This window comes from Cornus florida, unplaced genomic scaffold, assembly GCF_030987335.1.
Source record: "Cornus florida cultivar Cherokee Brave unplaced genomic scaffold, ASM3098733v1 CherokeeBrave_3.0.0_Hap2_Chr10, whole genome shotgun sequence".
Taxonomy (NCBI): domain Eukaryota; kingdom Viridiplantae; phylum Streptophyta; class Magnoliopsida; order Cornales; family Cornaceae; genus Cornus; species Cornus florida.
The window spans coordinates 109191919-109252866 of record NW_026775580.1 but is presented as its reverse complement, the minus strand read 5'-3'; the positions used below and the strand labels follow the sequence as shown (position 1 = coordinate 109252866).

Here is a 60948-nt window from a genome sequence, read left to right as displayed (position 1 = left end):
TTTTAGATACTTAGCTTTTAAATATAATTACGTAGCAAAAATTAACATGTCATTGTGTTTTTCTATAATTTTAATCAATTTCATTACGTTATATGTATTAATATGAATTCGAGTTCATTACACTGTAACTACGAATCAAGATAAGTAGTGAATTTTTCGTTGGTTGCATTTGGATACAAACAAATTTCAAAACATATAAACATTACAAGGAATTAGAAAAGTTGAAACCGTCTGGCCCTTAGATTGATGGTTCAAATTACGCAATATAGCACCAGATAATATGCTTTTGGCAATTCATTTGGAATGGTAAAAGAAATGACATTTGGACCCATCCCAATGTATGGAGAAAATAGATGAAAATCAATTTCAATCACATGCAAGTTATCAATATATGCATGATTAATGTGTGGCTAAGAAAATAATAAAGGATTAAGTGTAGAACTTATTGATACACATTCAGATATGAAATTTTAATGTATTCTAGTAACAAAATAGCTAGACCAAATGGAAACAGTACAATTGAAAGCAGGTTTTGGTTTGGCCTAACTATCGTATCACAATTAGAAATATAACATATACGGATTATACACGTAAATACGTTCGTTTTGTCTTTTTTTTCATGTCATTTAGCCGTTTCAATTCAAAACGGATTGAACGTGTGAGACTTTACCTACTTAAAAAAAGAAAGAAAGCGAAAAAAAAAGCAAAGAAAATTTGGGTTCATCTTTGGAATTTTAGCCATTTAATACACAGGTTTTGTTCAAATTGAAATTGAGTGGGAGTGGGTGGGAAAAAATTGAGTGGGAACAAGGGAGGAGGGACCAGAGTTTGTTAATAGTTTTGGAAAAGACTGTAATTAAGCCTTAAGATAAACTCTAATGTTTCGTTTGGTTGGAGGGATGGAAAAGTGGATAGAAGAGATCGGAGTAGGGATGGATGAGGTATCTCTAGGGAAAGAAATGTGTCTTCCTCATTTTTTGTTTGGTTGAATGGAATGAATGGTATAAATAATGAATGGAGTGATACTTTTTTCTTGTTTGGTTAGAAGCAAGTGAATGAGAGTTTTTATATTCTTTTTACTAATGCACTCTCATTATATAAAATTATAAAAGGTAGATATTCATTTCAATTTTTTTGAAAATGTTAAAATTGAAAACATAAAGGAATGAGGGATGAGGCACCCCTCCTTTTTTCCTTCCTCTCTTTCATTTCCTCCTACTAAACACGAAAATATTTATCCATCCCTCCTCTCATCAACCCACCTCAATCATTCCCTCCAACCAAACATAGCATATGCTCCGTTCGGTTGGAGGGATGGAAAATGAATGAAAGGGAGAGAGGAAGGGGTGAATGAAGTATCTCTATGGAAGAAAAAATGTATCCATTCACTTTTTGTTTGGTTAAATAAAAGGAATGACAAAAAGAGTTAATCGAGTGACACATTTTTTTTTTTTTTGGTTTGATGGAAAGAAGTGATAGTTTCTATGTACTTTTTATTCATATACCCTCCCTATATAAAGTTAAAAAAAAGTAGATGTTAATTTTAGATTATTTAATAACATTGAGCTCACCATACAATGATACAAACCACCTGTGTAGTCTAACCTGGGTGACCATGACAAATTAAAACTATAAAATGAAGATTGCATTGATTCTCATTCCTTATGGAACTGAGCTCTTTCAGTTAAGAAATCTTTTGTCAGTAGAGGTTATTACAACTTAATATAAAAATTTTACATTATCATCAAAATGATATAATTGCCAATAACAATAAAAATCGATTGATATATCTGCTGTTTACGCAAACACTTAAAAGGAAGGAGTCGGCAAGTATCTCAGATTAAATCACCTCACCAAAGGCCGAATGGGATACTCTTTTTCTTTTTTTGTTTTTTTTTATCCGATAACTGGGGTAAAATGTAGGAGTGTTCAAATAACCCGCTAATCCGTCAAATCAATCCAAACTAATTCGATTAGTGTGGTTCGATTCGGTTTTTTGATCTAATGGTTCAGTGATGGTTTTAAAAATTAGCAATCCGTAATGAGTGGTTCGGTTAACGAATTGAATCCTGAAAAAACCGAACTGATTCGTTAACCGATCCGATCCGTGAATTATATTATATAATTATATGTATACTGTAATATATTATTTCTATTTATTTTTTTTATTCCTTATTTGTTTTTAGATTAAATGTGTTACAACATACTGTTTTGAAAGATTTATTGTTTGGGCTGAGCCATAACTAAAATAGTAAAGTATAATCATATATTGGGTTGAGCCATAACTACAATATAATTATATTGGGCTATTTGAAAAAGCTCAATCCGTGGGAACCGAACCAAACCAATCCGTTTTTTTACGGTTCGGTTTGGCTTGGATTGGTAATCCCCATGGATTGGTTCGGTTTCAGATTTAGTCAATCCATGAGGACTGAATTGGTTTGAATTTTACTCAAAACCGAACCGATCTGATCCGTGATCAGCCCTAGTAAAATGGGATACTCTTGTTACACAATAACAAATTTTTAATGAGTTTTTCTAGCCTTATCTTATTTTTTAATAAGATTTAATATTGAGGGAATTTTGTCTTTATATTTGTTGAACAATTAAATTTTTTTTTTTTGAAAAACAGAATTGACCCGACAAAAACACATAATCGATGGAGATAAATTTCCGATTTATCTGTCACTACTCTTTACATAAACACTAGATAAAATCGGCAAGAATCTTAGATTAGATCACCAAGCCAAGAGGGATATTCTTGTAACATCCATAACAATGGCAAGTATTTTAGACTAGATCACCAGGCCAAGAGGGATATTCTTGTAACATCCATAACAATTTTTTAATTAGTTTATCTAACCTTATCTTATTATAAATTGAAATCAGACCGGATTAAGAATCCATAACGTTTTCCAGTGCACCGCTATTTTATTGTGGTGCGTTGGGGATGATTACGAATTTAGGATCAATTCAGCAGAGTAAGATTTATTGTTTTTATTTTAATGATATATTATTTAAAATATTTTTCACAATTACATACTTTTTATTTTGACTTCATTTGACAAAATTACATTATCAATTTTGGCCATATTGTATAATTGTATTTTATAATATTTTGAGCTGATTTTTTACAACGAGACCATTTTAATATATATATATATATATATATATATATATATATATAAAAGTAAAATTCAATAAAAGCACTCAAAAGGAAAGTGAATCCCAGGGAAATACAAGGCTTAAAAAGCCTCAAGCCTTCAAAGTGGCCAAAAAAACAACAATCTCCTCTACAGATCTAAAATCTCTCCCTGAAACTCAATAAAAAAGAGTGGAAATAATAGAGAACTTAAGCAAAGCAATAGGCTTCTCCTTCCCTTCGAAATATCTCCGATTTCTCTCGAGCCAAATACACCACCAAATATAAAGAGGAGTAGCTCTCCAGGCGTCCCGAATGAGGGCCCCATTGAGTAGCCTCTATAAGCCTCAATCAACTTTCTAGATGATCTAGGCATAACCCAATGGATCCCAAATAACCCCAGCATCAAATCCCAACATCCCCTAGCCATGCTGCAATGTAACAGAAGGTGATCAATTGTCTCCTCGTCCCGCAGGCACAAATAACATTGATTAACCACCACCTGATTCCTCCTCCTCAAATTATCCTGGGTTAAAATCCTCCTCAAGACAAAAGTCTAAGCAAAAAAGACCACCTTGAGGGGAGCCTTGGAGCGCCAAATAGACTTCCAAGGGAAATGGCCTCCAGAACTAACCGAAAGACACCTAAAAAAGGACCGAACCTCGAAGCGACCCTAATGATTAGGGTCCCAAAGCCAACAATCCGAATCCCCAGCTGTAATCACCTGGCGGTACAACAACTCCAAAAAACGGGTGACCTCCTTAATCTCCCAGTCCTGAAAATGCCTCCTAAATTAAACATCCCAAGTGAGTCTCCCGTTATTAAGATGATAACAGTCAACCACCATAGCCTACCTATGAAAAGTAATCCTGTAAAGCCGTGGGAACGCGGAGCAAAAGGAAGTTCCCCACACCAAAGATCCTCCCAAAATTTGATCCTTCTACCATCCCTGATCTGAAAACTAACATGTTTATAAAAATCATCCCACCCCTTCCGAATGAAAGTCCAAACCCCCACCCCCCTAGAACCAAGTACCTCAAGATAACTCCACCCTCCTCTACTCTCCCCAAACTTGTGTGCAACAACCCTCCTCCAGAGCCAACGCCTCTCAACCCCAAACCTCCAAAGCCACTTTCCAAGGAGAGCCTTATTAAAAGACAACAACCTCCTAATCCCTAAGCCACCACTCTGAATCGGACAAAACAATTGCTCCCAAAGAACCAGGTGAAACTTGAACTCCTCTCCTGTCCCTTCCTCCCCCCCCCCCTCCCCAAAGAAAATTGCGTTGCAACCTCTCAATCCTCTCAGCCATAGAAACAAGAATCTAAAAAAAAAGAGAATAAATAAGTGGGGACGCATGAAAGGGTGCTCTTAATCAACGTGACTCGACCCCCTTTGGAGAGATATTGTTTCTTCCAACCCGCTAGCATTTTCTCAAATCTATCCACTACTGGATCCTAGCTCTCCACACACCTCGAAGGAGCACCCAAGGGCAACCCTAGGTAAGAAATGGGAAATGAGCCAGTGCGGCATCCAAGAATCTGTGCAAACATCTCAATCTCAGGAACCTCCCTAACCGGCATAAGAATGTTTTTTCTAATATTCACCTTAAGCCCAGAAACTACTTGGAACCAAACCAAGACGCATCTCAGATATCTCAACTGGTACGCATTAGCATCACAAAGCATAAGAGTATCATTAGCAAACATCAAGCGGGAGATCTCCAACTGACTAGCAACATCCCTGCCCACTCGAAAGCCTATCAAACAACCCAAATCAACCGCCCTCTGAATCAACTTGCTAAGGGCCTCCATCACAAAGAGGAAAAAGAACGGAGACAAATGATCTCTTTGTCTCAAACCCCTCGAACTAGAGAAGAAACCCGTCAGAGCTCTATTCACAAGGACAGATAACCGAGCACTAGAAATACAAAACAGAATCCACCTCCCCAATACTCCCCAAATCCCATCATCTCCATCAAGTAGAAAAGGAAATTAACTCCAGCTCACATGATTGTACGTTTTCTCGATGTCCAACTTGCATAAAACATCCAGAATCTCACTACTCAAGTTGAAGTCCACATATTCACTAGTAATAAGAACTGAATCCAAAATCTGACAACCGCCCATAAAGGCATTCTGAGAATCAGAAATAACATCATCCAAGACCTTCCTCAACCTAGAAGCCAAGACTTTAGCAATCAACTTGTAAAAGCAACCCACCAAGCTAATAGGGCAAAAGTCCCTAATATCTAACACCCCTCCCTTTTTCGGAATGAAAGCAATAAACGTGGCATTCAAACTCTTCTCAAACAATCCCTGAGCAAAGAAAGTGTGAAAAAAATGCCAATCACCTCTTCTCGAACCACCTCCCAACACTCTGAAATAAATCTCATGGAAAATCCATCTGGACTTGGGGCTTTATCCCCATTACAGCTCCTCACTGCAGACAAAACTTCCTCTTCAGAAAAAAGGTTCCTCTAGAGTAGAACACTCCTCACTTGAAATAGAGTCAAAATGAAGCCCTACAAGCAATGGTCTCCAACCAGCAGATTCTGTAAACAAAATCGAATAGTAATCTACAATACCCTTACAAATCTCCTCCTCCTTACAAAACAACTCCCCATCCACCCGGATCCTCCCAATGAAATTGCCCCGTCTATAAGCATTGGCAAGCCTATGAAAAACTTCGTACTATTGTCTCCTTCCTTGAGCTACAAAACTCTAAACTTTTGTCTCCACAAAATCTCCTTAGTAATCTGCAATACCCTTACATTTGAATATGAGCAGTGATACTTACACCGAACACTTGTAGTGAATTATCTAACAGAAATAATTTTTAATTGGCTATTTATATTAAATACAACTAATTGGAGGGCTTCATTTCCTTATTTGTTACATAATTGACCAATTAAAAGAGTAAGTCTAGTAATTTACTGCAACTATTCGGTGCAAGAATTATTTTCCTTGACTAATAATGTAATTTGTTCTTTTTGTTTTCAAAATGTGATAATTTAAAAGTGAGCCCATGACAAGTGTCATGACTCCATGGTGGCATTACTTTTACCAAAAAAAATAAAAATGCATAAAATTGTCTAAAGAAAAATCCTCACCAAAAAAATAAAAATCTCAACTCAAAATGCAATTCTAAAAGTTAAAATTTTTAAGTTGATTAAAAATTCTAGCAAGTTAAAATTATTTTTAATGATTACCGAACGGAAAATTTTAAAACAAAAGCAATTTTTATTGGATGGAGAGTAATTCCAAACAGACTCTTAAGGGTTGTTTGGACCTCTGCCCTTGCCAAACGTCCTTCTTAACCAACTACTCCACTCCCAAGTGTTAAAGCTCTCTCCCTATATACGTGTGTGTTTTCATGTGTATAGAGAGAGTTATGGGAGAAGAGAGCTAAAGTTGGAAAGCTCCTAACCAAAAGAAAAGGTAAAGTTAAAAGATGGGGGTGGGTTAGTTGTTATTAATATAAAGGAAACGAAAGTGAAGGAGTAAAATGCAAAACATATATGATTTGTATATATATCTTTCAATTTGAGAAGAGGATGCCTGTAGATTACAACCATTAAATGTATGTGGTATTCACATGTGGATTCCAATTCAATTCCTGAACTGATTCTCCACTATTTGTGTCTCGTCCACAGGAGAAAGGTGATACAATTATTCTCTCAAAGAACATTTCTAATTCCATTTTGAATTTTTTTTTTTCCTGTGAGTGTGTCCTTTCAAACGTTAATTCACACTTGCTTCATTACCTTTCTTACAACCCCCTCCACTTACATGTCTTTTAAAAGGCTTCAACTCTCTTCAAAGGTTGAACAACCCCATTAGCTTCTCAGGTGGCTGCTCTCAACTCTTCTTCTGTTGGAATCTCTCTCTCTCTCTCTCTCTCTCTATATATATATATATATATATATATCATATTCATCTGTTGTTGCACGGGTTATTACTCAAATTTCTATAGCAATTTTGTTTTGATTAACTCATTATAATTCTCTCTTTGCCTATACATACATACATATATCCATGTATCTGTGCATTAGAGAACTAAATTTGCCTTTCCTCTGATTTATTAGTATTATTATTATTATTATTATTATTTGTGGGTTCATTTTTTTTGAGTTCTATTCTAATTTACTAAACATTTCCATAACAAATTCTCATACCCATATACAAAATCTATTTCTTCAACCAATTACATTATGTAGGATTATGATAATCTGGTATAATATTAAACTGACAATTAATTTCCATCTTCTACTACTTGTTTTTCCTTTTATTTTTTCTGTTGCAGATATATATATATATATATATATATATATATTTTTTTTTTCTTTTTTTGATATATATATATATATATATATATATTTGTTTTGCAGAAAAGTAAAGACATAATTAAATGGCTGCAGCTAGCGACAAAAATAAGGCAGCCAAAAAGTTTCAGAAAAGCTACTTTGATGTATTGGGTTTGTGCTGCTCATCAGAGGTTCCTTTAATTGAAAAGATTCTCAAGTCTCTTGATGGAGTCAAAGATGTTTCAGTGATCGTTCCATCAAAGACGGTCATTGTTATACATGATAGTCTCCTCATTTCTCAAATTCAAATCGGTAATTGCCCAAAACTACTTTGTCATACTCAATTTCTGTTATATATCCATATATATTTGTATGTATGTGTGTGTTTGTTTTCTTTTGCATCATGTCAATTTCTTCCAATGTCAAAACTGCCTTTTCTTTGATCAAGATGTCCTTTTCAAGATCATTGAGGTTGATGTTCCACTACCTCATGCATAACTTTTGCGACATAGGAGTACGGTTTATTTCAACTTTTCTTTTTTTTCCTTTTTTTTTTTTTCGTTATTATTATTTTAAATTGTTGCGATGATGATAGTGATATATGATTGTATATATTTATATAAATTTGCTTGGAAGAATGTCAAGTTGGGTCCATTAGTAGCGTTAGATTGATTACGAAGGCCACTTGTTTGGTGGTAATGATTGGTGAATGCAAAGCCACATGTTGGAGCTTCATTGATGAATTCTGATAAGCCGATGTAAGTCGCACAATGAGCCCGATGAGCCAAACTTGAGAATAATATTATATTTTTGAGAAGAATGATGTGACTTAGAATTAACTTACTATTATTGTTATAATTATAAATATATTTTATATATATATATATATATATATATATTTTTTGCCATTGAAAAATATACTAATTTCTAAACAAATTGGTGAATTTGGTTTTTATATTTATTTTTTGAATTCTCTAAAACATGAAAGTGAAGTTCCCATCACTATGATGGGACAATGACACACACTTATTAGTGTCTTTACCCAAAAACGATGACACACACTTATTAGGTCTTTACCGAAAATAGATGACACACACTTGGTGGGTCAGCTAAAAATTTGCATGATTTTAGTAAAATAATATAGTGGTTTGAATGATTGTAAACTTTATTTAAAAAAAAGTTCTAGGATTCCACTTCGGTGTTATCACAATAATAGTGTTGATCAAGTAAATTAAACTTTATTGATAAATAACAATATACTTTATTGATAAATAACAATATACTTAAATTTTTACCAAAAAGTTATAAAATAAGTACAAAACAATATATTTCATCTCAATAGATGGTTGTGTTAAATACTCCATCTATTTCAAAAATAAGTTTTCACATTCGTATCTGTGATTGTGACATGAGTAAGAGTTTTCGTGTAATCTAGAGTTCTTGGGTTCAGCTTGATAGCTTATATAACATATTAGGTAGGATTACCTAATAATTGCAGGTAATTTAGGAATTAACAAATAATAATAGCTATATGCCTGTGTATGTGTGCCTATAATAGCAATACTGACATGTTCTGATTATTTTTGATAGTGAACATTTTTACCATTTTACCAAAATGCCCTTCCATTGCTTCTAATTTATGTCATTCTTTTATTTCATTTATTTAAATTTTTTTTTTTCCCTGAGGGAGGGGCTTAAAAATTGTATATAAAAATATATTGATTACTGTTTTTCTTGGTCTGATTTATTGCAGTTAAGGCACTAAACAAAGCGAGGCTGGAAGCTAATGTTAGACTATATGGAGAGGGAAGTTACAAGAAAAAATGGCCAAGCCCTTACACAGTTGCTTGTGGTATATTACTTGTGCTATCATTTCTAAAGTACGTTTACCGACCATTTCAATGGCTGGCTCTTGGGGCAGTTGCTATTGGTATCTGTCCCATTGCTATGAGAGGTGCCGCTGCCATACGTAATCTCACTCTTGATGTCAACATTCTTGTTATAATTGCAGGTAACAATTACTATTAATGTGTTGCGTTTATCAATATATATATACTAAACTAGGACTAGTTAGGATGTCACTTTGAATTGAAAGTGAAAGCCTACCTTTTTTCCTTTAAAATGTAATAGAAGGAAATGGTTCCCAAATATGAATGGTTTCGTATCCCACATAAACTTAACTCTATACAATATAAATGGTTTACTCTTGCAGCCAAAACTCTAATTCATTAACTACATCTATTCTTAGCTCTCCATTATTGTCTCCGGTGACATATTTGATAATGTAAGTTTTTCTACAATTTGATTATCATCTTTTAACTTTTTCTTTCAAATTCTAACGACTACATCTTACTGTCTTAAATGATTATCAAGACACAACCACCACGTGATTTTTAACCGTTGAAGTTAGCCCTTCAACCCAAGCTGAACTTCTACAACTAGACAATTAATTATTAGCAAAGTGGAACTTATTAATTATAGAGCAATTTAATTATGGTCCTCTATGAGATGTTAAATTCAAAGGAGGTCAAAAGCATTAAATTTGTTTCTTGAAAGATTTTGTCCTCTGATCCACTTCTTCCACCAACTATGGGTAATTCGATCCATAAACTGTCCCTTTTCTCCAATGATGGTATTTTTGAATTTTTAGTTAACCAAACCATCCTGTAGTTAGCACAATTTAGTCACCTATTAATTGTCCAATGGTTTAGGTGAAAGATCGAACTGAAACCTAAATTATTATTACTATTTTAAAATCTTGTAAATTTTAAATTTAACATCGTGTCAAGTTAGTTGGCACGATGTCAAATTTAAAATTACTTGACGTGTGATATTGATATCTTGATTATCCATTGCAGTAGCCACAAAAGTAACTCAACTGAATTTCTTTGTTCTATTTGATTGATAGGGAAATCCAACAAATAAAGTTCCATTTGAATTATTTATGAAAAAAAAAATAGTTCCATCAGAAATTTTAATTTTCAATTTGATAGCTTTTATTATGTTTTTGGCAATCTTGTCTAGGAGGTGGGCCAAAGAAAGTAAAATATTACATGCCTTGTATATTAAGAAACTGATTGTAAGTGAGTAATCATTGCTTATATATAGAACTTGTTCGATTTCAAATTAATTCAAAAAACAGTGCTTAATAAAACTACTCAATTGCAGGTTAGTCATTGCTTATTTATAAAACTTGTTCGATTTTTGGACTACATGTTGATAAAACAGGTGGGGTGATCAGTATCTTTATTGGCCTAAGTTGCACCTTACACGTATGGAATAATGGAATGTGGCTGTGGCCAGTGAAATGATTGGAACCATTAGGGATTTCGTGTGACCTATTTTTATTATAATCACTTCAATAGTGCTAGCATTTCAAATACCAAGCTGATTTGTCTTGCACATAGTGCAATTTATATATACATATTATATATAACTTTAAGATGGTTTCTTAAACATTGTACCCGATATTTTGCAGTTGTGGGGTCTATTGCTCTACATGATTACTGGGAAGCCGGCTCAATTGTCTTTTTATTTACAATTGCAGAATGGCTCGAGTCAAGAGCAAGTCATAAGGTTTGCAAAAACAATGGCCTCTCTCTCTCTCTCTCTCTCTTCCTCATAAGAGTTGCAAGACACTCATCTAGGAGGGTTGAGGCAAATTAAGCTTATATAGAAGTGCATTTACTGTTTTAACTTCCAAAGCTAATGCAATAGCAAAACATAACACTTGTGTCTATAATATTCTAGGTAAGAAAAGTTACACACGTATAGAATCCGAGATTTAATTTGAGCAAAAGATTTACAATAAAGAGCTTTATATGTAGATTTAGGTTATCTGATCAAATGTTAATTAGAAAATCATCGAACAAAGAAGAAAACAAGCACAGGTGAATAATACAGCACACCCGAATTTGCTTCTTTTTAGCCCCTCTTTTTTTTTAGAATTGAAGAGTGAGGAAAATGGGAAGATTTCAATTAATTGACAGAAATGCTGTGATAGTATCTAGCTTTGAGAGACTTCCTACCACTGGCAAAGTCAAAGATTTTTGATACTTAAGGGAATCCAAAATGTTGTGGTATTAGACATGGTACAATTTTAAAATTTCAATTGACAACTCTTTATGTATCATAATACCCAAAAAAGTTTTAAAAGTAGGGCCAATGAGTTCATGTTCTGAACACTGATTATATTAACGAAGACTTTAAAGAGCATTATGAACAAGATGAATAGGGAAATGAGATAGAAGGGGAAGAAAATGGATGCATGCTGGATATGCTTTCATTTATGTAGCGATTGCTTATAGGGATTAAATGCAGTTGAATGAAAATGAAGCAGGGGAAATAATTGTGACAAGGAAACAAGCAAACTGGAAATGGACAATTCCAGATATATATTAAGCAAGTACGATTCATAAAACACAGAAATAGGGGTAGCATTCACACAATAAAAGACAACAACATGGAATTGCATTTGTTATGTGACTAACATCTAGCAAATATAACTGATGTGAAGGATTGGACTATATAGACCATAATAGATGAGAATAGTCAAATAAACCCAAAATTAGTGTTATATCAAAGACTGAATATTAAAAGTTTTACTAACTGTATCTTTGCCTTGTCTAAATTTCAGTCCTTCCCTCGAGGAGGCTGGTGAAAAAACAGTAGTAAATTTGCTTATTGAACAAACTTGGATAGGCCCTGCTAATTGCTTCTCAGTTTCAAGGTATTATTGTGATTATGCATCCTAATGAAGGTGGGAATTTTTCTTTTTTTTTTTTTTTTGTAGGCCACTGCTATCATGTCAGCACTGGTGAACATAGTCCCTCAAAGAGCTGTATTGGCTGAAACTGGAGAAGAAATTGATGCCAATGCAGTCCAAGTGAACACCATTCTTGCTGTTAAGGCCGGTGACATTATACCCATTGATGGAATTGTTGTAGAAGGGAAATGTGAAGTAGATGAAAAAACTTTGACCGGTGAATCGTTTCCAGTTTCCAAACAAAAAGATTCCACCGTTTGGGCTGGTACAGTCAATGTAAATGGTAAACCTCCACTTTTCTATGTCTGAATATTTCAATGGAGCAATAAAGAGATGATTTAATAACAAGGATTGATCTTCTTTTAGGTTATATTAGTGCAAGGACTACCACTCTGGCTGAAGATTCTGTGGTGGCTAGAATGGCAAAGCTTGTGGAAGAATCTCAAAACAAGAAGTCTAAAACTCAAAGAATCGTTGACAAATGTGCCAAGTATTACACCCCAGGTTGGTTGATCTTGTTATTAGAATCCAAGATGATTCAGTAGCAAATTTATGGAGCTAGAGAAATGAATTCAAGTAAAAATGATTCTCCATATAAAGTGCCAAGTGCTACTTTCCTTGATAAAATTGTCAGTACCTTCTTTTAACTGCCACAAAAGGGACACAATTAAAGTTTTTGTGAAAGAATATGATCATGGATAATATAATAATGTGTGAGAAAAATATTACGCCTAATGCAAGAACTAATGAAGTTCTTGTTCGTCCTAAAAGTATTTTTGTGTTCAGTTACCATAAGTGATTTTCTACCTTCTATTGTGTTTATTATTTTTCCCTCTCAAGTGCAAGCAATAGTATTCGTAAGTTCTTATTCGATGTTTTACTTTGTACTTTTCAGCCGTTGTGCTTATATCAACTTGTTTAGCAGTTATTCCGACTGCATTAAGAGTTAAAAATGAGAACCAATGGTATCATTTGGCCTTGGTTGTTTTGGTAAGTGCATGTCCTTGTGCACTTGTCCTCTCAACACCAGTTGCCACTTTCTGTGCACTTTCGATGGCAGCAACATCTGGACTTCTAATCAAAGGGGGAGAATATCTTGAAACTCTCGCAAAAATTCAGATCATGGCTTTTGACAAAACTGGGACAATAACTAGAGGAGAATTCACAGTGACAGATTTTCGATCTCTTCTGGATGATGTTAGCGTTAACACATTACTTTTCTGGTAAGGTTACTTTTTTTTCTCTGATTTCTTTGCATAGAAATAGGGAAACTTCAGTAAAACAATATTTGAATTTTAAAGAGTCAATGCTGAATTGTCAGTAGTACAAAAAGGACAGAAAAAATTTCATGGAACTGGGAAGTAGAAAAACTTTTGTTACTGTCTTAATGGTCCCTGTGACACAAATCACTGAATGTTGCTGCCCATGGCAGAAAAAGTACATGTCATCAAATATAGTCAAAATTTTGTTTTTTATACTAGGAATCTTGAGCTCTTGAGCAGTGACTTGAATATCCCTTGAGATGCAGATAAGATTGAAGAAAAGTCTTTTATGATGTTTTTGAAATGCTAATGTCATAAATAAGTTTTAGCAAAACAAATGGTTTCTTCATTGCTACCAAAAAGGGGAGAGAAGGGGGGGAGGGGGAAGAGAATACTCTCAAATGCTATATCATATACGATGGTTGGATTCAGTTGAATTAGAGAACTCATTCGTTGTATATGGAAATTCTGCACTTCATTGGAAACTGAAATTTGTACTGCATACTTTAAAGGGTTACAAGCATTGAGAGTAAGTCTAGTCATCCAATGGCGGCTGCACTTGTTGAATACGGGCAGTCACATTCTGCTGATCCAAAGCCTGACAAAGTGGAGGAATTCGAAAATTTTCCTGGAGAAGGTATCTATGGTAAAATTGATGGGAAAGACATCTATGTTGGAAACCGAAAAATAGCTATGAGGGCAGGGTGTGAAACAGGTGAGAAGCTTCACCCCTTATATACCTTCAAATTATCTTGTGAACATCTCAGTTACACATAGAAGTGATACTTTTTGCCTCTTTTTATTAATAAAGAAAAAATATATATTGTAAGATTCCAAATTTTTTATTTATTTATATTCCTCTGTTCACTTGACCACCAAACATATTTTGCATCTATTCTTGTTTTGTTCTTATTGTTTCACATCTTCAATCTTTCAGTTCCAACCTTAGATGATGATACCAAGGAAGGGAAGTCCATTGGATACATATTCAGAGGAGCAACTCCTGCAGGAATTTTCAGCCTATCTGATGCTTGTCGAACTGGAGTCAAGGAGGCAATCCAAGAGCTGAAGTCAATTGGCATCAAAACTGCTATGCTTACAGGTGATAGTCATGCAGCAGCCATGTATGCACAACACCAGGTGAAATTCTAGTCCCTAATTTGTGTTTAGCTTGATTGTCATGTATGATAAAAACTTCTAAGCCCTGAAAATTTTGATTAAAATATGTTTGAGTTGTGGTTCAAGCTTAGTTCCATTGCATCCACATGGTCCCGGTTCGACCATTTCATGTTTTTGATTGGCTTCTATCAAATCATAATGAATGGTTATGTATATGCTTTTGGATTTGTCAGCATTGCTAATTTAGGTGAGCCTGATCTTGCATAAAATCCTAATGCCATACCATTCATCTAATCGAAATAAGGTTCGTTTGTTTTTAGCATCCCCTGCGTATTTTCCAGTAAAATAATGGAGTTATCAACATGTATTTTAAAAAACGTTTAATTTTCTTCTTTTAATCATACAAATAAAACCTTTGTGCAATCAAGTTTGGCTCATTTTTGTTATTATAACGAACAAAATAGACTCATGTTAGATCCTATGAGAAAACATAATGAGGTGATCTTTCAATGAAGCATCCCGGTGTAATACACATTATCGTTAACATGGTACGACAATTTTTCATGGATTAATTAAAAGGAAATTATTTTTATTTGCAGTTGGGGTGTGCTTTAGATGTGGTCCATGCTGAACTTCTACCTGAAGGCAAGGCAAGAATCATCAAAGACTTTCAAAAGGAAGCGCCGACTGCCATGATAGGTGATGGCATAAATGATGCTCCTGCATTAGCTACAGCAGATATTGGTATCTCAATGGGCATTTCAGGCTCAGCACTTGCAACTGAGACAGGGAACGTGGTTCTCATCTCAAACGACATCCGGAAGATACCAAAAGCTGCTCGACTTGCTAGAAGAACACGTAGGAAAGTAATTGAGAATGTGGTTTTTTCAATTACAACTAAGGTTGCCATACTTGCATTGGCATTTTCTGGTCACCCGCTTGTTTGGGCTGCAGTTCTCGCTGACGTTGGAACAGCCTTGATAGTAATCTTCAACAGCATGCTACTTTTACAAGGAACTCATAATCATGGAACAAAATGCTGCAAATCTTCTGCAACAACACACATCCATAGACATTGCAAAAGCACTGATAATAACCACCCATCCCATAGCCACAAGCATTGTTGTTCTGATACTGAAGCTCAAGCACAGAAGGGCACTCCAAGCTCATGTGGGAACAACAAATGCTCGGATTCATCAGTCACACATGGTTGTTGTGCAAGTGGTGATCTGTTGCAAGAGGCTAGGCCCTCAGATCATGAAAGATGTGACATGGACACTCAAGATAAGGGGTTAGGCAGTGTACACAATCATGGATGTTCGGGCCATTTCATGTCAAGGTCATGCGGGGAAGATAATTGCACAAACTCAGTTGAACATCACAGTGTTTGTGCACACGGTAATGGGCTCCGTGAGGCAGAACACACTGACCATCGGAACTGCGACACCTTGGTTCTTCATGATATGGCTTCAAGGAGTGAGCATAATCATTCGGGTGTAAATTCTTTGGAACAAGGTGAGCGCTTAACAAGTAACGGTCATTGCCACAAAATCCATTGTGTAGATAACCATGTACATAACCACACTACCAATGAAGAATTAGGCAATGTGGTTGAGACTAGTTGCAGACACTGCCAACCAAATTCCGAGGGTCATTCGGAGTGTAAGAAGCATGGTACAGACTCTAGCACACCACTTCATGGTACTAACCATTGGGAATGTACAGCATCTAAGGCTTGTATGAGTTTGGAGAAGAGACAAATTGGTGGCTGTTGCAAGAGCTACAGGGAGGAATGTTGTGGTAAGAGTGCACATTTTGGAGGTAATTTAGGAGGCTTATCAGAAATCATAATCGAGTAGAAGTACCCTATAGCTTAAAAATGTTTAGAAGTTATATAAAATGCTTGTTTTCCTATCAATAATCTAGGAAATTTTGTTGAAAGGTCAATTATAGTTAAAAAAAAAAAATCAACTTAATGTACGAATTTACAAGCTTTAAAAAAATTTCTCTTTCATTTCTTTTCTTCCTTATTTCCAATCAGTGGTCAAAGCTATGCTACACTTTGATTGCTCCATGTAGACTCATGGAAAATCAGCATCAAAAGGTTCTGATTTCTCCACCAATCAAATCTTTTGCCTTCCTCGATTTTATACGAAACCACTGGACAAACAAGAAAAAGTAACCCAAGAATTGCAGTGACTCACCGTTGGCCACACAACAAAGCAAAAGGATCCCAAAATAGCAGGGCCAGTGACTTCATTTATTTTTAGTAATTTACAATTTTTTTTACATTTAAACTCACTAGTGCAAGAAATTTATTCACACCGAGCATCATAATTTTTATCAATAGACTACTAGTTTGTGAGTCCAAATACCGGAATCTCTGATTCCACCACCATCCATCATATTTCTCACCGATGGATGACTAGAAGTCTAGGTTTGTGAGTTCAACCACCTTAAAATACTGAAATCTTTCGCGTTCACTATCTCACCAATCCGTGACTTCTCCCTTTTTATAGTTGTATAACATTTTTTGAATGTTAACGTTGATTGAGTTCATCAATCTTATTGTTCTTTACATGTGTTTAAATCATATCTCTTCAGATGTTATTGACAAACATAATCCTTGTCCCATTTTTTAGCTATTGTTAATGAATTTAATCTGTTTGTCTTCTTATATTGTGAATTTTTGTCGATTTTTTTTTTTTTTTTTTTTATAAAAAATTTATTCAAGTTTAATTTTTCATACAGTTTTATGTAATATTTTTTTTATCTGATTTCTTTCAATTTAATATAACAACTCATTAAAAGTTTCAATTCACTGATCCGATCCTATTCAATTCGGATTTGATTAAACTTTCTTACATAACCGAGTATTTTTACTTTTCATTTATCCATGCGGATAGGATTAGTTTAGATTTAATGCCTAAGTAAAAAATGATCCAATGTGCGGTTATTCTATTATCTACACAAATAATAACAATGACAATTTTGATAAGTCAACAATTGATAGATGCTGTTTTTACATAATACTATTTGAGAGATAGCTTAGCTAACAAGTGATAATATTTCATTTAAAAATGGAAAAGGCCAAAAACAATTAAAAATCAATTGGGTGAAAAACGAAAGTTGAGTTGGTGTGAAAGGATGGCTTGAAGTTTATTCTTTAACCAAAAAAGGAAAGAAATTATTGTGTGTGATTAAGATTTGGCGTTTGTGGCCTCGAGCATGATGCGAATCTAGTTGAGTACAGCGAGGAGAGAGAGAGAGAGAGAGAGAGGAGGGAAGGTACAAAAGGCACATGGAGAGCACCTGCATAGGTCAATAATAGATGGGATATGTAGTTTAAGTTTCTCACTCTCTCGCGCACGCGCGCGCGCGCGCAGTGTTCAATTTCTAATACTCACTTTTCCTCGTAATCTTAACATTTAATTCAACGGGTACTAGGGTGAATAATTATTTTAAGAAATTAATATTATTTTAATTAACTATTAATTATGAAATAACTATTGGATACATTCTTAAAGAAAAAAAAATATATTTACCACCTCCACCACCACCACCACCTCCACCCCAGACAGATTTGATAGCTACTTTTGATTAAAAATTATCAAAACTACAAATTAATTGACGTCTTTATAATTATTGGTGTATGTGGTGGTGGTGGGTGGCAGTATGGTGGTGATGGAGGTGGCAGTGTTGTGGTGTGGTTGGGGAAGGTGGTCGTGGCAGCAAGGGAGGAGGTGGGTGGTGGTGAAAAATCGACAGTGGTGAAAAGGGACATAGTTAAAGTTTAATCAGATTAAAAATATTATTATTATTATTTTTAAAAAAGTATCCAATATAGTCATTTCATAATTAATGGCTAATTAAAAGAAAGACAATTATCTAAAATAATTATTGTTTCAATTAGCTGTATAATTAGATTCTAAGGTTATGAGTAAAAGTGAGTATATTGCTCTTGCTCACTAGGGAGCAATTGAACACTACTCTGTGTGTGTATATATATATATACATGTATGTACAAATTGCATAAAAAAATTCTTTTACTTTCAACTTTTGGTAAGAAATTTCTTGAAGAAAAATGTTGACAATAAACCTGTCTAAATCTCTAAACTATCAATTTATGACAAAGAGATATTATAATGACTAAACTATCTCTTAATATAAATTATATAAAATAATATCTTTTCATATTAACTTAAAATTAATACAAATAACTCAATTGTCACAGTGTTGTTGTTATTATTATTTTTTAACATTGAATTTATAATAAAATAAAAATATCTTAAAATAATTTTTAAAATTTTTAGAAATCGTTTTAAAGTAAACTTAATTTTTGTTAAATTTAGATGAAGGGAATTTTTATTATTATAACATTACTTTAATGGTGTATAATTTTTTTAAAAAAATACAAACAAATTAAAACCTAAAATGAATTTTTTTAAAAAAATTTATATTAAAGGGAATTTTCTTGATTATTGCATGACTTTGTAATAAATTTGATAGTTACAAAATTTTATGTTAAACCTTCTTCTTTTTTTTTTTTTTTTTTTTTTTTTTCAAGAGGATTTAAAATAATAAAAAAAAAAATTAAAAGTAGAAGATTATGTTAAACCTCGGAGACTTTGTGGACCACCCAAAATAGTCTTCGAGCCTTGATTAATTTCAATTGGTTGGAAATAACTAGGGCTGCAACTCGGGTAGGTTGGACGGGTTTGAAGTATACTTGAGCCCAATCCACCAAATGAAATGCTAAACCCAAGCTCAACCCTAACCCTATCATCAACCTTAACTACTTAACCCGAGCCCAACCCATTCTTCTACTTTTAAATTCGGGCTTGCAACTCTGGCTTATATTCCGGGTTAAAATTTCGGATTATTTCGGGTTACTCATATGACTAATCTTTATACCAAAAATTTAATATGATCTTGAATTAGTTTTAGATTAAATTACTCTAAAACAAGAAAAAGTTTAAAGATTTTTTGTAAATTTTTAATAAATTACAAATAAATTTTTAAAAAATTAATTTTCTTAAATGCTAACATGCAATAAGTTAAGATTTAACAAAAAAAAAAAAAAAAAGTTGAAAAAAAAGAAAAAGTAATCATAATTTAAATTTTTTATATAATGTATTTAAATTAATATTAGAATTCGGGTTCGGGTTGACTCGAATTACTAGTACTTCAACCTAAGCCCAATCATAATTAAAATTGGGTTGAGATTTTTTAACCCAAAGGTAATTCTAATTATAAAAATAATTGGCGAAGCCCATAAAAAATCGAGTTAGAGCTTGAATTGGGTTCGGTTACTCAACCCAAGTTGCACCAGAAATAACACTCATTGGTTCAAATTTCCCCACCACGAGTCACAAACATATAGCCCACAGACAACACACAAATTCGGTAGATTCCGTCTCCTCTCTCTGTACAATCCCACACATTTAATATCGAAGACGAAGCTGTGCCATTGAGAGCAAGGAGAGGGTTCGTGAGGTACGATTTCATAACGATCAAACTTAGGGTTTTCTGTTTTCGTGTGTTTACACTCTGCATACTCTATCTATATATACGTTTCTCTATCTACTCAACATTTTATTTTCTCTCATTGTTATGATTGAGTTTTGCAGTTTTTTGTCATCTACGAATCTTAGGGTTTTTAATTCCAGTGGTTTTGTTTCAGACTCGCATTTTGGTGAAGATTTGCAAATAACTAAGGTTTTAATCCCAAACGGAACGAGGAAAGGGTTAGATTGCTATTCAAATTAGTGAAGCTATTTCAGTCTAATTCAATCTAACACTTTCGGTATACTTTCCAATAAGAGGACGAGCTGTTGCATTTTTGCTTAATTTATACCCCTTTCTATATTATCGGATTCAAATTGAGCAATCAGATAAGTTGTATTTTGAGAATGGACCTAACTAATATAATACTGGACTCAATCATGATTCATGAGTCATCACAAGGTTGACCTAAAAAAACTCAAGTTCGCTACAGTAAGGGTTTTGTCTTTGTTTTGTTTTTCTAATATTCGCTAATTTAACTAAATTTTCATTTACAGACTTTTGGCATAATTTTTGGAATGTATAACCAATACTCTCGGTGCTTTAATAAATTGAGTGCAGAACTCTATTTCAGAATTTCTTCACATCGGATCTAATTTTGAGTTTAATTAAACAGGTTTGTGTGTGATGTCATGTCTTTTTTACTTTTTTCCAGTAATTTCTCATTTTCAATCTACAAATGTGTTAAAGCTCAACCAATAATTGAATTCTCAGCATAATACAGTTAATACTTGTATTAGAACTGATATCTTAGTTCTAATTTTTGTAATTTTTTATCTGTGCTCTCTAATTTTTGTGCTGTAATCATATGATCTTTAGAGATATTTGTGTTTTTGGTCCTTTTAATGCAGATAACTTTAATAATGATATTTGAATTGTTCTTTTTTGTAATTTTTTATTCTTTTTCTTGATTATAGTCACCTTTGGATAATTTTTTGTTAATGTTTAGTTGAAACTTTCTTTGTAACCTGTAGATTCATTGGTGCTGCTTATGGTAATTAATTTGAAACTTTATCTTAGGGTAAATTACTACCAAGTCCTATTTTTCTCATTGAAAGACAAATAAATTCTAAAAACTTTCTTTAGGGAGTCTTACTTTTGAGATTTTTTTCATTTAAGTACTAAATCACTACATCTTCCATGTGCCATCATTTTGATTATGAATGTAAAAAATAGCTCAATTTCCATGCATATCAACAAGAAAATGGGCTCTTCAATAACAACTTGCTTGCTGAAAATTGGCTCCTCAATAAACTTTACTTTAAATTTTGTGAAGTTTTGTCCTTAGGTAGCTAACTCCTTTTTTCTTCTTCTTACTTTTAAATCTTTGGTGATATATTATTTTACTCAGGTTTTGCATGCTTTCTTTACTAATTAGTCATTATGAACTCGAGTCAATGTTTTTAGCTTCAAATTCTTCTTCTTTTTTGTTATTATATTGCTCTAATTTGATGCTAAGATAAATAGGGAATGCAAATACTACTTTTATTTTTCTTTTTAGTAAGATGTGAATGAAAATGCTTGAAAGTTTTTTAGTCCAAGTTTCCAAAATTTTCAAAAGTTCCATGACACGTTCAAATTTTGTTCTTTTGGCACAAGTGAAGTAAAAAATAGTAATGTACATTGTTTTGTATTTATTTTTATTCATTTATTATTATTTTTGAACAAAGTTAAGGTCATTTTGATAGTTGTTAATTGAGACATGATAGTAAGGGATTGGCTGCAACTTTTGATAGTTTTAGAGGGTGTGTTGCAAAAGTTTAATAGCATAAGGAATTTTTGTAAATTATTTTTGAACAAAGTTAAGGTCATTTTGATAGTCGTTAATTGATACATAATGATAAGGGATTGGCTGCAACTTTTGATAGTTTTAGAGGGTTGGTTGCAAAATTTTAATAGCATAAGGAATTTTTGTAATTTACTCTACTTTCTGCCATCTCTGGTGGGAAAAAGTCTAAAAATCCCAATAAAGGATTTTATTTTAAGGTTCAAGCAAACACACACCTATTATCCACATGTCCCTAGTGGGACTTGAACTCTCAACACACACACACTAAAGGGGTGGAGAGATCATACAATTGGGCCCGAGTTCTTTCCTTCCTGGGACGGGGATGGTATTCTTACCAAAAACCCATCCCTATTTCTTAATCGAGATAGGTGTAGTATTTCTTAACAGGGTGGGGTAGGGTTCACTCAAACCTGTCCTGAACCCATCCCCTTGACCATGTGGAGTTCCAGATTGGTACTGGTAGGGATACTAGCTTATTCCTGGATCCTTGGCTGGATGGAAAGTCAATTATGAGCTTGTATCGCTATAGAAGACTTAGTGGCTCAGTGTTTAGAGAAATGATGGTGTCTCTGTCCTTTTGGAGGGGAATCAATGGACCATTCCAACAGAATGGCCTGGTGAGATTTTGCAACATCTCAGAAGATTTTCCTCTTTTGCAGATCCTTTGGAACCATGGAAAGTTTAACTTTAAGTCAGCTTGGAATCACTGTAGAATTTGGAATGAAAGAGTTGACTGGTACAAACTTGCTTGAAACAATTGCAGACCTAGAGTTTCTGTTGCAGTAGCACTGATATTGCAGAATGCTCATCCTTCTATAATTGATTTGAAAAGAAAAAAAAAAAAAAGGGAGGGATTTCCTTGTCTTCAATTTGTCACAACTGTTTTGGAGCTGAAGATGGAAGAGACCATTTATTTTGGTCTTGTTCTCTGGCCAAATCAGTTTGGGCCTGGTTTGCTGATTTCTTACTTTGTGATGCTCTGCTCCATCTGCAGAACTTGGAGCAGGCTAGCTTGCAACCTATTTTCTAAATATAATTTGCCTTGGATGGTATGTTTTTATCGTTCTTGTTATGTGCCTAAGGGCTGCTTCTCTGTACTTTTGTATCAATAAAATTTTACCACATTCAGGGTAAAAAATGAAAGAAAGGACATTGTATGTATGTTAGCTTAAATGCTTTTGGAAGATGATCTTAACCTTGTAAGTAGCCCATTCTTGATGTTTGCTTTATGAGGGGAACATCTTTGCTGCTTAAGGTATTTGAAAGAAAAACCTTCTCTCATCTAGTCTTAAACTCATTGCTTTTGCTTTGTTCAGTGTCACAATGTCGTTTGGCCCGCCTGTTGTTAGCCGTCTAATTAACTTCTTAAAATGTATATTTGTTTTGTGGATTGCTTTTGTGTGCTATATCTTTGAGTATGATGGAGATATAACATGATATGGAGAGTTAGGTGTAAGCAGTGAAGAGACTGGTGTTAAAGATTTGGTACTCAGATTATAGTAGAGAATTATGATGAATAAAGCAAAAATGTCCTTTAACAAGTTTTTTTATTATTATTATTTTTTATTTTTATAGTCATATCTTCCATCTGAACAATTTATCCCTCTATGGTTTTCATTTCAATCTCTCTTTTTATATATATGGTACCAGATTTTGGCCCAAGCAAAGGCTTTTGATCGAGCCTCGGTTTCAGGCAAAGAAGAGCCTATGTTCATATGTGATGTTACAAATATTATATATGTGTGTGTGATATAAAATAGTACAATATAGTTAGAAGAAATTAGGAAGCCGTAGGGAGGGAGGGAGAGTGGAGAGAAGGTGGGGAGTGGCGGCGGCAGCAAGCAGTGGTGGAGGCGGAGGGGTAGGGGGGGAGTGGCTGTGATTAGGGTTTTGAAATAAAGGATTTGATGGGGGAGACAATTACCTTCTTTTTATCCCTTCCTGTAAAAACAATATTACCATACCACTTGAGAAAAAAGAAACCTAATCAAACCATAAAAAATAAAAAACTTAGGAAATATATATATATATATATATATATATATATATATAATATTAAATTTGTATGAAAATTAATACTCCCCAATTTGCATTTCATTGACACTTCAGTTCCCATTTAAAATGTAAGGTTATTGAGATCTTTTAACATAAGAAAAAAGACAACTTAGTCATTTTTGAATTTTCATTAATGGCCGGAGGTGTCGCTTAGATTAAAGTAATAAAGGTCAATTGTCGTATATGTAATTTGTTCTAATATCAGGGAGGTCAGTGTACTTTGTCCAAAAAAAAATTGTAAAAGTTGATTAGGGGATAATTTACTCCAAATATTGAAACCATAGAGATTTATATGCACATAAAAAATAATAGAATTTTTTTGTTTTTATTATTTATTTAATGGAATTTATGCCCCAAAAAAACATAGGAGTATATATATTTTTGAAGTTTTGGGATTGCTTGATTCTGATTAGTTGGAAGACATTTGAATTACGGAAACTACTCCTAGGCGGCAAAAAATAATAATAACAATAATAAATAAAACCATTATCAAACACGAACATGAGAAAAGTTTCTTTAATGAAGAATCAAGTGCATAAAATCCAAATGGTGGTCAAAGATATGAAACAATTTGATTGGCCGAATATTAGCATCAAAAGTCTCTGATTTCTCCACCAATCAAAGCTATTGCCTTCCTCGATTTTATATGAAACCACCATACGCGAATAGCCAGAAATAAACCCACTGACTCTACAATTAGCGAAACAACAAAGCAAAAGGATTCCCCCAATAGCTTTTGTCGCTTGCTCTACTTGTTTTCTTTTTCTTATTCTTTAATAAATTGGAGTTTTTTTTTTTATTTATTGTATAATTTGTCATTATTACATGATCTCAATTTTATTTGCGAATTTAGTAGACAAACCAATCAGATATTGGATATTTCCAAGGCATTCAAACCAAGTTTTTGTAATAAAACCATGTCCCTAGAATTACAATCAATACTATTAGTTCAATATTTTTTGTTTATATGGTAATTCAGTGCTTTTTTATCTTCATCGGGATGTCGAAATTCTAAAATATTCTTTATAAGGGCAAAATAGTAAAATGATAAATTAACTGATCAAAAAAAGATTGTTACAAGAGGGTGCATTGAGTTTCCAAAATATTGCATCAAAACCCCCATTGACATTCACATTCGAAGCATGACAAATTTCTGGCGTGATTCTATTCCCACTAAGCATTCAACCAAACCAATTAAAGACCAACTTTACTCTACACCAAGTGGGACCATATTAATTTAGCTAGAGCCAACAGTTGCTCCAACTATAAGAGGAAACTTTTGGATGACACGAAAAAATGGATGATTTCAAGGGCCTATCTTCAGTCATTCCCTTTGGGTGGCACAGCAATAACTAACCTCTTTGGAAAATTGATTTTGGGCTGAGAATATATTGATATTCCAGGAAAATTCCCATTTATCCATAACCATTCCTTCTTATATATATGTGTGTGTTTCAACACTAACACACCACAGAACCAGAGGAGTTGGCTAAAATATATATGCGTATGGGAGTTTTGCATGAAGAGGTAAGAGAGTGGATTGCAGCCAAGGATGACTTGCCGGCAAGTGATCACCGGCATGCCATCGATCAATCATACTCCGGCAAGTTGTCCTTGGCTACATTTGGCTCTCTTCTTCTCATGTCAGCCTCAATATACTGATCTTTGCGTTGTGCCACAAACTGATCGTAGTACAGCTCAAGGCTTTATGATAAACTTTTCTATTTCTCCATTGGTCTCATATATATATATATATAATTTCTTCCTTTTTTAGTTCAGCAGTACCGATATCTCGAGGTAACAGTAATGGACCACTACTTATGTGCCTCATTAATCAGTTGCTTAGTCATATTTTGCAGGTTAAATAATTTCTTATTGGTGATCATAATGTCATTAATTTTTTAGTCTCTTTTTTTCTCACAAAGTCACAAAGAAATATATATTTATATATGTGCTTATATTTTTTAATATTAAGGTTCCGTTTGTTTTAACGAAAAATATTTTTTTTTATTTTTATTTTTTCGGTGTTTAATAAAGGTCTAAGGACGAGTCCATGGAACGAGACATGTAAAATAACTTTTCAAAAATTGATATGTAAATTATTTTGTTAAATTTTAATATTTATTTTGTTTCCTAAATATAATTATTTTGTTAAATTTTAATATTTATTTTGTTTCCTAAATATTTTACAACAATTAAAAATATTTCACTTTCAAACAAACAGAGCTTAAAAAAAATTTAAAAAATGGAAGAACTTCATGGACATTCAGTCAATGTGTTTGAAAACGATGGAGCGCTCCTTGATTTAAAGACTGCAATCTGCATAGCATGATAAATAACTCCTTGGTGATTGCCTCTCGATTTATATATATATATATCTACTGTCTACACACACACAAGATACTGGAAATCATTATATATATATATATAGATATATTGCAATACTTTCTGTTTTAATACAAATGAGACTTTTGTATAGTATAATTCTCTATAGTTACACATTAATATTGATTATACAATTTTCTTTAATTTTTTTAACTCATGATCTACCCATGGGTACATGCACTGGTCCTGTCTTACATCTGTCACGCAATTATCAGACTATTCAATACCTTTTTTTTCCAAACTATATATTTTCTAAGTCAACTTCTGGTTTTCAATTAAGCCACCTGTGTGTGTGTGTGGTGTTTACATGCATGCATGTTGCCATGTTAGTACTAGTACATATATTGATGAGTCCTCTCCCTTTTTCTTTTTCTTTTTCTGTTTTTTTTTTTTTTTCACCCAAAAAAATGCATATGAAGATATAGAGAGAGAGGGGGGGCTGGTTTTGTAGAGTGGTTTTTAGTGAGAGAGTATTATGTGCCTCTCCCTCTCACCATCAAAATTTTCAGATAAAAATCAGTGTCAATCACTCTGCTACACCCTTCTTGATTTACTTTTTTAATTTTCATATGTTTAGGTGGATCTAGCTTATAAGTGAATCCAAGTCCAAATTTGTTCATATGCCAAATGAGAGAGAGAGATCTATTAATTTTTATTCACTGTGACAGACTCAGAAAATATTAAAACAATCTTCTGAATATTCAAGTAAATCTATGTGTTTGTGGCATTTGTTCAATCAATTAAGGAGTCAATTAACATGGAGTAGAATTGATCGATCTTTGATATTTCTAGTTTACTTGGCCTAAATCAAGGAAGAGTGCCGATTCAATATTTACCATCAGGGTTGAATTTCTCAATGGGGTAGACCCGTCAAGTTGGGCAATCATGGCTGAATAACTTGATAGCAACATTAATACTTTCTGATTCTTAAAAATTTGAATACTTAACAAAATCTCACATTGATAAAATATATCATTACAAACATCTTAATAATAGAATTTTTTTGCTTCTCATTATTGCCGAGCTCAATACTGGAGGGGCCCCACCATCTGGCGTGCCAACTGGATGACTTGGTCCCCGGCACTACTTTTTTATATATAATATATATAAATTGTTTGGGTTTTTCTAAATAAATTTGCTTAATTTTTTTAGATTTGATAAATAAATTACATAAAATGGAAGCTTGTTTAAAATTTGATCAATCAAAAATAACATCTTCGTAATTCAATTGTTTTTTTCTTAATAATTTTACCTACTTGTTTTTTTCTTAATAAATGTACCAACTTGTTTTTTTCTTTATAAATGTACCTACCAAAGGTATAGTGTGTATATATAATAAAAATAAACAAAATTGGAAGCTTGTTTAAAGTCCAAGCTTGAATATATATTTTTTTAAAATGGAAGCTTGCTTAAATTCTGATCAATCAAAAATAAGATTTATGTAATTGATTTTTTTTTTTTTTTTAATAAATGTACCTACCAAATGTATAGTGTGTATATATATAATTTTTTAAAAAATGGAAGCTTATTTAAAATGGAAGCTTGATTTTATTTAAATATATTTCTTTAAATGGAAGATTGTTTAAATTATGATCAATCAAAAATAAAATCTATGCAATTGAATTATTTTTTTGTTAATATATGTACCTAGCAAATAATCTTTTGGCAAATTTTATCACCTTCTCTTCTTCCGACCTTGTTTTTTTTTTTTTCACATCTCCAGAACTTAAGATGACGAAATGAAGGACTAATATGCTGTGTGTGTTCCAAACTTTATAACTACTACCTTTACTAGAGAGCAGACCCTTGTGGTGTCTTTTTTGTTTCGTCCAGTTTTCTTTTTCCATTTTTGGTTTGGTCAAGTTTTCTTGCTCCATTTTTGGTTCTGTTGGCATCCAAAGATGGGACTACACAAACACCAGAGGATGCCTTGTATCGTCTTATCAAGAACAAATTATATTTCTGGTGGACGATGCCTTAGGGTCCGTTTGGCATGGTTTTTGTTTTAGACATTTTGTTTTTTGCTAAAATGAAACAGTATTTTTGCTGTAGGAGTGTTTTAGAAAAAAATCGGAAACACGTTTGGGAACGATGCTTTGGTTTTCTTTTTGACCCATGTTGCGCTACCGTTATAGTTTTGGGCCACTATTCATGAAGTGATTTAGCACTATGTAAAATAAAATAAGGAACATGTTTTTGTTGCCAAAGTCGACACCGTAGCAGCCTAAAAACAAAAACTGCAGAAACCAGGGCCAATGTTCAGGAAGTGCTAAAATAAAACAAGGTCGCACCAAACATGTTTTTATTGCCAAAATCGACATCGTAGCAGCCTAAAAACAAAAACAGTAGAAACAAAACGCATGTTAAACGAGTCCTTATAGTTAAGGTTGTAAATCAACCGAGCTTAGCCAGGCTTAAGTCTGTTCGGGCTCGATTTGGGATCGTGATAAGTTTGAAAAGCTGAGCTCAAGCTCGGCTCTTTATTATTTTAAAAACCTCATGCTCGGATTAGTCTTTTTGAATAGCAAAAGTCATTTGGGATAGATTTTAGTTTGTATTTAAGATTGTTTTGGCTTATTCATGAACTTATACGAGCTTACACAAAATTATTTTCATGAGATTAAACTTATGTTTGTGAATGTGTTCACGAGCCTATACGAACTTATATTCACGAACAAATACAAGCTTACATGAGTTTAAATATTCATGAGCTTAGCCTAATATTGTTCAATATCGACTTGTTTAATTCATTTGCTTAACCAATGCACAAAAAATGAGCTATTCATGAACAACTCGTTGATTACATATTCAAAATAAAGAAAAATAGAGAGAGATGTTGAATGTGAGTGTGTAAAATTTCAAAAGTTAATGATCCTTTTTATATAGCTAGAGTTGTTGGGTCTTCCATATTAAGAATGTAGACCAAATTTCACAATATAATGGAGAAGTCATTAATCTTGCAATGAAAGATTCATACGTGGGTTAAATAAAATGTCATTAATCTTGCAATGGAAGATCTAAATTAGAAAGCCACGAAGATTCACAATTAAAATTTGTCATAAAAAAGTAATTTATTAGACCAAATGCAATCCCATCAGATTGGGCCAATGTAAGTATCAAATTGGGCTAAATAATATAAGTATCAAATTGGGCCAATATGAGTTTGATTTTGCTCAACAAGTATCACCTATTTAGTTTGCTTATTTAAAAATACGCAAGAATACATATTTTAACTTTAAATTCGAAATTGCTTATAGGCAGGAAAAAAAAAAACAAAAAACAAAACTTCAAATTTGAAATTTGAGGGGAGGATGTGTGGCCAACAACCTTACACAAGTAAGGCCCACTATCTCTCTTTTACATTCGATTTGAATTTCAGAGAGAAATATTTTCTCTAACTATATTTTTCAAAAATTGTAAAAGGCAAATTAGATTTTAGAAAACTTAAAAAGAATAATATCGACCTTGAGCAAAGAAAATGTCATTTATGTTAGGAACATCAATCACATGTCTCTCACAAAATGAAGAAACTTCTTCGAGTAAAGAATCACATCCATCATCCCTTATCATTTGTAATCGTTGCTTACATATTTTGACTAAACACATAACATTCACGATATTTTGATCTTTTTTGTAATGCTTTTGATAATTCATTTGTCATTTCCAACAATGCCTTCATTAAATGGAGATTGAATACAAAATTATTGGATTGTATTGTCCCAAGAAGAATAGTTGTTTCACCTCTTTGATCGGATCTAAATCCATCCGCTTCGATAATCTCAAGAACATAATTACAGATGAGAACATTGTAATTAAGCTCATTATAGTACCATAATGTGAGCCCCAACGAGTGTCTCCTGCACATATAAAAGAAGTACTCTGATTTAAGCCTTGCCCACTTGAAAGCTCACCATTGTTAAGTCCTTCAATAACTTTTTCAATTTGTTTCTCTCGAAGCATATCACGACGTTTACATGAGGCTCCAACTACATTCACCACATTAGCAACAAATAAGAAAAAAGTGAAGATCTGGCCATGATTCTTTGCCACAGCAACAAGAGCCAACTAAAGTTGGTGAGCAAACTAATAAACAAAAAAGGCAAATTCATTCTCTTTTAGAATAAGCGTTTTGAGACCGTTGAACTTGCCTTGGGGTCCACACAGTATGGATTCCCGAGTTGTATTTTGGAGGATCAGTTGTATCAGAAGAGTTTATTAATTAATGAAAATATATTATGAGGTTTATTATTAGATTATCATTTTAGTTTCTTGTCAGCATTTTATTTATTCTTTTTAATTATTTTATACTCTGTGTTCATTTATTATCAATTTGTTTTGATATCATCGGGTATTCGGGCGTGGGCCTGGCCAACCCGCATTCGGATTTTCGGGGGTATCACAGTTGGTATCAGAGCACTCCAGGTTCAAGTGTCCTTAGGAGTGTCTTTCGTTATGTGACTTCCGCGTTGCGTCTCTTAAAACTTAGAACCCGTATTAGGATTCGTTGTACTCTATTTACGGTTTGTTAGGAGGAGCTGATGTCAATTATATTCTATAGTCGTAGAATGGTTGGCACTAGGAAAAGGATGGGTCCAAGGCGAAAACGATAAAGACCCAAAGGAGTAAAGGAGTACGTTATCAATTTCGTTGCCAGAAGGCAAAGTTAGGGATGGATGGTTTGGGTTCGTTCGGCGTTACTTTAAAAGTATAAGTCAAGGAAGGATTTAGGTGTACGTGATAGGTCATCGCATATCGGGGCTAACACAACTTCAGTTGATCTCAAAAAGGAGACAAACGAGGAGTAGGAGCCGAAGAGGATCCTAATAGAGGAGATTTATGTGTATCCAATAGAGAGGGTACTAAATCTTGAAAATGGATGATCGCGCGAGGTGATTTGAATTGCTAGTAGTATAGCGAATGTTATTAGTAGAATTGGAGTTGATCAATCTAACATATAATTAAGTTTTTTTTTATCATCTCTAAAAGAGGTATATAAGAAGTATTGTTCAGGAGTTTGAGGATCGAATGTGTTCTTATCAGAACAAAATACATAATTTTTAAATCATATACAAGAGGGCATTGGTATTATGTTGTGACGTTCTAACTTGCTTTATAAAGCCAAGTTAGACAGTTTACATTCTGCATATAAGGAGGATGAGGGTTAAGCCCTTGGTATTTGCTTAGGCAAATATTTGTGTTTTTAAGCTATATTTTAAAGGATATGTTTCGAGGTTGGATGATTATTTACAAAACTATAAAAAGGAAAATTTGAAACAATCTAGTAAAGTTGATTTCAAATGAGATTCTCTTTTCTAGAAAGAACGATGTCCTAAGTAGGAGTATATTTTGTTTTATTGTGTTTATCATACGTGTTTTATTTTTATTTTTGTTAATTATTCGGGATTTGGTATGTGGTTTAGTTGGGACATAAGTGTGTGATCAACCAATTATTGTTTTAATAACATAGTGTAATAGCGCTATTTACGCTAGATTTGTGAGCATACGGTCGTAGGATTTGGTAGATACACATAAATCTAGCCAATCTATTGGACCTAGACATGTGTCATTATGGTGTGTTTTGGGATGGGATAATTAAACCATCACTACGAGTCAAACAATTTAGAACGATTTGTTTGATATACTTTACTCTAGGTATGGATTTGTGTCATATTACAACGCCATGATAATGGTGGTTGTTAATTTTTTGGGATGCGTGAGATGGTAGTAAATAAAGATCACTGTAACGCCATGATGATATGTCAGAGGTGCTGGATTTGCTGAACATCTTCTTGAAAATTTCAGAAGTTGTTACCAAGTCGGAAGGAGGATTTAGTACTGAATTAAGTATTTATTGGAATGACATCGAGTGAGGATAGGAGACTGAATAAATATTCATTAGTAAATTCTTAATCAAGAATTTATTCAAGAGGGTATGTCATTAGGAGGAATTTGCCGGTGTTGCACACGGAGGAGGAAACTAAGTCTCTTAATTTCCATAAATAATATGGAATTTTTTTTTTTTTTTAGTCACAATTTGCAACAATTAGCTGTTGCAAGGAAATTGATGACTTATGTAGAGGATGGAAAGATTTCAAATTCTTTTGAAGTTAAACAAAGAAGTCGGATTGTCATTAACTTGCCTTAAAGAAGCAGGGTGTGTCAAAGACAAGATGGTGAGACCAAATACTTATATAAAGATGAGGTGCATGGTATGTATGGAAAGGTCATAGTTTGTTAACTTTTGTTGAGTTAAAGTCATAGTTGGCTATTGATAAATGAAATTACCGATTGATTTTCAATATCGGCAAGTTTATCACGGATCAGTGGTAGATAGATTTAGTTATAGAATTCGCTTTTGAAGATGTTCCAATTTAAACGTTGGGTACAGACGAAATCTGGTGGTATCAGACTAACGGTACTTTCTATAGACAAATTGGATGGAGGATGCACGGACTGAGTTTCACAACTTTTAGTTCTTCATCCTGGTGGAAACATGATGCTTCACGATTAGCAGGAGAAGGGACATAGTGATTGATCTCCAAGTCTAATATTTATTAGATAGTAGAGATGGACCATCAAAGATCATTAGATCATTTGCAGCCATTTCCTATACTAAAGTGGAAATAAGAAAGCATTTTACGAATTTAGTTGCGGGATTTCTGATTTTACACAAGGGTCAGGATTCTGGATGGGATATTGGTTGACTGATACATTAGGTCAGCTTGATTTTTGTCTATTTCGAACTGGTAAGACTTCAGTTCATGGATCACGAGACGGTTTAGATAGATTACACTGCTGATTCACACTTTATATCAAGTTCTGTCTGGTGAAAGCAATGATGTAAATGGATGCTCTCAACAAACGATAGAATATTTAAATCTTTTGGTTAGTTGTTGAGTTATCAGATGCATTTATAACAAGTGTAATAGTAACAGTTGTTATTACTACGGTAGTTGAGAATGTCAACTTTGAATATTGGAGCTAACCTTGGAGACGGTATTACCTTACTCAGATGGAGTTTAAGGTACTCGAGGAGGATTTAGTAGTTTCTATAAATAATGATATGACGGTCGGGCGACTAAGCTAGAAAGTTTATAATTTTTCTCGGTGTGCTCAGACGGTTAGAAGGTACATCATGACATCAAATGTCGGTTTTGGTGAACAGATACGGATAAGGATGCATATATAATTGCCTTAAGTGTAAAACCTGCTACAAAGGTGGAAAGTTGATCATTAGATATCATAGAAATCTTTAGCCACTTCCTATAACAAATATGGAAGTTGAACTAAACAGGAGTGATAGTTGGTGGAAAGGATCGACGTTGATTTGGAATTTCAATTTTCCATATGGAATCCAAGTGGTGGATTGAGAAAGATTGCTTGAGGACATAAATTTGAGTGATGCTTATTTTAGAACTTCGTAGTAGTTATATAGTTCAGTGATAGTGGTGTTATAGCATGTGGATGTCCATATTAGTGGATGCAAAGTGCTATTTCGAAGGAGCCTTATGAAGATTTCGGAGCAGCAGCTCTACTTCATATATATAGACGGAGGAATTAATCGAGAGATTAAATTAGACCATAAAGGATATGTTTGAGGCGTATATCCTAGATTTTCATGGACTGTTGGAAGTGTTTACTTCACTTGTCGGAATTTTGTCTGTGATATTGTTGGCACAAGGAGGTTAGTGTGACAACTTTGGAGGTTTTATATCTTTCACAATGCATACCTCTCATTTGTTGGTTGGAAATGGAAGTAAAGGTTGTACAATCAAACCTCGACTTCATTTAAAAATATGTCGAAAATAGATACTTCCCTTTATATTGAACTGCGCGCAGTTGGGAGGCAACAGTAGGATGTTGTAAATAGTTGAACTCGTATACTAGAGTTTTTCTATCAGGGAGTAGTTTGCTCATTCTGTTTTTTATGTAGGAAGAAAGACAATTTTTGGAGAAAGGTCGATTTTACTTATTACATTGACTTTTAGAAGATTTTGTTTCGCAATTGAGGCAGTCACCTCTGAATTAGCGTTACCAAATTATTAGCGCTGCGTGCATAGGAGTTTGTGCGTATATTCTATGGCACTCGGAGGTATGTAGATCATTCCCTTGTCGACATAGGAAGATTACGTTGTTATTTGATACAACCTACGCATTGTATGATTATTGTGTTTCTTAAAATATAAGAACTCTGTATACCACTTGGCATATTGGAGTTAAGTGGAGCCCTTATAGTGAGGTTGCGTCTATTTAAGAATATGAGAATGTTTTTCGCTCACAGTTTCCAAGCATAATGGAAGAAAGTAAGGGCGAATTCCGAGGACGGAATTCCTTTTATTAGGGGGGAAGAATGTAATACCCGTAATTTTAAAAGGATAGTCTCGGTATTTATTTATTTGTTTTAATTGTATTTTTTAATTATTTAATTAATTATTTGACTAATTGTTTTTGTGTTTAATTCAATTAGGTATTACTTGATTATTTGATTATGTGTCTATGTATTATTTGTATTTGTCTATGTGTTAATTGTTTAATTAGATTATGTGCTTAAATGGTGTTTTGATTAATTGTAAATTAATTATTTTCTTTTCTTTTATTATTTTATTTTATTTTTCTTTTATGGTTATGGTTAGTAGTAATGGGCCAACCAATTGGGTCCCATGCACTACTTGGATAGGAGGTTGGATGTGTATGGATTATTACCCATGGATAATGTATGTATATATATAGATATATATTATATACATATATAAAAAGGAAAATAATTTATTAATTATTTTTATGGTAACTTGGGTAGTAATATTTAATCTGATATATATGTTTTATATTTAAATAATAAAAATATACATAGATTTGATACGTGTTATGTTTTAAGTTACTTTATAATATTATGGTAACTTAAGTATTATTGAATAATTCATTAATAAATAATGGAATGTCTATAATTTATTTATTTAATAAACATATACATAAATTATATACGTAACATATTTTACTTACCTTTTTAATATATATATAAAAGATAAAGTAATTTATTAATTACTTTTATGGTAATTTGGGTAGTAATATTTAATCTGATGTATATGTTTATTTAAATAATAAAAATATACATAGATTTGATACGTGTTATGTTTTAAGTTACTTTATAATATTATGGTAACTTAAATATTATTGGATAATCCATTAATAAATAATGGAATGTGTATAATTTATTTATTTAATAAACATATATATAAATTATATACGTAACATATTTTACTTACCTTTTTAATATTTTTATTTTCATTTTTTTTTTAGTTGACTTGGATTGGGAAAAGGGTTAGGGTTATTTTATTTAGCCTATAAATATATAATTATAGGTTATAAAAGGGGATTAGAAATATTCACATGATATATACTGGAAAGATAGTGTTAGAGAGGGAAAAAGGAAAATGAAGTAATGAGGAGAAAAACCCAATAGAGAGAAGATCAAGGAAGAAGAAGTTTAACTTTCGATCCGAAAGTTTAAGGCAAGTTCTTCTTCTATCTCTTTCCCTTTGATTCGTATTTCTGTACATGCCTAGGAAATTCCAGAATTTATTAAACACATAAAATTAAATAATTATGCATGTTTAATTGGGTTAGAACATAGGTTTTATGAAATCGGTTCAAATCTGTTCTTGTGTTATGAATTGATAAAATGCATGATTTTGATTTGATTTCTTATGTGAATTTTTACATGTTTAAATTATGTATTTTTCATATCTATGGAATGATGGAACGTAGAAACATGCCTAGGATTCCCGAACATTAAATAGGGACTAGGTTTGGGTTTTAATAAATTTAAATAGATTCAATCATAATGATGCTTGCTATTTGAATGTTTTAAACAAACGAATGGATTTAATCTTTTAAAATATTTTAGCAATTAAGATTAAATGTGTAGGATGAATTGAATATAAAGAATCCTTATTTAACGGTATAATAAAATATCATCATGTATAAGATTCAGTTTGTATAGGACATATGATATAGGAAGTTTAAAGAAATAATAAGTCATTCCTATTATGTGATAACTTGATATCATATTTATCATAGTTATTTATGAAATGTTTGATGTATTTCCTTAATTGTTACATCAATTATTAGATTGTGTGGTTTAATGCACCGGTATGGGACGGTGGCATTCTAGGGATGGATTAACTTATCAGTTAAGTCCTACCTATTTTATATAAAGGAATGGATTAACTAAAATGTTAAGTCCTACTTATATTTAAGTTAGGTCAGCTGAACAAGTTGAATGACTTATGGAGGATTAATTTATTATATAAGGGAATGAATTAACTAAAATGTTAAGTCCTACTTATATTCAAGTCAGGTCAGCTGAACAAGTTTAATGACTTATGGAGGATTAATTTATATTGGATAGGATGGTTACTAGATTTTATATATATAAGTATGATGCCATAATATGAGCTTGAGTCTCAGGATCAATGGTTAGGGCGCGTATATCGCTAGGGATGTGTAGCTAGATATAGTGTAATTATGTACCCTGGTAGGTCTAGGTACTCATGCCCACTATATGTGCGTTTTGCATGTTGCCTACTATTCAGGTTGAGACAACCCTATAGTCTAGTGAGGTTCCTTTAGTGTGTATATATATATATATATATACGGACTACTAGTTACTGTTGGATTGACTAGGATGTATACGTGTATCGGATCTCTGCTTGGACTATAGTAGAGTAGAACTTGTTTGTGGGCCTGACCCACCATTATTTTTCAGGTGTTCATCACGAGTAGAGGTTGTTCGTGCTGAGCGGGGATCAGTCTACTTCATTCTTCCGATGCTACATAGGAGTTCCTTTATGATTCAGTTTCCTGTTTCAGATTACTGTCATTTGTTTAGTTTGGATTTTCTAGGGGTCCACACAGTATGGATTCCCGAGTTGTATTTTGGAGGATCAGTTGTATCAGAAGAGTTTATTAATTAATGGAAATATATTATGAGGTTTATTATTAGATTATCATTTTAGTTTCTTGTCAGTATTTTATTTATTCTTCTTTATTCTTTTGTACTCTGTGTTCATTTATTATCAATTTGTTTTGATATCCTCGGGTATTCAGGCGTGGGCCTGGCCAACCCGCATTCGAAAATTCGGGGGTATCACAATGATCAAGCCTACGACTGGATTGTCGAACACCTGAAAAATAGAAGTGGGTCGGGACGACGAACAAGTTCTATCCTACTACAATCCGAATAGAGACTCGATACGCATGTACATCTTAACCAACTCAACAATAACTATGTAGTCCGTAAATATATATATATATATATCCACACTATGGGACTCTCACTGGATTATGATGAGGGTCTCAACTTGAGTAGAAGGCAACATGCAAAACGCACCTGAGTGGGCATGATTACCTAAGCCTAACAGGGTATTCCTCAACCAACATAGCCAATTACGCATCCTACTGCATATACGTTCCCTAACCGTCGACTCTGAGACTCAAGCTCATATCGCGGTACCATAAAAACATATTTTAAGTCATATCCTATCCATCCATAAGAAATCCAGTAAGCCGTCCAGTTTGTTCAGCTACACTGACTTACACATCCATAGCAAGTAATCCAGTTAGTCACCCAACTTTGTTTTAGTTTATCTGACTTAAATATAAGTATGATTTATTTTATAATCCATTCCCTTATTCCGTATAGGTAGGATTTAGTATTTTGAAACTAATCTGTCCCTAGTATGCCACCGTCCCATACCGATGCACACAATCCATCCATCCAGTATTGATAATACAGATAACGAATGTAAATACCAACTAATCCACAGAATTCATATAACTGACAGAACATAAATAAATGTTTACATCAATTAATTCCATACAAGGCATAATAGAATTTTGTAAACTAACATGCTTGTCTTATACCACTGTTACATGATTCTCTCATAATTTATAGCACAGAGAATAAGTATAAACATCCTTTAATCTGTGATAAGCATAATCAAAATATATAATTGAACATGTTTACTTTATACCACTACACAACTATCCAAGAATTGATATTACATTTAACACATGTATACGTCAATTTATCCTTTATAAGCATATAATAATTCTATAATCTAACATACTTATTTTTTACCACGGGAACATGAATTAAACTATAAATCCATTCACAGAAAAATTGCAACAGATAAGTTTAAACAATTTAAATCCTCCACCTCCAAAACAGTGTACCAAAATTATGTAAGATTTTTATACTGCTCAAGATATAAACCCTAGGTGGTTCATTATCCCTTATCCTGCTCTCTGTAACTTTAACAAGACCTTAGATACCATCCAACTTCCCCTGCACAGCCTCTGATTACCCCGGAATAGTAAAAAAAAACAAACCCAGAAGCGAAAATACGCCAAAACTGCATCAAAAAAGGGTGGAGCCGCCTCCCCCTTGTGTGGAACCACCTCCACGCCATGTGGAACCACCTCCACAGCCCTTGGAACCGGCTCCACCCTTGTGGGGAGCCGCCACCTTGTCCAGTTTGCCCAGTTCACTCGTTTTCCTTCATCGGTTTCATCTCCGGCGATTTCCATCACTTTTGTCCTCCATTGTCAAGGTTTCTACTGATTTAAAATTAAGTTCCAGTGTTCTAGAGAATTTAAAAAACATTCATCAATAATCAACTTCAATTAAAACAAGAAAAAATGCAAAGAAAAATTAAAACAAACAATTGACAGTTCATAAACACATACTGCTTAGAACAATTCAATCATGCGAACCAGTTTAATTTTAATGTTCATCTACCCCTGGAATTGAGTTAGGCATGTAAAAAACACGAGTCGAAGAGAGAGAATTAGGAATAGAATTTGCCTTTAAGTCTCAGTCTGAAACTTACACCGTCATCTTCCTAAACTGTTGGCAATTCCTACTGTTCCAACTCCTCTGTTTCCTCCTTGGTTCAACACACAAACAACCCCTTTTAATCCTTCCTTGGTTCAGCCTTAGTCCAAGCTAAACCCTTGTTCTCCTCTCTTTGCTTCTTTCGAGTCTTACAAAACTCTCTCTGTTCTCGAAACTGAATGTGTGTCTTAAAACCCTAGGCAGATACAACTCATATACTTATAGACGTCAATGAAAACCCTAATCCTAATTCCAAGCTAATTAAAAGTCGACTAAAACCCTCAACGTAATTGACCGGTGTCCTTTTTTACAAGGGTCGCGATACCAAGTCAAGTTTGAAGAGTTGTGTGTGAATTTAGGAGGTGGCCAAGTTTTACATTTATAGAAAGCCACTACTACCTTTCTCTATATAAAATATAGATAGGGCGAGTAGGGATCGTCCCAAGGGATTTGATGGTGTATCGAATTGTGAAACTATGGTAATTAGGGTTAGTAAGTCGAATGATCACACAATTGTTGATTGATTGGTTGATGATACTAAATTGAATTCAACTAAATAAAATAATATGAGGTAAACAAGAGAGAGAGAGATCTTGGGGTGTAGAGATCACCACCAAGCGATACTTTTCTATACTACTAACAAGTTATCAATTGAGGGTAATGGATGTGTTGCAATATGATAAGGGTGTGTGTGCATTAAGTTGATTCAATTGGCAAGGATGACAAATCAAGCAAGTATTGTCTAAACAACATGTGAAGAGCACAATATATCTAAATAATAGAGCATATATTGTCTAGACAACATGGGGTTAGCACAATAGATCAAAACAAGTCATTAATCCTTCATTAAGCTCACAATTCACATGCAACACAATATTAGAGGAATATGCTACTTGGACTCACAAGCATGGAACATCAAATTTCAAGAGTAGATTGTCCTCCCATCTAACATTATACTACCACTACACTAAATCTACACTACTAGCATGAAAATAAAGCTATCTAGACTAGGGAGAGGCACAAACCATCAAGAATAGGCATAAACCATCAAATGAACCAAAATAGCATTCATTAAGCATATCATCTTGATAATCTCTAGATCTATAGCATCAATACACATAGACATGCATCAAAAACACTAAATCTAGAGATAAGCACATGAATATCCTACTCTAGCATACATAGACATATGGGTAGAATAGAATAGTCAATTGGAAGCATTAAACCATACAAACCATGAAATAATCAAGATTTATATATACATGAATATCAAGATGTATCATACAACACTAATCCCTCAATAATACACAAGATTAGAGTATAGAAAGCATGCTTGGGGCTAACTCTAGCCCCAAGAAGATGTCTAGCCACTCATGGTAGTGATGATCCAACCCTCAAGGGCTAACTCCATGGCTGCTCCTTGTTGGTGAAAATCTCCTCCAATGGTTGCTCTAGCTTCCTCCCTTCTTCCTCTCCAAGAATAGCCTCCAAAAAATGATTTTCAGTGTGTGACAAGAGACTCTAGACTCCTCCCCAAAAAGTGTATCATATTCCTTATATAGGTAGGTCAAATACACCCTATGATGAGCTGTGGTCTTGCAAGGCATATTCTCCAATGATTGGGTGAAGGACGGAATAAATGAGCTGGACTTTAACTTTTTCTCGCTGGAGGAAATTCGATCGATCGAACCTTAACTTGGATCGATCGAAGATGGGTTCGATCGATCGAACTGCATCTTGGATCGATCGAAGTGGTCTGACTCCTCCGGATAAGGACAAAGCTGAGATATATCGAAGATATATATGGGGAAAAGGACAAAAGTGGTTGGTAGGCGTACAGCTGTGGATAAGATCAATCATTTGAATAGGACAAAATAGGGTTCGATCGATCGAAGGTGATGTTGGATCGATCGAACTTGGAATTTCAGCAAAGGCCAAGGTTGGATCTATCGAGAAGTACTGTGATCGATCATAGATGTTCGATCGATCGAACTCTAAGTTGGATCGATCGAACTCTAAGTTGGATCGATCGAACTTTTCAGCTGCACAACTTTGATTCCTTTTTGCTCCTTTCTTTCTCCACTTTGCTCCCTCCGTTGGTTTATCTCAGGATTGCTTCAATTAAGCTCTTATTTGGCTGAGTTAGCTCAATTTTGGGATTAGTGCCTGAAAATATAAATAACACGTAATAAGTCTAAAACGGCAAAGTAAGATAGATAAAGGTACTAGAATGCTTAAGTTTAACGGGTTTAAATGTGCACTTTTCAGTGCTCATCAGTAATTTCTTAAAAGACAAATACAAAACCCTAATTAAACACTTAATAAAACAACCAATTAAATTCCACATAAGCATTTGATAATAAAAGAAAAATAACTCAATTAAATTACTATGTAAGCATATCATTAAGTACACAAAAACACAATTCAATAAAACAATTAAGCAAAGAATTTAAATAAAATAAAAAAAATTAACTAAAAAACTCAATAAAATAAAAATAATTAAACATTTAAGCAATGAATCCGAATAAAAATGCCATAAAATAATAGTAAAATTGCCGAAACTATCCTTTTAAAATTAAGGGTATTGCATTATTCCCCCCTAACAAAAGGAATTTCGTCCTCGGAATTCGCTCTTACCTTCGTCCAAGCGAATCACATCCTCCTATTCCCAAGTAGATTTAGCCTCATTGTGATGACTCCACTGAACACGTACCAAAGGGATAACCTTATTACAAAGGATTTGATCCCGATGGTCGACAATATAACACGGTGGCTCCAAGTAAGTTGTATCCGACTACAACTCAATCTCCCTAACATCGATATGCTGATACCGATCCTCATCTCGCAAAAATTTCACCAACATGGAAACATGAAACACATTATGTACGTGATCCTAATAATCCAGAAGTGCCAACCGATAAACGACAGCTCCAACTCGATCCGTAATCATGAAGGGACCGACAAATCACAGAGACAACTTCACTTTCTTCCCAAAGCGCATTACACCTTTCACTGGAGACACCTTGAGTAGAACCAGATCCCCAACCTGAAACTCCAAAGTACGAGTGCGACGATCCGCTTAACTCTTCTGCCTACTCTGGGCAGTACACATGCGATCCCTAATAAGAGTGATCTTCTCAGAAATATCCTTGATGAACTCTGGACCCAAGAATCTGCTCTCATCATCCTCTATCTAACAAACAGGTGATGGACATGGTCGGTCGTACAATGCCTCAAATGGTGCCATACCAATAGTCTTCTGTAAACTATTGTTATATGCAAACTCCACAAGTGGCAAATAATCCTTCCAGTGGCCCTTGAAATCAAGAACACACGACCGAAGCATATCCTCCATGATCTGATTCACCTTCTCAGTCTGTCCATCAGTTTGAGGATGATAAGCAGTGCTAAGATACAATTCTGTACCCAAAGCCTGCTGAAAATTCTTCCAAATCCTAACACAAAGCTCAAATCCCTATTCGATATAATAAACAATGGAATGCCATGCAGCTTTACAATCTCTGTAATGTACAGCCTCGCCAACTGCTCTGAAATGAAGTCAGTGCGAATAGGCAAAAAATGAGCTGATTTAGTCAATCTGTCCACAATGACCCAAATGGAATTATGATCCTTAAAGGAATTAGGCAATCCCTCCACAAAATCCATAAATGTTCTCCCATTTCCACTCCGGTATAGATAGTGGGTGTAGAGCTCCTGGCGGCCTCTGATGATCAATCTTAACCATCTGACAAGTACTACACTGAGAGATAAATAGAGCAATGTCCCTCTGCATACCTGCCTACCAAAATTGCCGCTTCATATCCTGATACATCCTGTCACCTCCTGGATGAACAGAAAACTCAGAGCGATGAGTCTCAGTCACCACATCCTTCTTTAAATCATCAGCATAAGGTACCACTAAACGTCCCTTGTACCTCAAACCTCCATCAGTCCCAACATAGTAAAATAGAACCTCCCCAGAAGTTATCTCCGCAATTTTGTCAATGCACTGCTGATCCGTAAGTTGTGCCTTCAAAACCTTGTGAATGATAGAAGGTGTAACTACCATGCAAGCCATGAAAGCATCCGACAACTCATCCATCGTCTTCAAAGCGTCCCACTCAGTAGTGAATAGCACAGAAAGGCTAGCAACAGGTCAGCGGCTGAGTGCATCCGCCACCACATTCACTTTCCCTAGATGGTACCGTATAGAGAAGTGATAGTCTTTCACAAACTCCAACCATCTGCGTTGTCTCATATTCAGCTCCTGCTGAGTGAACAAATATTGCAGACTTTTGTGATCACTAAATAATCTGAAAGACTCACCCAACAGATAATGCCTCCAGATACGTAAGGCAAATACCACAGCTGCCATCTCCAAATCATGTGTTAGATAATTAAGCTCATGAGGCTTAAACTTACGAGATCCATACGAAATCGGTCGTTCCTCCTACATCAAAACACATCCAAGACCCTACAAAGAAGCATCTGTGTAGACAAGATACTCCATCCCGCTCTGTGGGGTAGACAAGACCGGTGCAGAAGTCAACTTAGTCTTCAGCTCATCAAAAGCTTTCTGATAGTGTTTATCCCACACAAATCGTACACCCTTCTTAGTCAGATGAGTGAGTGGTCCCGCTATCTTTGAGAACCCCTGGATGAACCTATGATAATATCCGGCCAATCCGAGAAAATTCTGAATCTCGGTAGGTGAAGTGGGTTGTCCCCACTCAACCACTGCTGAAATCTTGGCTGGATCTACCGCTATTCCCCTTTCTGACACCACGTGACCCAGAAACTTCACTAGAGTTCACAAGGGTATAATGGTCTTTTTGCATGGTCAAATAATAATATTAAACTCAAAAGGGTAAAATGGACTTTTACCATAATCAAATGGTGATATAAAATCTCTTGGGGTAAAATAGTCATTTTCTGGTCAAAATACAACATTCACACCCTTTTAGGGTAATTCAGTCATTTTCTAGGGTTATTCTGCACTTTTGTGATACCCTTGGATTTTCGAATGCGGGTTGGCCAGGCCCATGCCCGATAACCCAAGGATATCAAACCAATTAGTAATAAACGAACACATAATACAATTAAGAAAACAGGAATAAATAAATTGCTGAAAAGAAACTAGAATGATAACCCAAATACTGAAACCTCAGAATAAAATTTTATTAATAAAGAATTATTCTGATACATCCAAATTCTCCATTTCTAATACAACTCGGAAATCCATCTGGTGGACCCCTAATAAACTCCAACACTGAAATCAACAACTGAAGAACTCCAATGCTAAATCCCGAAGAAACTCCTACGTCGCCGGATGAGTGAGTGACCGTCTCTGCTCAGCACAAACAAGCTCTAAAACCTGCAACTGTCCGATACCTGAAAAATAATAGTGGGTCAGGCCCACGAACAAGTTCTATCCTAATTATAATCCAAACAGAGACCCGATACGCAGATACACCCTATATGTCTCAACCATATCTATATAGTCCGTACAATATATATATATCCACACTAAGGGACATTCACTGAGCTACAGTAGGGGTCTCAACTTGAATAGAAGGCAACATGAGAAAACGCACTCAAAGGTGGGCATGAGTACCTAGACCTAACAGGGTACACCTTAACCTACTATAGCCAACTACACATCCACTGCATATACGCACCCTAACCAACGATCCTGAGACTCAAGCTCATATCGCGGTACCATAAAAATATATTTAAAATCCATTCGTATCCATCTATAGGAAATCCAATAAATCGTTCATCTTATTCAACCGCACAGACTTATATAGGAGATCTAATAAGTCGTTCAACTTATTCAACCGCACATACTTAAATATAAGGAGAATTATGTTTTTATAATTCGTACCCTTATTCCAAAATAGGTAGGACTGAGTATTTTGAATCAGTCTGTCCCTAGTATGCCATCGTCCCATACCGGTGCATACAATTCACAAAATCCATATAATTGATAGAACAGGTAAAGTTGTTCACCAATTAAAATCCATAAGGTAGGAATTAGCGTTTTGAGCTAAACCATACCTAGTATGTCACCGTCCCATACTGGTGCATACAATCCTCCATATCCATGTAAATTACAACATATAAATAATAAGCCAGTAATTTACAGTCCAAAACCAAATATCCATATCATTGCAGAAAATTGATTAAAGTTTCAGCAATTTAAATCCAAGATCTAAACCATGTAATTGCAAGAAATGGTTTAATAGTTCAACAACCAGCATCCAGAGCATACATAGATCAGTTTAATAAATCAACAACTCTATCATGCATTTAAATAATTTTTATAATCATGTTATAGTCCAAACAATTGCTAAATTAATTTAAGCAATTTAGTTCTTTCCATCCGGTAACAGCGTATTAAGTTCTATACTCGTATTCTGTTTTATCCTTTAACACGGAGCCATACACTATGCCCCAAGTCCAATTTGTTAATTAAAAGACTTCACCATGTATTTAAAATTTAATTTGGAATCATGATATAGCACCTTAAATTGTCAAATTAAAACTAGACAATAAATTTCCTTCCAGCCGTTAACCGTACGCACAGTTGTTAAAATAGCGCACTGTTAATTCCATTCACTTAGAGGTCAACCTTACTCAATATAAAGATTTAACAACATCCAAAACCAATCTTCTAATCCTTCTGTGAAACCCCATAATCAACAGAAGTAATCCCATGCTCCAAAGTACCAACAGTTCGTAGAAAAATTTCAAAACAAGTGTACTATTGAAGAAAACCGTCTGTAAAAAAAAACTGGAGAAGGCTCTAAGCTACCTAGAGACGTCTCCAACTAAGGGAGAGCCTTCTCTAAGTTTTCAAGAGCCTTCTCTAAGTGGATTGAGCCTTTTCTAAGTATTTAAGAGCCTTCTCTAAGTTTTTTTTAAGCTTTCATAACACACGCGGTAACACCCAAAACCACAGAGCCTGCTTTAAAATCCTGGAGCAGGCTCAAATCAGCCTAGAGCCAGCTCTCCCACAAGGGGGAGCCGGCTCTCCTTGCCTAGAGCCGGCTTTCCTTGCCTAGAGCCGGCTCTCTCCATGGAAGAGCCGGCTCTCTCTCCTTTGAGAGCCTCGGTTTGTTTCTTCGCCGTTTTTGACGATCTGCTCCATCTCCGACCCTTTTATACCCCTCTGTTGCTTCTTAAACCTGGTCTTAAGAGTCCTAGAAACATCCAATAACATCCATATGACTTGTTCACAATAGTTCAATTCAATTACAGTGATTAAAGTCGTTATCGATTTAACATGCTTTTAACGCAGACTAAAACACAGAGATACAAGAACTATAACAAAACAATTCCATGCATACAGATATCTGAATTGGCATATAACAAGCATGTAAACTTTAATTAGTGATCCATTAAAACCCTAGAGACAGTCTAAGGATGCACAGAACACAGGCAACGGGAGAGAGAAAGGAAAGAACTTACCAAATCACTTTCCCAACCATTCCCAAATTACTTTCTTTTTTTTTTAAAAAAAAAAAAAAAAGCATTTCAACCACTATTCCCCAACCATGCTCATGCCATGAATGAAATCATGCTTTATAGAGATCAATATTTTCATGTTTGAAACTTCTAATTACATATTGAAACATGCTCATCACAATCATCATTAATTTCAACATGTTTTCTCAACAATTTAACATCTCAAATAAACACCTTAGTAACATTCAAAGCATAGTTTCAACATTAAGCGCAAAGGCACCAAATCAACTTTTAAATCATCATTTTTCACATATATAATATGGGATCAAAATATAAACTCAATTGAAGGCAAAACAAGATGGTTTAAACGCCCCTACCTTAAAGATGCAACCCAAAACCCCTAACTCCCAATCTCAAATTTCACCAAATAGAAGCAAAACCGGAGTAAAAATGGAGACCTTGAAGAGTAGAACAACCTTTCCTTCTTGTTTCCCACCTAGATCTTCTTTTAGCTAGCTCAAAATCTTATAGAGAAGCTTGAGATTTTAGAGAGATAAAGTGAAATGGAGGAGGGAGAGAGAGAGACAAAAATGGGAGGAAGAGGAAATGAAGTTATGGCTAATGTTTGCCATGTCTTCATCCAAAATGGTTGGCTCAAAATGGGTCAAAAGTCTACCCAAGCTCAAATGCCAAAAATGCCTTCCAAAGCTCACTAAAACTACAATATTGCCACAAAATATTCATCTCCACCCACATGATACATTTATCTATATATATATATATATATATATATATAGACTTTTTGGTATTTATATCTATTTTTATTTACTTTTTGTGCATCGTTTGCCTGCCGTGTGGTCCCATTGTTATTTTCCCATTGCCATGCATTCAACTAATACATTAACTCACAAATAGTTGAATGCATGGCAATGGGAAAATAACAATGGGACCACACGGCAGGCAAACGATGCAGGAAAAGTAAATAAAAATAGATATAAATACCAAAAAGTCAGAAATATATATATATATATATATATATATATATATATTTCGGGACACTATAATAGGTTTTCAGTTATGAATTTGAAATCCTATTTGAGATTTCATAAATCTTATAAATCTAATTTAAGTGGGTACAAATAATTTGAAATCCGATTTGAGATTTCATAAATTTCATAAATCAAATTTAAGCGGGGTACAAATAATTTGAAATCCTATTTGAGATTTTATAAATCTCATAAATCTAATTTAAGTGGGTACAAATTCGATCTATCTTCACTCCATTTGTTCTATACGTTGGGTTTGTGGCTTAAATTATGTGCAAAAATTAATTTGCAAAGAAAATTGTGTCTCATTAAGTTTTACTCATTGCAGACAAGTTGGGGAAGAATTGAGTTTTGAAGGTGTGAGGGGCTTAGAGAAGAGAGATAATAGAGAAAAAATGTTAACCGTTAATTGTTCCCATCACAAATGCACAAACAGTTCATAATTACAAAATCAGTGATAAATAAGGACAAATTTTTAATTTTTTTTAATAAATTCAGTAACCCTCCCTGATTTCCTTATTTATCATTTTTCTAATTTGTAATTGCAAATTATGTGTGCATGTGTAATTGGATTAGTAGAGATGACCTACTCACCTAATAGACAAGTATATATATATAGTTGCCAGCAACCTTCTATAATACTATATATATATATATATATATAAACACATATATATACATGCAAGAAAACAAGATAATATTAAATTTTACAACTAAAATTTTCATTTATCTAATTATAATATTGCATGAGTGTTGGGGTCGGGTGAGCATGGGAGAGAGAGTGGTTGGGTTGGGTTTGTTTTGGTATTAGAAATTTTTAGTTGAATCGTGAACTCAAATTGCCGATTTGGAATGTTTGTGATTACAATGCAGTTTTAATTCTAAATTATTTTGTAGTATCCAAATAACATATTTGGGATTAGAGCTCCCAATTTCAATCCCAAAGCAATACTGTGCTGCCAAGCATATCCTATATGAATTTGGCAACTTCTATAGTGTGAAAGTAATTTTCTCGATATAATATATGATACGATAAAAAGAGAAAAAAAAGAGTAGAGAAGGTAATTATTATTATAGCATTCAAATCTGTTTCTCGTGGAAGTCAAATTCAAACATATTTCCCGGAATCTTTGTTTTAAAATCCTCCCCTAAATCTTGACATTTTTATTTTCATGATTTCTTTGAGCTATGCTTTCTAGGTGCCTACTCACTGGTGAGTAAAGTCATCACCGCTAATGTGGTCCAATCACAAATGTACATATGTATAATTCGTAATTATAAAATTAGAAAAGTGATAAATAAAGACAATAATTTTTTTTTATTTAATAAATTTAGTTATTTTATTAATTTCTTAATTTTGTAATTACAAATTATGTGTGCATTGGACAATATTAATGATTAGTAAATGATGTCCTACTCAGTAGGCAAATCTTGTCCATAAATTTATCGAAAAACTTTTCAGTTTTTTGTTTTTCAAACAGTAAAACAAATGTATAGATGTGGGCGAGATATACAGGAATGCAAAGGGACATGGACAACGTGACAGGGCCCAAACCTAAACAAGAGAAAGCCCTACAAAAACATGGAACATGAATCTAAAGCCCAAATGAATCTAAAGGCCAAACCCAAGGGCCTAAACATTCCAAATACCCAATATCTTAGAGACCGTCGAACACAATCACCATGATAAATGATTAAAATGATTTTTCTATTAGCTAACAGTACAAAATTCAAAATAGAAACGTAGTGACAGTGGAGATTTAAATTTTTTATAAAATAAATTCGAAAAATATTAGTTATAAAATAAATTCGGAAAAATTAAATATGGACATTAAAGGGTTTTTTTTGACAGAAAGTTTTATTTTGCATTTTGGTTTTCATATGAAATAGACATAGTAACCATTTTTTTTTTTTTTTTCCCGAAACAAAAAACATGTTTGGTAACTAATTTGTTGCACAATGTTTCATAAAAAAAATATTTTAATTCATTTAAAATAAGAGTCTTGCTATTTGGCCCGACAAATAAAAACTTACTACTTTATCGAATTTATGTGGCTACCCATCATGTGTCAAATATAATGGGACCCATTTTAAAAAATAAGTTAATTTTTTTCCCCCTAAAATATAAGACAATAAACTATTTAGAAAGTTGTAATCTTTTTTCTAAATTTATCTTAATCTAGTATCTCTGTTGGCAATTAAAGTTTCAACCACCATGTATAAGTATATTTATTTTATATTTTAAATTGCATCTCTCATCTCTGTAACTGTAAGGACCATTGGGATATTTCAAATTGTATTTTTTATTATTAATATCCATCTATTACTTTGATAGACATTTGTTAATTGCTATAATGATCAAAACTAATGATCTATCTAACTCAAAAACAAAGAGAATAAGAGAAATTTTTTAAAAAAAAATTACAAAAGTATGAAAAAATTATAAATCATTGCAGTTTTTGCTCTAGATTTTGTACAAATCAAATTATTAAATTTGAGCATGAAAAAAATATAAAATATTGCAGTTTTTGCTCTAGATTTTATACAAATCAAATTATTAAATTTGAGTACCATGAAACTTATGTGATAAAGAAAAAGAAGATGATATGGCTATGGAAAACTAAAAAGATAAGGAAATTGGCTATAGAAACTGAAAAGACAAGGAAATGGAAATGGAGCATTTTATGAAAATAAATAAGAGTCGTAATAATACCTATTTAAAATGAAATTTTGATTAAGGCTATGCTCTATCCATATCATCAAATATCAAATATAATTCGAGGTTAAATTAAACACATTTCAAAAAAAAAAAATTACACACCTTTTACTCCAAAGTATTTTCTAAGTCAACTTCTGATTATCAATTAAGCCACCTAATATATATATAATATATGGGTTAATTACACTCACACCCCTTAAGGTTTGATATCATGACAGCCATATATAAGTTGAGTCTTTTTTGAACAATCACAGCCCTGATCAGAAATTGGATCCAAACAACCCCTTAAAAGTTATAAAAAGTCAATATTGCCCTTCAATATTTCATTAATATAAATTTCAAAATATCATAATTCTTAAATGACCTTTTTACCCTTCATATGATTTCCTCACCTTTTCTGTCTACCCTAACACCACCATTGTCGCCACAACCACCCACCATTGCCGCCGCCGCCCCCACCCACCCGCCCACCCTTTTCTTTTCTTTTTTTTTTTAAATCTCTCTCCACTCTCAACTCACCACTGTAACCTCCACCACACAACCAACCCCCATCGTTGAGTTAAAGATCCAAGACTGAACAAAGACTTTTTTTTTTTTTTTTTTTATCTCTCTCCACTCTCAACTCACCACTGTAACCTCCACCACACAACCAACCCCCATCGTTGAGTTAAAGATCCAAGACTGAACAAAGACTTTGATTCATATTGTGGACCAGTTCGTGAAAGGTTCAATATATCATGATTTATAAGACAACGCATTGAAGATTGTTACCGAGTTTGCAGAGGAAGACGAGGATGAGTCGAGTTTACAAAGGAGAGATCGTCGTCAAAGTAAGATTCTTGCGGGGATGATTTTGTCGATGATGGCGATTCGACGAGAAGACAAAGGTGATTCATTACGTTGAGTGTCAGAGAATGAGTTTCGCTGTTACCAACGGTGTATATGAGTTCCGTTGTGGTTAGCCTCTTTGTGAAATTTCCCATTTGCAATAAACCCAGATTCAATCAGAGTCTGCAAGTGGTTATTTTGATCATTGTTGGGTGTGATTCGTACAAGAATGTATTAATTGGGGCAGGGGGTATAGCGACATTGATTAGGGATTTAGAACGTGGGAATGAATTTGGCAAAGAATTCTCTACACACTCGTGGTTGTGGCGGTGTGCCGCCAGTAGAATTAGCAACCATCCTTTTCTTATTCCCTTCCTTTCTCCATTCTCTCTCTCTCTCTCTATATATATATATATATACACACGGAGTATATAAGTGGATATATATATATATATATATTATATGTGGAATGATGAAGAGGCTAGTTAGGTTAATTAAAATTAGTTAGAAGGGTAAATTAATAATTTTAACATTTTAATTGGTCAATTAACAAGTCAAAGGACATTCTAGTTGTTATGTGTCAGAGTGCTTAGTTGTAATAACCAGGTCATTTTCCTTCCTTTCTTTTTTCGGTAATTTCTTTTTTCGTCATTTTCCCTATTTTGTCCTTTTCCGGTTTATCGTTTTTCCTTACTGATGAGCGCTGAAAAGTGCGCATTTAAACCCCTTAAGCTTAGGTGTTCTGGAACCTTTATCTATCTTATTTTCCCGCTTTAGATTGATTTTGTATTATTTCCATTTTCAAGTACTTATCCCCAAAATAAGTTAACTCAGCTAAATAAGAGCATAATTGAAGCAATCTTGAGATGAATCAAAGAAATGAGTAAAGTGGGAGCAAAAGGAAGCAAGTGGTGGAAATTCAGCAAGTTCGATCGATCTCAGAAAATATTCGATCGATCGAAAGTTCATCGATCTCAGCATTCCAAGACGGATCCAAGCTCTTTTGTCCTTATCCAAAGATCCCACAAAGCTCGATCGATCCAACTTTCTTCCGATCTGTGATACCCTTCGGATCTGAGACACGGGTTGATAAGGCCCAGGCCCAAACCCGAGGGATATCAAACAATTAATATGTAACCGAACACAGAATACAAGATAAAATAAAAAATAAAAATAATAAGCTGAAAGAATGCTAATTGAAAATCCTTAAAATAATATAATTATTGAAATCTATTAAATCCAAACTCCATAGGTTTACAACTTGGGAATCCATCCATTGGACCCTTATTAAAGATTCTCAAACCGAAACTGAAATAATAGAAATAAAATCTAAAGCTAACATAAAGAAGATTCCTACATAATCGGAGGAATGAATATATGTATCTGCTCTGCACATCCAAGCTCTAACCCTGGAACTGACGAACACCTGAAAAATAAAGAAGTGGGTCAAGCCCACATGCAAGTCCTGATCTACTACAATCCATACAATAATCCGATACGCAGATACATCCTAGGAAGACTCAACAATATCTAGAGTAGTCCATATAAGTATAACGTACACACTATAGGACACTCACTAGTCCAGTAGGTCTGTCTCAGCCTGAATCGAAGGCAACATGCAAATACGCACCCTAAGGTGGGTATGAGTACCTAGACCTACCAGGGAACAACACCTATGTCCAGTTATCCATCCTATGCGATATACGCGCCCTAACCATAGTCATGAGACTCAAGCTCATACCACGGCATTATATAATATATATATAAAGTCCGTACTCCTCCTAATACAAAATATCATCCAACCTTGTAGTGGTTTGATATAATGTATAACGCATCCATCCTGAAACCAAAAGTAGGTCACTCAATTCACAATTGATATGACATATGTAGGTGAAGGACTTAACCTTTACAATTAATTCATACCTTAATCCAAATTAGGTAGAACTTAATATTTTAACTAGTCCATACCCAGTATGTCACCATCCCATACCGGTACATACAATCCAATCCATCCAACATAATTATTAAGATATTTGCTGTTATTGATCAACCATTATCCAGAATATGCATAAATATAATTTAATACATATCACATGACGTTAGGAAAATCATTACAGAACCTAAGCATCACATTCAATCCATTAAAGTTGCTAATATGAGTCATAGCATTCAAGTCCTCCATAAAATCCATAAATTGATAGAATTTACAAAGTATACTTATCAATTTATTCCATATCAAGAATAGATGAATTCAAGTATTTATTATTCTTATACTTCTGATTAAATACAACCAAACAGTAATAAAATATATATGCCAGAAAAATTCTAAGTTCCAGTACATGGTTTAAATGTTCAAAACAGTTAGCAACTCCTAATATTTCTTAAATTTAATTTGCTCCAATCCTTAACCAAATCATGGATTAATATTTCCCTTAGTATAACAGGTTTATTCCAGATCCAACAACAATTTAAAACAGTTTAAACAAAGTTCCAAGAACCTATACAGACCAAACAGTGCACAGAAACCAAATTTAGTGCGTTCAACTGAGAACAGGCTCATTCAAAACAAAGAGCCTGCTTAATTGATCTACGAGCCGGCTCCTAGATGCTAGAGCCGGCTCCACCTTCCTTTGGAGCTGGCTCTAAGGTAGAAAGAGCCGGCTCCTCCTCTTTTTGGAGCCTGCTCTTCTCCCCTTAGTTGCCGTTGTCCGTTCTGTTGCATCTTCTTCGACTGCGGTGTTTTCCAGACCTCTGTAAGGTTCTTAATGGTTGTTCTAGGGTTCAATCTTAGTTCTAGGGTAATCTTAACCCATTTTTAACCAATCCTAACTTGTATAGAACACAACCCTTTTTTGAAGCAAACAATTACAGAATTTTTAGTTCTAACCCATGTATGAATACTGTTTTTACTACTTGATTCAGAGTTTAATCTCAGCCCCAGATTAATTATTAATCATCAGTACACAATCATGATCTCAACTTAATCAAAAATTAAACATACACACCGAAAAGAACAAATAACAGAAACATCAAGGTTTATGCAAGTCACTTATTTCAATGAGATTAATATAATTCATACATGCATACAAGACTTGATATCATGTTGGTTTAATCCGTTTTTAGCCTTTAATTAATCCCTAGAGTCTAACCAGGCATGCACAGAACACGAATTAAAGGGAAAAAGAAGAACAAGACTTGTCTTGAGTTTCAGACTTTGAAACTCTAATTCCACAGTTTTTGTATTCTCCCTTGAACTGCTCTGCCAATTCCCCAAGTTCACGCTCTGTTTCTTAGCAGCCCCTTGTGTTACAGATGTAACCTTATGTTTGTCTAAAACCCTAAACCCCAGTATGTGTATGTATTTATAGACTTAAACATTAACCCTAATCCATAAATAACTTGGCCCATTGAACAACCTAAGTTTAAAACAGTGTCGACTATAAGAACTTACATAAGTTTATAAGTACCAGAAATATAATAACAATGAATTAAATAAATAAAGAAACAACCAATAACAAATAATTAATAATTAACAATTAATCAAATAATTAAAACAAATAAATAATTAACAATTAAGCAAATAACATGCCATTTAATCAACACAATAAACAAGTAAACAATTAATCAAATAAAAATAATTAAATCAAAAAATTAAATACCAGAAATATCCTTTTAAAATTAGGGGTATTACGCGATCGATCGAAAAGATTTCATCTTATCCACTTATACCATCCTACCTACCACATTTGTCTCTTTCCCAAAAATATCTTCAAAATATCTCAGATTTGTTTTTATCCAAAAAGGCGCTGCCATAGAGGATCGATTTAGCTTAAATTCGATAGATCTCAGCCATGTTCGATCGATCTCACCACAAGTTCGATCGATCGAACTTCCCAAAGCCCGAGAAAATCTAATTTCCAACTCATTAAAAGTTGTCTCATATCCAGTCATTGGAAGGAATATTGGTGTACGAGCCCAGCTCATTTGGGGTGATATTTAACCTACCTATATAAAGAATATGAGCCACTTTTTGAGATATACTTGAGAGTTGATAAAGACACTTTTCTATATACTTAGTGAGGAAGAAAAGAAAAAAGGAGGCTAGAGACACAAGCTTGGAGTTCTTCCATCAACCAAGAAGATGAACAATCTCTACCATGGAGTTAGCCCTTGAGGGTTGGAGGACACCATCCATGAGCAGCTATACATCCTCTTGGGGCTAGAGTTAACCCTAAGCATACTTTCTACATCTTGATTTATGTATTTTTGAGGGGATTTGTATTGTGATATATGTTTTGACACTTTTATATATATAGATCTTATTTATTCAATGATTTGTGTGGTTTAATGCTTCCAATTGATTACTTCATTCTATCCATATGTCTATGTATGATAGACTAGATGTTCATGTGTTTATCTCTATTTTTTATGTTATTGATGCATGTTTATGTGTATTAATGCTATAGATCTAGAGATTGTCAAGACATAGTACTTAATGGAATATTCTTGTGATTTATTTGATAGTTCATACTCATTTCTTGATGGATTGTGCCTCTCCCTTAGTTTAATTAGTTTAATTTCATGTCATTAGCTTCATTGTAGTGTAGTTGTAGTTTAGGTGTTAAATGGGAGGACAATCCATGCTTGTAGTTTGATGTTCCATACTTATGAAAGCAAGTAGCATATATCTTTAACATTGTGGTGTGTTTGGATTGTGAGCTTAAAGAAAGAATTAATGGCTTAGTTTGATATATTGTGTTATCCCCCATGTTGCTTAGACAATATATGCTTAATTTGTCATCCCTGTTTGTTGAAACAACCACACACACACACACACACTATGTTGCAATACATGTTTTTCCCCTCATTAATCATTTATTAAGGGTGCAGAAAAGTTATGCTTAGTGGTGATCTCTAAACCCCAAGATCTTTCTCTTATTTTCTCTCCATTACATTTAATTGCCTACTTTAGTTTAAATTGCATCTTAGTGTAATTCAACCACCAACCAATCTTTTGATCACTCGACCTACTAACCCTAATCTCGATTCCACAACCTAATACGACCCACCAATCCCTTGGAACGATCCATACTCGCCCTAACTGTATTTTTAGTGAAAGGTAGTAGTGGCAATTTCTAAATGTAAAATTTGGCCATATTCATCATACCTCTACACCATTATCTTTTGGTGCACAAACTTTGGATTTTGGGGTGCGACACCCGGAGTAACACCACTTGCATAACCTCACTTTTCATGCTCGGATTTGATTCCGGCTTTGCATGCATTCATGATATTTAATTTCCATGATATCTGTATTTTTACTTTCGTAGAAAAACATGCTAGTTGCTTACTTTTTTTCGTAAAGCGCATGAATGCATACCTTCTTGGAAACATTCTTGATTTTGGGGTTTTAGTGTAATTATGTAAAATAATTATTTTTCGTCTTAGGGACCATCTTGCAATTTAATTTGGAAAATATTTTGGAAAATGACCTTTTTTGCAATTTTTGGAAAGTGTGACAAGTGTCACACTCTCATAGAGCCACTTGTTGGCATTGGGGTGGAGTTACTTAGAAGCATTATCTTGTGACATGTAGAGGGTGGAGATTCACCCACTTGTTAGCCTAGGATTGGTGCACTTGTTGGCTTGGATGATTGACAAGTGTAGGCTAAGGATTAAGCCTAAGAAGGAGCCATGGATTGGTGACAAATGCATGCACCAAATTGAGTCTTGCATTGTGTGTGTGTGAGAGGTAGTATAAGAACACCTAGTGAGTGGAGGAATACTAGATCCTCTACCCATCACTTTTCATTTGATCTCATCTACATTCCCTTTGCTATCATCCGAACCTAGCCTCCATTGAAGGAAAAGCTTGGCTTAGAGCTTTTGACTTCATTTTGGCCTCCTTCCACTCACCTTAGATCTTTAAGCTTATAATACTTTTACTTCCTCTCACTTTCCTCTACAAAACCCTAGTTTTGTTTTCCATTGTAAGCATGGTTACTTTGGATTATAGAGATTCAATTCTCTATTGAGGTAGGGAGTGCTCTAGTTTATTATCTATAACGACCCAAAACTGATACCACTTATAAAAAAAAATTCGGCATGACCTCCGCTAAAATTCGTCCTACAACAACCTGTTTAAATGCATTTTAACTTATCCCAACACAATAAACATTTAATACATTCCATGGTGGCACAACCACATATTATATCATCTAGGTATCATAATTACAGTCCAAAAATACAAGATTAATATCAAATGTCTATGTTTTACAATATTTAGACAGCTTATATAAAAGTTACAGCCCATAGGTATAATTATAATATTAAAAGGCCATAGGTTGTCGTACAAAATACATTATACTTAGTCTTACAAAAATAGTGAGACCCGAGTACAAAAACAACAAAATAAACTCCTAATCCATACTAAGTCTGTGGTAAAATATCATCTGCCACTTCTTTCCCATTTCTTGAAAAAAAATGTTAAATAAAAGGGGTGAGCAAAATTGCTCAGTAGGTGGTCCCTAAGACATACCTCTTGTGTCCTCGTGAATCCAAACAAAGAATAGAACAATAGGAATTTGGGGTCATGCAAAGCCGGGAAAACACAATATCAATTCTAAGTCCAAAGCAAATAAATCTTGTGTCATGAATGCAATGTTATGCATGTCACTCCCCATTTTAAGAAAAACATTATAACTTCACAAACTGTTAATATAACCCGCCCATTGGTGACTCCGCAGCGACACAAGAGAAGGATTGGCTACTGTCCCTGACCTTTGGTACCTTCGCAGCGTCATTTAGTGCCCAGATAGCTCAACCACGCTCGGGCAATCTCCCTAGTTCCCTCTAAGCTATATTAACACACCGGCCCTTTAGTGACTCCGCAGCGACCGGTTTTTCTCAAAAACCGTTTCATCCCCAAAATCCCCTTTTAATTTCATTTCAAAACACTTTCCCTTTTCTTTCATGCCCAATGCTTGTGTGCATATATGGAAATGGAGAGAATTTTTAACACACAATTAACATGTTTTCACATAAAATTTCTAACAAATTCTTAAGCATTATTGGCATGGAAAACTAACACATTGAGCATATTTTTATTTTATTTTATTTTATTATTGTGATACCCCTCGGATCTGAGACACGGGTTGATCAGGCCCAGGCCCAAACTCGAGGGAATATCAAACAATTTAAGTATTTTAAAGCGAACACAGAATAGAAATTTAAGAATTTAAATAAAGAACCAAAAGAAATATAAAATCCTCCAAACTGAAACTATTAATAATCCAATCCTTCCAAAACCTCCAAGATTACAACTCAGGAATCCATCTAGTGGACCCCGAAATAAAACCTCAACTAAAACTGAAAAACTGAAAATAAAAATAATCCAACACTAAAGCGTGAAGTGAAATCCTACGTTGCTGGTGGAATGAATGAGAGTCTCTACTTAGCACGATCAAGCTTGAGACTGGAACTGTCCAATACCTAAAAAGAATAATAAAGGAGTGGGTCAAGCCCACGAGCAAGTTCTAATCTAACTGCAATCCATACAGTGACCCGATACGCAGATACACCGTAAACACCTTACAATATCTATCTAGTCCATACATATAAATATATTCACACTAAGGGACATTCACTGGTCTATAATAGGGGTCTCAACTTGAATAAACGACAACATACGAATACGCACCTAAAGGTGGGCATGAGCACCAAGACCTAACATGGTACACCTCAACCTATTATAACCAGTTACGCATCCACTGCATATACGCACCCTAACCAACGAGTCTGAGACTCAAGCTCAACTCGTGGTACCATAAACATATATATAAAGTCCGTCCAAATCCAGGGTATGTAGTTCAACTATTTATTAAATTGATATACAATAAACCAACTAGTTAGTCACTCAACTTATTCAGTTGATATGACTTAACTACCATCCATTAATCTAGGAAGCCACTCAACTTAGTTGCAGTTGATATGACTTAAACAAAATTAGGATTCAATATTTATAAATCCATTCCTTTAATCCGTTAAGTTAGGTTTAGGCGTTTTGAGCTAAACCGTCCCTAGTATGTCACCGTCCCATACCGGTGCATACAATCCTCCATATCCTCGTAAATTACATCATATATATAACAGTTTAGTAATTTACAATTCAAAACTAATAACCAAATAATTGCAGAAAGAAGATTAACAATCTAGTAATTTAAATCCAGTATTAATCCATGTAATTGCATTGAAGAATTTAATATTCTAACAATTAACATCCAAAACTTGCATAGTTCAAATTTAATATAACAATGACCCTATCATGTATTTAAAATAAGTTCTATAATAATATTATAGTCCAATAAATAGCTAAATTAATTTAAGCGATTTAGTTCCTTCCATCCGGTAACAGCGTACTAAATTGTATACTTATCTTCTGTTTGATCTTTTAGCACAGAGCCACACATTATGCCACAAGTCCAAATTATTAATTAAAAGACTTCATCATTCATCTAAAATTTAATTTATATTCATATTATAGCCCCTTAAATTGTCAAATCAAAATTAGACAATAAATTTCCTTCCAGCCGTTAACCATACACAAAGTTGATAAATAGCGCACTGTTAATTCCACTAATACCAAGAGGGTATTTGATGCAATTCAAGACCTTGATTACATCATAAATTATTTGTTAAAAATCCCATTAAAGTTTTAAAACTATTCAAGAACCCCAAGTGCCCAAACAGTAGCCAAAAAAATCACTGTACGCATCAAAAATAAAAGAGCCTGCTCTAGGAAAAATGGAGCAGGCTCCATTCAGCATAGAGCCGGCTCTAACACCACCTTGGAGCCGGCTCTAACAGGTGGGAGCCGGCTCTTGGCATTCAAGAGCCGACTCTCTCTCCCCCTGTGAGTTTTTTCTCCGTTTCAGCTTTGTTCTGACCTCTGTTCCAACTCCGGCCAATTACAACCTTTCTGTTTGGTTTTTAAAACTAATTTAAGAGTCTTATTTAAGCCTAGAATCATCTCCAAGAGTTGTTTACAATAATTTGAAATCAATTACAGAGATTAAACAAAGCCATTAAACTAGCATGCTTGAAAAACAACACTGGAACAGGTTTAAGAAATTTCAGTGCTATTCCAACCCCTCTGTTCCTCTTCACCACTGAACCTAAGGATCTTATCTCATCCCGGTAACATCCCCATGGTTCGTTTGCAGTAGTTAAAAATCAATTACAAAGTCTAAAGTTACAACAGAGTTAACATACTTACAGAAAAACAACTGGAACGAGACATGCATGAACTGTAACAGACTAGTTTTCAACATAAACAGATCATTCATAAAACATATATTAAACATATAACTTCCAGTTATTGATTGATTAAACCCTAGAGATTATCTAGGTGCATAGAACACGAGCCAAAGAAAAGGAGAAAGAGAAGAACTTGCCTGTGATTTCAATTATGAAATCCCGGCGTCGTCTCTAAGTTTTCCGGCAATTCTGAATGCTGTCAAGCTTCCTATTACTCCATCTCTAATCCTTAATCAACCTCTTTGGTCCTCTCTGTACAATTCCTCTTAAGCCTCGCTCCGTTTCCTCAT

General features: G+C 34.1%; 2 protein-coding genes and 1 long non-coding RNA gene across 4 annotated transcripts; 2 read left to right on the top strand and 1 right to left on the bottom strand.

Moving 5' to 3' along the window:
- Positions 1 to 4599: 4599 nt before the first annotated feature.
- On the bottom strand, positions 4600 to 6844 carry LOC132278376 (uncharacterized). The gene is made up of 3 exons (XM_059780169.1): positions 6740 to 6844; positions 5162 to 5460; positions 4600 to 5035 (listed from the first exon to the last, which is right to left on the bottom strand). Exons 1-3 carry the CDS (start codon positions 6842 to 6844, stop codon positions 4600 to 4602), a joined length of 840 nt encoding a protein of 279 aa, XP_059636152.1.
- Positions 6556 to 16615, top strand: LOC132276972 (putative inactive cadmium/zinc-transporting ATPase HMA3). Of its 2 annotated transcripts, none has more exons than XM_059778642.1 (10): positions 6556 to 6804; positions 7533 to 7760; positions 9202 to 9459; positions 10927 to 11024; positions 12241 to 12496; positions 12580 to 12717; positions 13109 to 13436; positions 13988 to 14190; positions 14413 to 14615; positions 15194 to 16615. In XM_059778642.1, the coding sequence occupies exons 2-10, from the start codon at positions 7553 to 7555 to the stop codon at positions 16451 to 16453; spliced, it is 2952 nt and encodes a 983-aa protein (XP_059634625.1). In that variant the 5' UTR covers positions 6556 to 6804; positions 7533 to 7552; the 3' UTR covers positions 16454 to 16615. The 2 variants fall into 2 exon arrangements, with proteins under 2 accessions (XP_059634625.1, XP_059634624.1); XM_059778641.1 differs by lacking the exon at positions 6556 to 6804 and adding an exon at positions 6910 to 6992.
- Positions 16616 to 19917: 3302 nt separating this feature from the next.
- LOC132276971 (uncharacterized) lies at positions 19918 to 23219 on the top strand. Its single transcript, XR_009470967.1, has 3 exons — positions 19918 to 20090; positions 20278 to 20775; positions 22608 to 23219. It is a non-coding gene; the product is annotated as an uncharacterized LOC132276971 (long non-coding RNA).
- Positions 23220 to 60948: the final 37729 nt, after the last annotated feature.

What these genes read in the sequence shown, in the direction of transcription:
- LOC132278376 (XM_059780169.1), bottom strand. Translation starts at nt 6,844, where the DNA reads ATGGAATTAGAAATGTTCTTTGAGAGAATAATTGTATCACCTTTCTCC. An exon ending in AATTGAATTGGAATCCACAT is followed by an intron (nt 5,461 to 6,739) that starts GTGAATACCACA and finishes TTCTTTGCTCAG; the next exon opens with GGATTGTTTGAGAAGAGTTT. An exon ending in AAGTTGGACATCGAGAAAAC is followed by an intron (nt 5,036 to 5,161) that starts GTACAATCATGT and finishes CCTTGTGAATAG; the next exon opens with AGCTCTGACGGGTTTCTTCT.
- LOC132276972 (XM_059778642.1), top strand. Translation starts at nt 7,553, where the DNA reads ATGGCTGCAGCTAGCGACAAAAATAAGGCAGCCAAAAAGTTTCAGAAA. An exon ending in CATTTCTCAAATTCAAATCG is followed by an intron (nt 7,761 to 9,201) that starts GTAATTGCCCAA and finishes GATTTATTGCAG; the next exon opens with TTAAGGCACTAAACAAAGCG. An exon ending in TGGTACAGTCAATGTAAATG is followed by an intron (nt 12,497 to 12,579) that starts GTAAACCTCCAC and finishes ATCTTCTTTTAG; the next exon opens with GTTATATTAGTGCAAGGACT.